A 72,089-nucleotide genomic window follows, 5' to 3' on the forward strand; every position below is an offset into this window, starting at 1 on the left:
TATATGTGTGTGTGTGTGTGTGTGTGTGTGTGTGTGTGTGTGTGTGTACATATCATTTGTAGCTATTGTGATGGGTTTTATATCCCTGATTTCTTTCACAACTCATTGGTCATTTGCATATAGGATGGCTATTTTTTCAAAATTAATCTTGTATCCAGCCACTTCAATAAGGGTGTTTATCAGCTGTAGCGTTGCCTGGTAAAATTCTTGGGGCCACTTATGTATATATCAAATAATCTGCAAATAACCATCTTTTACTTCTTCCTTTCCTGTTTGTATCCTCTTGATCTCCTTCAGTTGTCTTATTGCTACAGCTAGAACTTCAATAGTATATTTAACAGATATGGAGAGAGTGGACAGCCTTGACTTGTTTCAGATTTTAGAGGAATTGCTTTGAGCTTCAGTCCATTTAATTTGAGTTTGAATATTGGCTTGCTGAAAACTGACTGTATTATATCAAGTTATGTCCCTTGTAACCATAGTCTCTCCAATACTTTTTTTTTTTTTTTTTTTTTTTTTGGTTTTTCAAGACAGGGTTTCTCTGTGTAGCTTTGCGCCTTTCCTGGAACTCGCTTTGTAGACCAGGCTGGCCTCGAACTCACAGAGATCCGCCTGCCTCTGCCTTTAATCTCCAAGACTTTTTATCATGAAGGTGTGTTCGATTTTGTCAAAAACTTTTTCGGCATCTAATGAAATGATCCTGTATGCTTTTTGTTTTGCTTTGTTTTGTATTTTTTCTTTCAGTTCGTTTATATGGTAGCTTACATTGACAGATTTTGAAACCTGGGGCCTATGCAGGATTGCTTGGCCCGGCCTGGGAGGAGGGGACTGGACCTACCTGGACTGAGTCTACCAGGTTGATCTTAGTCTGTGGGGAAGGCTTTGCCCTGGAGGAAATGGGAATGGGGGGGGCTGGGGGGAAGGTGAGGGGGACGGGAGGGGGGAGAACAAGGGTATCCGTGGCTGATATGTGGAACGGAATTGTATTGCAAAATAAAATAAATAAATAAATAAATAAATAAATAAATAAATAAATAAATAAATAAATAAATAGAATATAAAAAGAAAAAAAATCCCAGCATCATTGGGATGAAGTATAATTTACCATGGTGGATGATCTTGTCGATATGTTCTTTGATTCAGTTTCTGAGTATTTTATTGAGTATTTTTGTATATATATTCATGAGGGAAATTGGTCTGTAATTCTCTTTCTTTGTCGAATATTTTATGATTTGAGTATCAGAGTAACTCTGTCTTCATAACCTGAGTTTGTCAGTGTTTCTTTTGTTTCTATTTTTTTAAAATAATTTGAGTAGTATTGGCATTAGCTATCCTTTTAAAGTCTGGTATAATTCTGAGCTAAAGTCATCTGGTCCTTCGGAGAGTTTAATGTGTACTTCAATTTCCTTAGGGGTTATAGGTCTATTTATATTGTTGATCTAATCTTGATTTACTTTTTGTAGGTGGCATTTATTGAGAAAATTGTCCATTTCTTTTTCCCATTTTTGTGGAGCGCAAGTTTTTAAAGAATGACCTAATGATTCTTTGGCTTTCCTTGGTATCTATTTCAATGTCTCCATTTTTGTTTCTTATTTTTTTTTAATTTGAATATTATTTTTCTATCTTTTAGTTAGTTTGGATAGGGGTTTGTTTATTTTGTTGATATTCCCAAAGAACTAACTCTTTATTGATTCTTTGTATTTATTTTACAGATTTTAGTCCTGTTTGATTACTTCTTGTGTTGTACTCCTCTTGGGTGTACTTGCTTCTTTTTGTTCTAGTGTTTTCTATGTGATCTTAGGTTGGTAGTATGAGATCTTTTCAAGTTTTTTTGTGTGTGTGGGTTTTTTTTTTTTTTTTTTTGGTTTTTGGTTTGTTTTTTTAATAGGCACTTAATGCTAAAAACCTTCTGTAGTTTGAATTTCCTTTGGGCTGCCAACTAGCTCTCAAATAAAGACACAGAGGCTTATTATTATTATTTATGGATGCTCATCCTTAGCTTAGGCTTGTTCCATCAGTTCTTTTAACTTAATTTAACCTGTTTCAATTCTTCTACATTTTGCCTCTGGGCTTTTTACCTTTCGTTCATTATGTATGTCTTTTTTTGCTGCTTCTCTGTGTCTGACTGGCTGACACCTGGCATCTTCTCGGTGTCCCTTTTTCTTTCTTCCCCTCCCTCCAAGCCTAAATTCCTCCTTCTACTTACTTTCCCTGCCCAAAAGTCCCTCCTATACCCCCTCCCTTGCTATGTACCAGTCAGCTTTTTATTAGACCAATCAGGTGCCTTAGGCAGACAAGGTAAAACAGCAATACATCTTTACATAATTAAACAAATACAGCACATCTTTATATAGTTAAACAAATGCAACACATCTTTGCATAGTCAAACAAATATTCCACAATAGCTTTGTTCTTAGCACTGCTTCCATGTTAACCCAGAAGTTTGGTTATGTTGTGCATTCATTTTCATTGAATTCCAGAAAGTCTTTAATTTCTTTCCTTATTTCTGCCTTGCCCCAGTAATCATTCAATAGAGAGTTGTTCAGTTTCCATGATATTGTAGGTTTTCTGTTGTTTCCATTGCTCTTGAAGGCTAGCTTTAATCCAATTCTTGGAAATCTGATAGGATACAGGGGTGTGGTGTTTTGACTGTAAACAACCCCCATAGGCTCATAGGGTGTGTATTAGTTGAAGTGCCCTTGGTGGAGTAGATGTAACTTTGTTGGAGGAAGTATGTCACTGGTCATGGGCACTGAGATCTCAGAATCTCAAGCCAGGCTGACTGTCTCTTCCTCCAGCCTTCCTGCCATGGCAATAATGAACTAAACCTCTGAACTGTAAGCTAGCCACAATTAAATGTTATCCTTTATAAGAGTTTCCAAGGTCATGGTATCTCTTCACAGCAATTAAATACTAAGGCAGGATGGTTATTTCAGTTTTCTTGTACCTGTTGAGACTTGCTTTGTGATCAAGTATGTTGTCAGTTTTGAAGAATGTTCCATGAGGTGCTAAGAAGGTATATTCTTTTGGTTTGAGTGAAATATTCTGTAGATATCTGCTAGGTTCCACTATTTCTCTGTTTAATTCTTGTCTGGATAATCTGTCTATTGGTGAGTGTGGGGTATTGCAGTCTCCCACTATCAAAGTATGAGGGTCAATGTGTGATTTAATCTTTAACAGAGCTTCCTTAAAAACATGGGTACCCCCCCAAAACAAAAAGCAAAAACAACAACAAAAAACATGTGTGCCCTTCTGTTAGTATATGTATTGAAAGTTTAAGAATTGAAAGATCATCTTGTTGGATTTTTCCTTAGATTAGTATGAAGAGTCTTGTCTTTCTCCATCTTTTTTGATTAATTTTGAAGTCTATTTTGTTAGATATTAGAATAGTTACACTAGTTTGTTTCTTAAGTCCATTTGCATGGAAATTCTTTTTCCGACTCTTTACTCTGAGAAAATGACTATCTTTTATGTTGAGGTGTATTTCTTGCGTGTAGCAGACAGATGGATCCTGTTTTGGCATCCATTCGTTTACTCTGTGTCTTTTATTAAGGAGTTGAGTCCGTTGATATTAAGAGATATGAATGACCAATGACTGTTAATTTCTCCTCTTTTGTTGTTGATGGTGGTGGTAGTGTGTGTGTGTGTGTGTGTGTGTGTGTGTGTGTGTGTGTGTGTGTGAATATTTCCCTTCCTTTGGTTTTTCTAGTGTGAGATTATTTATATATTGTGTTTTCATGGATGTAGTTAACCTCTTTGAGTTGGAGTTTTCCTTCCAGTACTCTCTGTAGTGCTGGATTTGTAGATAAATCTTGTTTAAATTTGAATTTATCATGGAATAACTTGTTTGATCCATCTATGGTAACTAAAAGTTTTGCTGGATATAGTAATCTGTTCTGGTGTCTGTGGTCTCTTGCAGTCTGCAGGACATCTGTCTAAGCTCCTCTGGCTTTTAGTCTCCACTGAAAAGATGGGGATAATTTTATTAAGTTTGCCTTTATGTATTACTTTTCCTTTTTCCCCTACAGCTTTTTATATTCTTTCTTCATTTTGTATGTTTTGATTATTATGTGGCACAGGTACTTTTGTTTTGGGTCCAATCTATTTGTGTCCTGTAAGCTTCTTGACTTTTATAAGTATGTTCTTCCTTAGGTTAGGAAATTTTTCCTCTATGACTTTGTTCAAAATATTTTCTGGGACTGACTTTGAGCTAGGGTTCTTCTCCTTCTCTTCCTATTATTCTTATGGTTGGTCTTTTTATAGTTTCTTAGTTTTTCTAGATGTTTTATGTCAGGAATATTTTAGATTTAACATTTTCTTTGACCCATGTACCTATTTCTTCTATCATTTTTGTTATTACTGAAATTCTCTCTTCCATCTTCTGTTGGTGATGCTTGTGTCTTCATTTCCTGTTTCCTTACCTAGATTTTTCCATCTCAGGAATTCCCTCAGTTTTTTTTTTTAATTGCTTCTATTTCCATTTTCAGGTCTTGAAGAGTTTTTTCAGTTTCCTCCAACTATGTATTTATTTGTGTATTCTGTGTTTTGTTTATTTCTTCCAGTTTTTTTGTTTGTCTTTTCCTGGATTTCTTTAAGATATTTATTCATTTCCCTGTTAAGAATCTTGATCTTCTTATCAGGTTGGGTTTAAGGTCATTTTCTTGTGCTATGTTGTCATAATAAGGGCTTGCTGTAGTAGGACAGTTGGCTCTGGTGGTGACATACTGCCTTGGATGTTGTTGATTTTGTTGTTTTTACACTGGCATCTAGGCACCTGAGTTTTGGGTGATTTTAGATCTAGGTGCTGATTTCTGAGTATGCCTTTGTCAGGTGGAAACTTTCTTCCTCGGTTTCTATTTACTCTTTAGTCTTCTGGCTTGTGTGACTGTGGTTGAATAGAAGGCTTCTGCCAGAGTTGGGGACCGGATTTCTGGTTGCTGGCATGTCCACTAGCCCAGTCAAGTGTCCTCTGCCAGAGTGGGGGGGCTGGGATAAGGTAAAAGAATGGGAAGAGAATATCAGGAGTATGTTTGCAGATACTGAGTGGGGACACTGTGCAGGCAGGTGGGCTATCTGATGTTCTGCTGACCTGGTGGCCTCTGGTGGAGCAGGGGGCTTCCACTAGAGTTGTGGGCTCTATGTAACTAATTGCTTCACATGACATCTGTAATCTTGCTGGAAGAAATGAAGATATTCTAAAGAGAGAGATGGGTACCTCTTTCTTTGTCTTTTAAACTATTAAAACAATGATTCAGAAGAAATTGGAATTTCCTCAGAAATCTCATGCTATGACATGAAAGGGGAAATGGTGTGGTGATATTGTGTCCCCTTATATATTGTGCACCCTAATAAACTTATCTGGGGTCAGAGAACAGAACAGCCACTAGATAAACATAGAGGCCAGAAAATGGTGGCACACACACCTTTAATCCTAGCATTCTGAAGGCAGAGATCCATCCAGATCTCTGTGAGTTCAAAGCCACACTGGAAACATCTAGGCATGATGACACAGGCCTTTAATCCAAGAAAGTGATGGCAGGAAGCAGAAAGGTATATAAGGCATGAGGACCAGGAACTAGAGCCTTTTTAAACTTCTAGGCTTTTGAACAGCAGCTCAGCTGAGATCCATTTGGATGAGGACACAGAGGCTTCCTGTCTGAGGAAACAAGAACAGCTGAGGAATTGGAGAGCTGAGATTGGCTATGGCTTGTTCTGTTTCTCTGATCTTTCAGTGTTCATCCCAGTACTTGGTTTGTTTTTATTAATAAGACCTTCTAACAATTCATGTTACAAAATTGCCTCTTATAGATAGAAGATGAAACTTAACCCCAGGTAATACTTTAAATAGTTTTTAATATCTTGTCATATCATCTTGCAGGGGAGCAAATGATAGTTCAATGATGATACAAACCACTTTCACCAAGAATGCCCAGTTACGTCTACTTCTAGCTCTCTATTTAAACATAAATATAATCTCAGGATTCCGAAAATGGATTTTGGTTAGGGGATCACTGGATATGTTTAATTGTCCTTTTGCCAACATGGACAAATTAAACAAATATGTATGTTTTCAACTATAATTTGTCTCTTTAATTGACCAAATGCAGAGAGATGGGCATGGTCTGTGAGGGCTGCCAGGATCCATGCTTTGATGTAACACCTCTACTAACACCAAAATCCCACATTCTCTGCCTTTACCCTCAAATAGCAAAAAAAAAAAAAAACCAACAAAGAAACAAACAAAAAACAAGAACAAGAATAACAGCAAAAACCAAATATGCACTTCCTTAAATTATACTTTTTAAGTACTTTGTTGCATCAGTGGGAAAAGTATCAGAGGAGATTTTCTGTGACAAACCTGACTGCATGGATCTTTCATATTTGGAACTGGTTTTGCTGAGGAATATGGAAAAATCTGCATCTGTGGTTTTGAGAATGCTATAAACAGAACTCCATGGGGGCATTTCGAAGACCAGAATCCAGTAATTGCTTGGTCCATGAGACTGACTGAGAAATCTAAATTTATTGATAAAAGGCTAGAAGATTCTAGGGGCTGGGAGTGTTATTCTTCTATGTTAGAATCCTGAAGAAGCTTTTTCTGATATCAGAGAAGGAATGAAGCAGCAACAGGATAAATGAACTTGTAGGAAGGGTAAAGACAATCACACAAAGAGCCATGTTTCCTTCCTCCATGACCTATTATTTGGTCTGTCTCCAGCAGTTTTTGCCAACACATAAGCTGGGTTTCTAAACTTCAAATACTCTGATCAGGAAATTCCTTCACAAAAGCACCTATAAGCTTTAGTTGATTTAGATCCAGTCAAGTTTACAACCAAGGAGAGGTAGCCATTGCAATACAATTAAAAACTGAAGGAGCCAGAATGTAATTCCATCTTAGACACAGAGCAATGACGTAAAAAATGACTTAAGCCTGAGTCCAGGAAGTCCCCCAGACAAGTTTAGCCGATCATCTTAACAGTTTCAAACCTGGCCATAAGGCTAGGAAACACCAAGTTGGGGGATAATGCTGTTACTGACCATACATGACTAAAAGCCCACAATGAGTGAAACAGTGACTAGCACTATCCAATCCATATGTGCCCCACGTAACTGCTCTTTGCCCAATTAGAACAGAGATTCACTCACCACACTTAGATTTCCCCAAGCTCGCTGTATAAAGGCCTCTGTGCCTTTGCTTGCGGTCATCAGAGGCATTTTGTGTGTCGATGATTGACCCTGCATGCTCGCTATTTCTGCAAGTAAATGCTCTTTGTGTTTGCATACTCTTTGAGTCTGGGGTCTTTCTTCAGTGATTCCCAGACACTAACAAAAATCAACTTTAAACTCTAGAACAGTACGATCGAAAAAGTGCCACGACCCCAAGATCTCACCCACTAAAAAGCTCCAGCTATGAAGGAACAGATTAACTTGAGAGTGTGTGAATGAAAAGTTCCAAAGTCCCTTGCTACCATGACCCAGGGAGGTATCCTCTCAGGTTAACCCACTAATGTGCACTGAAGCCAGTATAGCTGAGGCAGACAGGGTGCTGACTACTTCTCTAACTGCTAGCAATACTTGGCAGTGTTTCTTAAATTATGTTGTTTTTCCATGAGCAAATGGCAAGGCTGGTTGACGATATCATGTTAAATTGCACCAAAGTCTCAGTAAGACAAATTGTACCAAGCAGTGGGCAATTGAGTCTCTGTAAGGTGGTCTAGAAGGATCACTTTTTTGTGTGAAAGCTCAGGATGTAGTGGAGATTCTTGGATGCGAGGATGCTGGATCCATGGAATATTCACCTAGGCAACCCCCAGACACAGAGGAATATCTAGGTCAGAGAAAATCTCCTTGTGGTATAGGAGGCAAAATTGGAGGGATTGAATGGGAATTCTTATCTTGTATTGTATATTTTATATTGTATATTGTATATATCCATTGTATATTGGAAATATAACATGTTTTTAACACTGGGGGATAAGAAGTAAGAGTAAATTGCGGTAATACATATTTCAAAAGTTTTATACAATAATAGGTAAAGATAGGGATGTGAAAGGAAATTTATTTCAAGCATACCCTGGTTACAGAAACATTTGGTAATTATGACTATAATGTGGTCAAGAACATAATTTTCAGCTAACCTGGCAGTCTCCTATATTGTCTTTGAGTAGGTGAATTTCCTTTTTTTTAAATTTTTAATTCATTTTACATATCAACCACAGATCCCCCTCTCATCCCTCCTCCGGCTTCCTCTCCTTGACCCACCTTCATCCCCTCTTCCAATAGGGTGAGTTCTTCCATGGGTGGACAGCTAAACCTGGTACATTTAGTTGAGGCAGGACCAAGCCCCTCCCCGTTGCATCAAGGGTGAGCAAGGTGTCCAACCATAGGTAATGGGATTCACAAAGCCAGCTCATGCACTAGAAATAGATCCTGATCATACTGCGAGGGGCCCCTCAAACAGACCCAGGTACACAACTATCTTCTGCATGCAAAGAGTCTAGTCTGATCCCATGCAGGTTCCACTACTGTTGGTCTAAAGTTCATGAGTTCACTTAGTTCTTTGCACTTGGTTCAGTTGTCTCTGTAGATTTCTCCATCATGATCTTGACCCTCCTTGCTCATATAATCCCTTTTCCATCTCTTTGATTGGTTTCCGGGAGCTCGGCCTGGTGCTTGGCTATGGATCTTTGCATCTGCTTCCATCAGTTACTAGATGAAGGCTCTATGATGACAGTTAGGCTATTTACCAATCTGATTACCAGAGTAGGCCAGTTCAGGCACCCTCAAAACTATTGCTAGTAGTTTAGTCTGGGATCATGGGAATTTCCCTAGCTCTAGGTTTCTCCCTTACTGTACAATGTCTCTTTCTATCAAGATATCTCTTTCATTGCTTTCCCACTCCATCCTCGCCCGGCTTGACCATCCCCTACCCTTTCTTACCCTCCCTCATCCCCAGTTTACTCATGGGGATCTCCTCTGTTTTCCCTTCCCACGGGGATCCATACATCCCTCTTAGGGTCCTCCTTGTTTCCTAGCTTCTCTGGAGCTGTGGGTTGTAGTCTGATTTTCCTTTGCTTTACCTCTAGTATCCACTTATGAGTGAGTACATACTATGTTTGTCCTTCTGAGTCTGGGTTACCTCACTCAGGATGATATCTTCGAGTTCCATTCATTTGCCTGCAAATTTCATGATGTCATTGATTTTTACAACTGAGTAGTACTGCACTGTGTATATGTACCACATTTTCTTTATTCATTCTTTGGTTGAGCAGCATCTACATTGTTTCTAGGTTCTGGCTATTATGAATAATACTGCTATGAACATGTTGAACAAGTGTTCTTGTGGTATGATTGAGCATCCCTTGGGTATATGCCTAAGAGTGGAAACTTTATTATTGCAAATTTAGAACAAAAAGAATGGAACTTTGGTTACTTTTAAGAGATGCATTACAAGAGACTCCTGGATAAACTGGGGGTCATGGAAGATGGAAACACAAGGGATTAGTTTGGGGGCCATACAGATGTAGAGAGTAATGAAAGAGATATCTTGATGGGGGAGGGGCATTTTGGGGTTAGGTAAAAACTTGGGAAGGGAAACTCCCACGAATCTACAAGGATGACCCCAGATAAGACTCTTAGTTATAGTAGATACTTAGTCTGAACTGGCCATGTCCTGTTATTAGATTTGTGACTATCCTAATTGTTATCAGAGAACCTTCATCCAACAACTGATAGAAGCATTTGCAAAGATCCACAGCCAAGCACTGGACCAAGCTCTGGGGATTCTGTTGAAGAGAGGAAGAAAGGATTGTATGAGAGGGTCAAGGTCATCACAAGGGAACCCACAGAGACAACTAACCTGGACTCATAAGAGCTCACAGACACTGACCCAACAGCTAAGGAGTCTGCACGGAATCAACTTAGGCACTCTGCATATGTGTGACAGATGTATAGCTTGGTTTCTTGTGTTATTCCTAGCAGTAAGAGCAGGGCCTGTCCCTGACACTTTGGCAGGTTTTTTTTTGTATCCTAGTCTTCATACTGAGCCTTAATATGCAAGAGGAGCTTAGTCCAAACTCAACTTGATATGCCATTCTCTGTGGATACCCATTGGAGATCTGCCCCTTTCTGAACAGAAACAGAGGAAGAGTGGATTCAGGGGCTGACCAGGAGGTGGGGGAGCAGACAAGAGATGGGGGAAGGGAATGGGAGGAGAGGTGAAAGGGGAAACTGTTAATAAATGAAAAAAATTAATTAATTAAAAAAAGAAGAATATGAGACTTTGAGCAGCAGGGGTAGAGTGTTGCTGTATAAACTTTATGTTATTGTTGTCATCTGAATAGGGGTAACCTTGTGATAAGCTTTGGAATCTTCTAACAGGGAAATTTCTGGGCATATCCGTAAGGGCTTTTTCATAAAAGTTTAAGTGAGAGGTGAAAATGCACCCTTTTTGTAGCTCATCCTATACTGAATGAAAAAGATAAAAGAAGTATAGTCCTAGCATGCATCTCTTGACTCATGATTCTACGATCACGACCTGCTGCCTGCCACACCTGCAACCACACCTTCTCTGTCACTGCAGCTTGAATGCCTAAGGAAGGATAAACGACTTTCTTCTGACCATTCTTTATGTCAGCTCTTCTGTCACAAGAAAGAGAAATGAAGAAAACACAGGGTCATGTGTCAAGACTGCTTTTCATCCTATAGAATCATATGTAAATAATTACAGTACAAGCACAGGTTGAGAATTTAAGTGTAAACAAGCCATGGAAGAACATCAGTAATATCAGTGAAAAACAATTCAACAAAAAGAACAAATAGCACCTGATAATTTCAGATATTATGTGAGTTTTGTTTACACGTTAGCAGCATTCTCACACATTGCTAATAACTCCAGTGTAATAGGAATCTTGTTGTGACAAACCACAATTTTGTTATTACAGTTAAGACAAATAATCCTTGATATATATTTTCAATAGATGAGCATGGATGCTTTGAATCTAACATGAAGGAAAACTTAGTTGTGTCATAAATATGATTTTGGTGACAGGATATTGTACTTTGGGAGAGAAATAGTTACTTATTTTAAGAGGAAGAAAGTGGTGTTATCGGTATTTCTCACTCTACATTTTATTATCTGCTTATTATTTATATTTATTTGCTCACCCCATTTAGTAATTTTTCTAGTACTGTAATATAAACAATTGGAATTGTTTTCCTTTTAAGCAAATCATGAATATACATGTCATAGAATAATGTATATAAATAAACATGCATATCTTTTCTGTTATTTATGAGATATTAGATTTTGGTTGCAGCAAAACCACATACAATAAAGAAGACTTGTGAGTTAGAAGACTACATTATACAATGTTTCAGACATAAAATATAGAAGGGTTGAGTCCTGTAAAGTATATTTCCAGAGGTACAAATACAAAGTTGCCTACAATTTGTTGTAGTTACTACCTGGTACTCAAGATGTTAAGTCTAAGCTGGTCTTCATAGGGGCATTTCTAGGCTTTGACACACAGGCGGCTTCTGGGAGTGTTTAAAGGAGACAATATGTATGTTATCAATATAATGGACCTCAAGGTCTTTGGCCATTCTCACAATTGATTTCACTGTAAAGTACATCCCTGATCACAACTTTCTTAAAATTCTTACTGACAAGGATCTGAATAAAACAAGACATCTGACATCTGAAATAACCTAGAGTATATATTATTTCTTTCCTTTACTTATAAGAAGATGGTGTCCAGTCACTATATATGATAAAATATATTCATAAACTGGGATATTACTTTAAAGGGAGGATGAAAATGAGTCTATATAGGAGAAAAGTTTGCTATAATTGAGGATTAAATATGGCCTTGAGCTTTCAAACAACCAGATCACCATTAATAATGGCTGAACTCCATAATTCAAACCAATATTGAATGAAAGTAACAAGGAATGATGAAAATTTGTCATAGAACTGTATTTTATACTTTGACATATGTTATCATATAAAGAGGAAATATATTATTAGGAGGAAAGATCACAGTTTGAAAATATTTGACAATGAAAATGTTGTGGTGGGAAAATGATCAAAACCTAAGTTAAAATCTAGAAACAGAATTTGTGGTTTAACATCTCATGAATCTATAATTAAAATATTATGCAAGATAATTCTTTAAGCCTGAATATTTTTTTTACTACTAATTCCATGTAAATGTAAAGGATTGATAGTCCACTTAAACTTTTACAAGAAATAGAAGAGGAAGTTATAATTTCTTTATTTTAATGAAGCTAATTTTGTCCCATCAAAACTAGATAGGGACTAAAACGCAAAAGTAAAAATTCAATGTCACTTTTGCCCATGATTATGAAATTAAAACATCCTTAATCCTGTGAAAAATAATTAAGAAATGAATAAAAGTAATGGCCATATAAAATTATGGATTCAAACTTATTTGAGATTATAAGTTAGACATTGTAATCTACTATTTTAACATAAAAATATCTTGGGACTATATTAAGTGGTTGAGGAAACATTTTATAGAATGTAATATTTGTTTCTAATAACAAGTAAAGCATAGAAAAATAAGAGTAGGACACAAGTGAAAGTTGATTAAAATACATACAAAAACAGAGAAATATACTTTATCATTCATGAATAATTGTTTCTCTCTAAGACTAAGAGAAAATCAAGTATGTTTGGTCTCTTACATTGTTTTTGATATAGTACTTAAGTATCTAGACAAATAAAAAGAATAAAAGTAAGAGAAAGACATGAAGATTTAAAATAATTGTTTCAAGTATCCCTATTGGATTATTATATAATTGTTGTTTATATAGAAACTTTTGAGTAACCACCTTAACACAAAAAAAAAAAAAACTTGCAAAAGTAACTGAATTCTGCAAACTCCAAATGTAAAGGTGATTGGGGAGTGTTACCTTTTCTTGGTTGAGACAAAAATATCAAGCAAGATATACTTGTGTCAAATACTCACATGAGAATTTGCTCAATGTCACAAAAGAAGACAACAAAGCAGAATGCTGGTGATGATGCAGACAGAGGTTTTCTCACACACTGATGGTGGGAATATAAACAGCATAGCCTCTTCGAAAACAGTTTTCACAATTTGCAAACTTTCATGCGACTACCATGATATGTCAATTGGAATCTTGAGCAATTTTTTTGTCGTTTGATATAGAATCAGGATACTTCTAACCTAATATTCTCTTGCTTTTCCTTCTTTCATACTGGGATTATATAATATACATATATTACCATTGCTGTGGAATAATGCTTTTGTACTCTGGTTTAATAAAGCGCTGATTGGCCAGTAGCCAGGCAGGAAATATAGGCCAAAGAAGCAGACAAGGAGAATTCTGGGAAGAGGAAAGCTGAGTCAGGAGATGCCAACCCTCTGTCCAGGGAGCACCATGTAATGGCACACAGGTAAAGCCACGGAACACGTGGCAACATATAGATTAACAGAAATGGGCTGAGTTTAAGTGTAAGAGCTAGTCAGCAGTAAGCCTGAGCTAATGGCCTAGCAGTTATATTAATGACCTAGCAGTTATAATTAATATTAAGCCTCTGTGTAATTATTTTAGAAACAGGCTATGGGACTGCAGGGCTCAGACAGGACCGGAGAAACTTCAGCTACATACTATGCTTGGATTATGGAGCATTTATCATTCAGCAAGTGATTCTTGTATTCACACAAAATCCTATGGACAGAAATTTAGTAGTTTAATATCCTGTGACAGGTCAATAATAAAACAGAATGCACACTACATGCTATGACTCAGCAATAAAAAGGAACAACACTGTGACCAATAACAACCACTACAACTGTCCAGAGTGCTACTTGTAATAGAAGATCCATTCCCATATGTTGTGCATCGAACATTTTCTTGTACGCACTGTTCTTGAAATATGAAGAACACATTGAGTAAATTTTAGGGATAAGCAGGCATTGAGTGTGGATGTGAAATTAGAGTGGGCCGTAATGGGAAAGATCAGATTCTTGCAGTGATGATAACATTCTAGAGTGTGATTTTACGAGTTTTAATTTGTTGGTTATTAAGTATGCCATGGTTTGTGAAATGCTGACCTGGGACAAAACTGGGTAAAGAATATCACATGTTCAACTACATAGGATCCTAAATAAAAAATTAAAATAATTTCCTTAAGACTGCATTATATTCTTTTATTAACTGAATTCAAGTCACTTTAACAAATCTTTTGTTATATTTTATATGTAAACTCAGAAAAGTATTTATTTGATATGTGATTGGTCAGAGTAAGATATTAAATAAACAAAGATTTAGTTATTTGTGTTGTTAATCAAATAGCCTTAGTTTAATCCACAATATTAATGACATTTTAATACCTTTGTTCACCTCAGTAGTAATAATAAAACTTAGTCTAGAATATTTTGTTTGTGTTTATATAACACAAGTGTATAAAAAAGTGGTGACACACACCTTTAATCCCAGCACTCAGGAGGCAGAGCCAGCCAAATCTCTGTGAGTTCAAGGCCAACCCAGTCCACAGAGCTACTTCAAGGACAGCCAAGGCTACTTAGAGAAACCCTGTCCCTAAAAACAAAACAAAAGAAAAGACAAAAATGGTTTAAATTCATCTTGTTATGTTTTTTGTCTTGCAATGTAAGATACTTGTAAAAAAAAAAAAAAAACAAACAAACTGTATGCTTTCAAAGTAACTCCTTAATGAAAAGGTTTTATCCATATAGTCCAAGAGTTTATGAGCTTTCTCAACCCGTGAAGGAAGCACAGTTTACAATAATTATTTCCTAATGGAAAAGATTCTATGAAATGTGTACATTAATAAAATGACGTAAACTTGGTGAAGAAAGTGACTGAGATGGCATGCTCCCAATGGAATCAACTTCCCTCGCAGGAGATAAAGTTAGATGTATTCTTTAATAAGGAGTGTTTCTCACAACACTCAGAGAGATATTAATGTCAGACATGCTTACAGCTATGGAGCTGAGAAACATATTTACAAGAAATCATTTTTGTGTAAATCTGTCTGAGCTTTGATTGCTATTATTTTTATTCCACATAATACAAACACAGTGTGATTAATGTTTGTTTAGGGATTGTTTTTTTTTTCAGTCTATTATTCAACTTCAGATTTCTTTGATGTGACAGTTTTATCAAGTATCTTATTACAACACGAAAAATTTACTCATGAACATATAGCAAATTGTGTCTTAATGTGATTTTGAGAAATGATATTTTAGACTCTGGCAAAAGCTGACTTTGTGGTATTGGGTGATAATCAGAAACTCAAAAACTCAGTCAATTGGAAGAACAGTGTCTGAAAGGTTCACGTAGAATTGATACTTTGGTTAGAGCTTATTTAGATTATTTTTAGGTTAATCTCAGTTCTGGTGACATTGTGCATGGTCTGTACCCTTTGCCTTTGAATAGGCTGCTGTGCAGATATTTCCTTATGGTTTTCTATGTGTCATGTCTATGTAAAGGCTACAGAACACCCTGGTGTCTGCCATTCCTGCTCAGATACATCTTTTCTTCATTACATATCTACCAGTTAATTTTTTTCATTTAAAAGCATTTTATTGAGAATTTTTACATCTGTTCCTTCCTTCCTTCCTTCTTTCTTTCCTTCCTTCCTTTTTTAAAATTATAATGAAGATTTATTATGAGAACAATATTGCTTCCGTATTGAAGATAAACAAACTATTCAAAGCACAGTAGTGTTAGTTGGTCTGACTGGGGGTAGGAGAATACACAGTGAATTCCAATTGATGTGACATCGAATGGAATCAATAAGGAAACATAACCCTCACTCCAATACCTAATACCATTTTAATGCTAAGACATGGTAGTTCAACTTCCTTCCTTTTTTAACAGAACAAAACAAGGTATAGTAAGACAAAGCAAAAGCCCTCCCATTGAGGTGGGGCAATGCGATCCAACAAGAGGAAAAGCATCCCAAGAGTAAGCAAAAGAGTCAGAGATACACCCACTTGCACTGTTTGGGTCTGGGTCAGCCCATGTGAGCCCTTTTAGTTGATTTGGTAGGCCATATTCTCCTGGGGTGTTCCATCCCCTCTGACTCCTACTTTCCAACCCCTCTTCTGAGGGTTTCCCAGATTTCTGAAGGGAGGAAGCTGATGGAAACCTCCAATTTAGTCTCTCTGTCAAACAATCTGACTGTGGGGTTCTGCACCTGCTTCCATTTGCTGCTGGAGAAAGCCTCTCTGATAATGACTGGATAAAGCACTGATCTAAGTATAGCAGAATAGCATTAGAAATCATTTCATTGATTTTTTTTTTTTTTTTTTTTTTTTTGGCCTGGTGTGTGTAAGACGAATCTTAAAAGAACTTTTTGATAAAAATCCCAGAGCCAGATATTGGGATGAAAACTGAGAGATCAGAAAAGCAGAAAGAAGGCAGCCACATTCTTAGTGCTAGGAAATCCTCAGCCAAAGAGAGAGCTACTTCCTGTAGACTCGCCTATATCCTTTCTGTACCTGCCCTCTTATTTCTTTTCTTCGCCCAGTGATATCACTTCCTGTATCTCTGTACAGACCTACAGACCTCTATGGTTAACTACTGCTTGGATTAAGGCATGTTCTACCATGCCCAGTTCTGTTCCCAGTGTGGCTTTGAACTCACAGAGATTGGGAAGAATCTCTGCCTCCCGAATGCTAGGATTGAGGGCATGTGCTACCACTGCCTGGCCTCTATGTTTAATATAATAGCTGTTTTTTTCCTCTGATCCTAAGATAAGCTTTATTGGGGTGCACAAATATAATATCACCACAGTTGTGTTTGGTTCTACCTTAGGTCTCTGAAGTATCTAGTCTTTGGTCCCTAGCCATTCAGGCAATATAGGGTATGGTTGGCCACCTCCACAGGTTTTTCTCCACCATTGTCCCAGCATAACTTTCCGACAAGACACATTATGGGTCAGGGGTTTTAGGGCTGGGTTGGTGTCCAGGTTTTTCTTTCTATAGCCTGAAGAGTACCTATTCACACCAAAGAAACTAAAAAATGAGACCTCATTATACTGAAAAGCTTCTGTAAGGCAAAGAATATTATCAATCAGACAAAACAGCAGCCTACAGAATATGCAAAGGTTTTCACCACCTCCACATCAGATAGAAGTTTAATATCTAATATATATATATATATATATATATATATATATATATATATGTATGTATATACTTGAGAAATTAGATAACAAAACTCCACATAACCCAATTAAAAATGGGGTACAAATCTACACAGAGAATTCCTAATAGCAGAATTTTAAATGTCTGAGAAACACTTAAAGAACTGTTCAGCCTCCTTTGCAACCAGGAAAATACAAATCAAAATGACTCCGATATTACATCTGACACCTATCAGAAGGGCTCAGATCAATAGCATAAGTATCACCTCGTGCTGGTGAGCTTGTGGAGCAAGGAAATTACTCCTTCATTGCTGATGGGAGTGAAAACTTGTACATCCACTATGGAAACCAATATGGTCATTCCTCAGAAAATTGGGAATCAATCTACCTCAAGACCCAGCTATACTACTGTTGAGTATATGCCCACAGGGTGCTCCATCCTATCACAAGGACACTTGCTCAATTATATTCATTGCAGCTTTATTCATAATAGCCGTACTGTAAACAAATGAGTTGTCCCTCAACTGAAGAATAAATAAAGAACATGAGGTATATTTACAGAATAGAACTATCGAAAAAGTGACATCACCTTTGCAAGCAAATGGATGCAACTAGAAAATATCATCTTGAGTGAGATAACCCAGACCCAGAAAGGCTGTAGACGAAATTCTTATTAAATGGTCTTATTAAATAAGAAACACAGAGCCAAATACAGGGTTAAAGCCTAAGAGATCAGAGCAAGAGCCATGACTCCCTTTAGCTTACCACTCATTGTCATCCTTCCCCTGAGAGAGAGACCTTCCTCCTGTGTGTGTTGTGTTTTCATTGCTTTCCTGTTCTGCCTTCTCATTGGCTCTAAGCCTAGCCACATGACTTCCTCATCACTGCCTGTCTATATAGACCTCCTGGTTGGTACTGGGATTAAAAGCCTCAAAGGTCACCATGCTTGGCTATGTCCTTGACCATACAGAGACTCTGCCTGCCCTGTGATCGGATTAAGGGTGTGGGCTACCACTACCTGTCTTCTATTCTTGGCTCACTAATGACCTCTGATCTCCAGGCAAAATTTATTTATTAACACACAAATAAAATCACATTTCAGCACAATTAAAATATCACCACAAAAGGCAAATATGGTACTTATTTACTTAGACATGGATATTAGCTCTTAAGTAAGTGATAAACAAGCTAAAATCCATAGACCCAGAGAGGTTAGGTAAAGAGGGTGACTTCCTTGGGAATGGGAAATAGAATAAATTTTGTAAGTGTGTTGGGGGCAGGTGGGAAAGGGAGTGGGAGGAATCAGGTGGAAGGGGGAGGGAATGAGGGAGAGAGCACAAGGAGAGACAGCTGGCATTGGAGAACAATGGAAATGAGTATGAACAGTGCAGTGGAATCAGCCTGGAATTTATGGAGAATGATCCTAGTGAGGACTCCTAGCAATGGAGGATACACTGTCTGAACTGGTCATCTTTTGAAGTCAGGCAAGTCTTTATTGGTAAGACTGGCTTGCATTCAGTTTAGTTGTTGACTTAGGGGGTCCCATGGAGATCCCTAAACAACCCAGGCTGATGCTAGGACAGAGAGTTGCTCTCTGAAAACAGAAAGCCAGGCCCCATTGCTGAGGATAGCTACACAGCTCATTAAATGTAAAGAGTACTAGCTGGTGCACATGGAGCCTTCTGCCCTACATTCTAGTCTTTTTGACATAATTTTTTTACTTAGTATTTTTATTATTATGTAATGTAGGAATCCAACAAATTGTAATCAGCTTGATTAGGGTGACACCAAGCTTTATCTTAGGCAATCACTGTCTAGGTTATATTACTTGTTTGTCTTTTCATATTAGCAAACATTCACATCATGACTAATATTTATTTCTCTAATATCTTTAAATTTAATCTCCAGGCTATGAACATTTTTCCTTCAATTTTTTAAAATGTATTCCCACACCTTAGCAGTAGATGATAGAGTTAGGAATAAAAAAAAATTGTATAAAATCTGAATAGATGTTTGAAATTTGTTTGACTCTTGAAATGTTTGACCTAATAAAATCTGAGAAAAGAAAACATGCAAAACTATCACTATAGTGGCAAAGATGGAACTCACAATAGCTTTAAGTTTTGAAGTAAGTTACTGACTTGCTATTTGAGAAGGTGGTAGAAGAATATGAAGAGAGTAGCCACATAGGAAGTGTGATCAGTGACAGAAATATTCAAGAAACTCTCTAGGACTCATCACTTCTGGCTTTTTTTTGTGTGCTTATACATAAAATTTCCCTGGATTCCTATATGGAATTATCCTAAAATTTTTTACCATTTGAAATATTTTTGTCTTCTTTAACATCAACCATAAACATCTCTATAATGAGTAAGAAATATAAATAAAATGATTGCTAAATAATTATAATTTTGATATAAAGTGTTGATGGTGGAAACAAAACACTGCATGATGTTGACAATATTCACTTCCTTTAACTGGAGAACACTGCTATTGTCTTCCATACAGTGTATGTCTAGACACTGCCTTGTATTTTACTGAACTTGATCCTTACACGTATTAGTGAAAGTTGATTGGCACTGAACTGAATGGTGAAGGGGTTCTCTATGTGCAAATGACAAAATAATTAGGAATAAAGGTAAATATTAATTGCTTTTAAATCCAAAATTTTTTACTTTTTTCTAATTATACAGTATAATATGAGCAAGAAAAGAATGAAGAGCCCTAAAAATGTATGTTACCACATCTGTTGGTAACTAGAAATCAAAACGTTGTCTGCAACAAACAAAAGAGCCAAAACATATTGCTGTAACTATAACATGTTTCTACATGATATTAATGTGGAAGCTACTGTTCACTAGTTTATTCAGATATGGTGCTCAGTTATGTAATTGATATTACAACAAAGCTTTAAAGGATGTGAATAACTGTGGAGAAATCAACACTGAAATATCTAAAACAACCTCAAAGAGAACTGGAAGACACCATACTAAAAGGTAATTTCAGGGACCAAGTGATGGTGGCACATGATGTTAATCTTAGCACTTGGGAGGCAGAGGCAGGGGAATCTCTGTGAATCTGAGGCCAGCCTGGTCTACAGAGAGAGTTCCAGCCAGAACTACACAGAAAACAAACAAGCACACAAAAAAACCTTGTCTCAAATAAAAAACAAAAACAACAAAAAAGGAAAGAATGAAGAAAGGAAAAGTATTAGTTGAAAGTGGGGATTGACAAGATAGAGGCTTTTATTAGAAATGTTCTTAAAGTGTATAAATAGTTTTTATGCAACTTAAGTGTTCGCCAACCTATTTCAATAGATTATCGTAGAAAACGTAATATATATGATTGAATTTTTATACTTAAAGAAAATGGAAGAACTAAGAATAATCATCCGCTGACTTTATTAGCTCCCTGTGATGCTCAGTCATTACGTGTCTGTATCCTCGAGCTTCTCCATACAGCCTTGCTACATTTCTCCACACCGGATAAAATCAGGAGGCCTAACTCAGTATGCTCAGACACACTCAGGGCAAAGGTGAACACGGTGCTGCTCTCCCCTGCTGCACCTGCTGGCTCCTAGAGCTCGAGTGGTCCTAGGCTGGTACTGTGGGTCGGTCTGTCTGTAGCTATTGCTTCTCTACCCACTATACCTGGCTGTTGGGAGAGTTCCTGGCTGGGCAAACAATCTTCACCCTAGTCTAACATTTTGCGGGTGGGAAATACATCCTCCTTCATCTGTGGGTGTAACTATTTTTAAGTGTTATAGCTCTGAGGGGAAAAGCTTCTACTGTGGGATGGTCTGTATGTCAAATGTGTTGCTGATTGGTCAATAAATAAATCACTGATTGGCCATTGGCTAGGCAGGAAGTATAGGCGGGACAAGGAGGAGAATAGAGCGGGGAAGTGGAAGGCTGAGTGAGGGAGACACTGCCAGCCGCCATCAGGATAAGGAAGATGTAAAGTACTGGTAAGCCACAAGCCACGTGGCAAGGTATAGATTAATAGAAATGGATTAATTTAAGCTGTAAGAACAGTTAGCAAGAAGCCTGCCACGGCCATACAGTTTGAAACCAATATAAGTCTCTGTGTTTACTTGATCGGGTTTGAGCGGCTTGGGACTGGCGGGTGAGAGAGATTTGCCCTGACTGTGGGCCAGGCAGAAAAACTCTAGTAACAAATGGCGTCCAACGTGGTGGCAAGAGTTTCCACCTAAAACCTGAGAAAAAAGATTCTAAAACGGAGCGAAAAACAGCTTCCTAATTGTCTCTCTCAAATGAGCGGCAGCTGCCGGTTTGAGCTACTGGCGGGTTGCTGGCGTGCGTGCTCGACCTGCCCCCGTATGGCGGGAATGAAGCCTCTGCAAGTGGCACATTAAGCTGCATTGTGGATTTAGCCTTTGCTAGTACAAAACAAAAAAAGAGGTTTCTGGGCTACACGCTGCTTGGATAAAAGCATAGACCCACGATAGCTCCCAGAGCTGGTGGAAAACTACAGTACCGCCGCCATGTTGGGAAGGTGAGGTGGGCGGAGCCAGCAGCCACAGCTGCTGCAGCTTAAAGCAACAGATTCACAATAAGACAGATTCAGATGTAATAGTTTAAAATGTGTGTAAAATATACGTAGGCTTAAAAGAGACAAAAAAAGGTGATATATACGGTATAGAAACAAATACATGGTTTTAAAAAATAAAGTCTTTAAAGAGACAGTAAAATTAATATAAAAAATAAGCCACGTAGAGATGACTATTACACAGAGAGTCTGGATTGTGTTGTCTTTGGGATTCTTAACTACAGAGAGGTGTTTGATTGTAAAGAAAGCTGAGTTAAACCAGTACGTATATTTTAAAGATACTTTGACTTCAAAATTTGGATGTAAGGATATGTTGCTTTGGAAAAGAGTCTCTTTTGTTTCCACAGAAAACAAGAGGCTATGGATTTGTTCCAGATTAAGACACATCAGGTTTGACCAGCCAAGACCACCTGAAAGGTCTCCGATGACACCATGGCCCAGATGATCCAACATCCAGAACCGTTTCAAGACAACTGGCTCAGATGATACAGCCTCACGGACTACTCCATGATCCTAAAATTTTCTTTGTTTCCCCAGAAGATACAGCGCCCCCCTCCAGCAGGAAGTAGTAAGAGAAGCTACGCCCAAATTCCCAAATATACCAAGCTGACTTTAGAGATGTGTAAAGGTTAAAACCTTCCTTTTTAAGAAAAGAAAAGGGGAAGTACTGTGGGATGGTCTGTATGTCAAATGTGTTGCTGATTGGTCAATAAATAAATCACTGATTGGCCATTGGCTAGGCAGGAAGTATAGGCGGGACAAGGAGGAGAATAGAGCGGGGAAGTGGAAGGCTGAGTGAGGGAGACACTGCCAGCCGCCATCAGGATAAGGAAGATGTAAAGTACCGGTAAGCCACAAGCCACGTGGCAAGGTATAGATTAATAGAAATGGATTAATTTAAGCTGTAAGAACAGTTAGCAAGAAGCCTGCCACGGCCATACAGTTTGAAACCAATATAAGTCTCTGTGTTTACTTGATCGGGTTTGAGCGGCTTGGGACTGGCGGGTGAGAGAGATTTGCCCTGACTGTGGGCCAGGCAGAAAAACTCTAGTAACAGCTTCCCTGAAGGAAGTTTTGCAGCTGTGATACCTCCGCAATGGCAGCTCGGAAGGCAAGGTTACAGCGCTGAAGGGAAGCTTTGTGGGTGCAAGTTTTAAGACTGTGATGGGGAGGGAGTTTCCCTATGCAAGAGGTACAGCTCTGAAGAGAAAGGTATTCTGGCAGTCAGGAGCCAAGGAATATCACAAAGTCAGACCTCAGAACAAACCACACAAGAGATTTATTGAGACAGATACAAGAGGGTGGCTGCAGAAATTGTACAGGAGATGGGGATTATACAGTTTTTATATATATTTATTTTATTTTATTTTTTTTTTTGGTTTTTCGAGACAGGGTTTCTCTGTGTAGCTTTGCGTCTTTCCTGGAACTCACTTGGTAGCCCAGGCTGGCCTCGAACTCACAGAGATCCGCCTGGCTCTGCCTCCCGAGTGAGTGCTGGGATTAAAGGCGTGCGCCACCACCGCCCGGCTCAGTTTTTATATTTTTTTAAGGGGGGAGATTTGTTTGCTCTGTTTCCCGAAACTGTTAATAAACTGAACCTTGATTCAGAGGATGCAGTCTACACTTAGCTGACTAGTAAAAATCATATATATATATATATATATATATATATATATATATATATATTTGGCAGGCAGAGATGGGGAGAGAGTGATACAGGGAGGGAGCAGAGGGGGCTGAGAAGCTTTGTGGACTTTTTGAATCTTAGAGAAACAGAGAGGAAGGTCAGCTAGTTTTGCTCCTCTGTTTTTTTTGATCTACCAGCTTCAGATCCTACCGTCTGACTCTGAGTTTTTCTTAATAATAGAATGATTTAGGTAATCATTACATCTGATGTCCAACGTGGGGCATTATTAAGCCACGCCAAGGCAGTGAACCTGCCACTTCACCTCTGCCACCTTGGCAGTCTTTGTCTCCCTCCCCTTAGGCCCCCAGTGCCTGTTTTTCCATGTCCAGGGTTTTTCCCTTGCAGTCTCTCTATAACAGGCCCCGCCTGATGTCCCACCCCCTACCCCAAATGCCTCTGCGGTTAGCTACCCCACGGCTGGCAGATCACATCCTGCCACCTGGGCCCTCCCTGGCCCCCCTCACCTCCAACCAACCCGTATTAACTGGGCTGCCTTGAGACCCGCTTGTGGCTCAGGATCTTACTGATGCTGCCTCTGCTGGGAGCTGCTGAGGGGCTGAGCCATGTGCTGCCCATGTCCTCTGCTCAGCCATGCCGAACAGCTGGCCTCACCGCCCCACCATAGCCGAGTGCCACTGGCACAACTCCACCTCTGCTGCCATTGTCAACAGATCTGGTGAGATGTCTGGAAATTCTTTAAGAGAGAATTAGGTTTAAAGAAAGGGGGGCGGGGTAGATGTTTCCCATGTTAAGAATCAAAACTGTCACAACTCAGGGAGTGAAGACTCTGTTTAATTCTACTATGAATGACTTGCAAATGGAAAAAATAAATGACTTAGTTGGGACTGACATAGTTTTGATCAAAATTATTGTCCATTTGGTAATTCCTCTTTTATCCTTAAAAGTGGTTTGATAACTGTGACAAATATGATAATGTGTCTAATAAGATACAAGGCTTAGAAAGACTTACTAATGAAAATGAGAAAAAAAATGACTGATAAGATGCAAACCTTAAAATGATTTACTATTTATAAGACACAAATGTTAGAAAGACTTACTATTGATTAGTTACGAGCCTTAGAAAGACCTCCCAATGAAAATAAGGAAAATGGTCAGACACAGCCAGAGGTTTGTAGAGCAGAACCTACTGCACCATTGCATTAGGAAACTGAAGAGGAGTGGCCCAATGTTATTAGAAAACCATCCTTAATTTACCCAGTTACCAGACAAGAATGACCACAAGATGATAGTAACCCCAAGGCTATTTGGAAGTTAAATGTAATCCTCTAGGAATGGTGAGGTTTGAAGATATTTAAGAAAGTAGACATTTCATATGGTGTGCATTCACCTTTTGTGAGGTAGATGTTAAATTCATGAGCCACTGTGGACAGAATTATTCCCAATACTGGAAAGATTTATTTATAGCAATATTTGGAACTGGACCCCAGTTACAATGGTAAACATTCTGGAGAGAGGAAACTAGGATCATAGAATAGCAAAATAGAGCTAGAGGTATTAAAATTTCCCAAGACAAATTGCACGGTGATGGAGAATATGCTGATTTTCAAAGATAGTTTAGATTTGATGATCACATCTTGGCGCTATGTTGTATAGCAGCTTGAATGCTTAGGACAGAGTTGAAGAACCAGGAAAGAAGACTGAGTCATTTACAAAATTTATACAAGGCCAAAAAGAACCCTTTAGTGATTTTTTTTTTCACAAAGATTGACTTAAATTGTAAATAGGATAATATAGAATCCAAAAGTTAGACAAATATTAATTGAATTTTTAGCTTTGGAAATGCTAATTCAGAAGGCAAAATGGTGACTAGGCCTTTAAAGGTAAGATCAGCATCAATAGATGAATGGATCAACAATACAGCTGATAATGGATCTCATACAATGTTGCCTTGATAAGAGAAGATTTCTAGAAATTTTAAGAAAAATAAAAATGTCAGATGTTTTAATTATTGTACACAAGGTCATTTGAAAAGGGATTGTAGGCAAGATGTTCCTAGAAACAACTTTTTTCTACAGATAATCCAAACAAATGCCCCAGCATTCTGGAGTATGAAGAAGGTGAGGTAAAGGCCAGCATTGGACTAATGGATACAGATCAACAAGGGACAGGGTAAGGCAACCCTTTGCCACCAGGAAATGCCTTCTGGGCTGCTCACAGGCCCCTGTGTCAATTTTTTTTCCATTATTCCCTATCAGCATTGGGGGAAACTCCTCCATAGAGTGACTAAAAGACTTAATACCTGTTGTTATAAATCACCAGGAGCAGCTTGGACCTGCCTCTACTGAGTGTACCAGGCTCTGCTGACTCCCCATGGGAGGTTTTACCTTCTTATAGGAGGGAATGGGGGGTTGGTGAGTAGGGAAGGCTGGAGGAGTGGGAGGAGGAAAGAGGGGGTTCTGTGGTTGGTATGTAAAATGAATAATAAAATTTCTTAATAAATAAAAAAATAGAAAAAAAAATCACCCTGCTCTGGATGTGACCAAAGACAGAACAATTTCTATAGATAAACAAAAAGTTCAGAAGAAATAAGAAAACAAGTATTTTGGCAAACTGCTATAAATGATTAGAGACCAAAGCTGAAAAATACATATAAATAATATTGAAAATGAGGGTTTTGTAGACACAGATCCAGATGTAACAATAATTTCACCAAAATCTTGACCATATGTGGCTAACATAGCAAAGAATTTTTAGGGGTGTGACTTGTTGCAAAGAATGGAAAACACAGATTAACATTTCTCCCTTCTCAGAAACAAACCATAAAATAAAGAATGCTTCTGAGAGAAATACTAAAATGTATTGCAAGAACAGTCACAGACTGTTCAGGTTGTATATAAGCAGGGCACAAACAGCTGTTGGTCTTTCAGGGATACCAAGAGCACTGCCTTTAAAATGGTTCACTGACAAATGTATATGAGTTGGACAATGGCCCTTGACATCAGAAAAATTACAGGCACTAGAACAGCTGGTACAAGAGCAGCTAGATTTTCAACTTATCAAACACTTGACCAGTTCTTGGAATTCTCTTATATTTGTCATTAAAAAGAAATCTAGAAAATGGAGAATGTTGACAGACCTAAGGCCATAAATAAGGTGCTTTAGCCTCAACTCTACACAAATAACTATAGGCAAGTAGGAAATGCTGAAAGTGGGAAAAATATTCCTCTCCAGGGAATAGCACATCACCGAATTATGTAATAACAAATGATCAGCCCTAGAAACATTATACAGACTGAGTAGGTTGTATTTAGAAATATATATGTATATCAATATTCACGTAGGCATGAATCACCAATTAATTCAACAAGTTGCTGTGTTTGTAAAAGAGAGAGTCTAGAAGGAAGAAATAGAAAAAGAAATTGATGTATTTATATTGTAAATTCAAAACTAAAATAATCAATTAAGCAATAGATCAATTATAATGAAAATGATTACCTTTCTCATTAATCAAAAAATATTCATTAAGAGTCTGTCCATGAAATACTCATTTTACATGTCAGAGACAGTGCTGGATATAATAGATTCAGACTTTCTCATGAAAATGGAGGCAACCAATTATAAACAAACAATGCATCATCAGCCACATTTTAGACATCTGTACAAGTCAAGTACAGGTATTATAATATAGCCAGCCCTATCTCACAATGTGTCTTAATGTATATAAACTTCTTTTAAGTATCTCGAGAAATAATGTATGTATTATTGATAAACAATGACAATTTTGACCATGTTGGTGGTAATTACATATATATAATTCTATTTTTGATTTGAAGAAAACATTTACAGTGTACAGATAACTGATGGGATTTTATTGTTGGTAACTTTCTCAGGAAGTAATAATTGTAAAGAAGTTGGATCAGTTTAACCTGCAACTCATGCTTCTGCTAAAAAAGTATCTGAGGCAGAGAAATTAGCTGATGCTTAAAACATTCACTGAATTGGAAGAAAATAGAAAATTGGAAGAAACTGGGAAAACCAGTATGGTCAATACCTGATAAGTGGTGGTACCTGTTTTGAAAATGCATCACAGACAGAGCTTGCTATGAAGATCTGAACAAATGAATGCTTTACATTGATGCTGGAGATAATTCCCAAAAAGAGATAGCATGTGTGACCTTCTAGAAGCCCACTATTACTTCCTCAGGTTGTGTTTTGACTTTGAAAATATGTGTGTCCAAAATAACTGAAGGGAAATCATAACTGGGGTTTATGATTTTTTTAACCCCAATTCAAACTTAAAAATTATTAGGTGAGATTAGCATATTTACTTTCTACACAGCTGTCAGAATGAATGGACCTTGTCTTTTGGGGAGGGGTTGAAATTACGAATACTGGCTTTAGGAAATCACAGTAAGTTTTAACTTCCATATTTTATTCTCAATCTTACATGAAATTACTAATGTCAGATGGCTCACAGGATGTGTTGACTATACTCTTCCTATTGATGTCTGATTTGAAAGAATTATTGAAATATTTAAAGATATACTTTTCTTAATATAATCAGATATGAGTAGCTGGAGAATAATATAATGCTTACTTGTACCACAATTATGGTTTGGGAAAACTGATTAAATATATTTGCTTATTTGTAACAAATATTATGTTACCAGCAATAGTGTTTCCATTATCTAATATGATTTATTAGATTTATTTAACAATATATTTCCTCACTTTTGTATTTCCTGTCATATATAATTGAAGCATGAGAGATTATATTTGACATTTGAGATCTGCTTGCCATGTTTTTCTACTTTGGGGTTATAATAAAAAGTAGCCACTAGTTTTTTGTTACATAAAACTCTGTAAAACATCATTCTACTGACAAGCTCATTAGTCAGTGTGTGAAGGAAAAGCTGTATTTCCATACTTGACATCTAAAAGTAAATCAACACTTTTCTAAATGGCAGCTGGTGCTTGAGTTATAAAGAATAAGATATGAAATTCATGCTAGATACATTAGAAAGTGAATAGATTGGTACATAAACACACACATTATTGTGCAAATGCATTAAGTGAGAACACACAGCCATTATTTTCTTCAGTAACTTATTTGAAACATTAGAATATCTTTAAATTTTTTTCTGCTACTTATGTCAATTAAGTCAAGAATTCTATTGAATATATTTTGTGCCAAATTTCTTGAATTAAATAATTGGTAATACATCAAAGAAATCTAATACCTATTGGAATGACAAAAAAGCAGAAAAACTAAAGTGGTTTATTTTTATCATAATGCCAGAAGGTGTATATATATAATATATATAATATATATATAATATTATATATATATATAAAGTTTCCAGATATTAATTGATGAAGTTAAGGAAAGATTGTGTCTATGTTTGCAAAATTTTTCTTTGAAAAGTCTGCTAAGGAGCATTGGATTCATTTTACATCTTCTGGTATGGGAACTAAGTCAAGACAATAGGCTGCAGGAGCTTATTATTTTCCTCAGTTGAGCCAATCCATGCAAGTAATTTGCTTATTTGGTCTATTTCTGGAACTTCATTTAGAGATGTACTTCATGGAGTGAAACATCTTTTTCCCCAAATCAAGGCAGTGTCTAAACAAAACAAAGCTATTTAAGGCTAAAGAACACAATAAGCATGCAAACATGTTGGTTCCAGAATAAATAGTTCGGTGATGTGTTACAGTGGCCTGAGGATGTACTACCCTTAGGAGAATGACCCATGCAAAGGAAGAGAAAGTGATGTTTCTTCCTAGGTTGGATATTTTTAAGGAAAAGAAAGGCCTTTTTGCTATAATAATATGTGTGAAAAGTACTTGTGTTTACATATATAATATATAATGATTAGGATATAGATGCTTGCCAAATTATTTTTATATGTTTATGTGTATATATATATATATATATATATATATATTTTAAGATATAAATACTTGTTAAGGTTTTCAAAATGTTATTGTCTTAATTGTAAGATTATTTTATCCACATGATATACATTAATTATGTATATTAGATGAGAAATTGACTCTTAAAATTAGGAAAGAGTTTTGCTGGGTTAATTGTTCCATATTACACTTGAAAAGGCAATGAGGCAGCAGAAGCAGGTTTTCTTCACAACATGTCTTTAAAGCTATGTATCATTTTTTTCACTTATTGAGAAGGCACTTGCAATATTTACAATTGTATTAACACTGAAAATTAGAAAGTGCAAAATGTGAGTTCTTGTGTTTGAGTCCGGGAAGGACAAGATTCAAGGGTTTTTCCTTTTGCTTCAGAGGAATTAAGAAGATTTTAAAAGAATTTGAATGTTTCTCTCAATCATTATATAGATTCCCAAAATAGTCAAATAAATACAGCTTCCAAGTTGTGTGAAGTAGCCAAAACTGGTAGAAGTTTTCAAAACAATTAATCTGTGAGTTAGTTGTGATTATTGAATCACATGGACAGGGCATACTATGTGATCTGCCTTTTACAGGTGGAGAAGCTACAGATTAGAGATAGAGCTTTGTTATCATTACATAAAACCTGCATGCATTTCTCAATGCTAAATGGTTCTTCTCTTGCATCACTTGAGTATAAAACAGCCCGTTCTTCTGGTGATGCTGTCAATTTCAGAGCCTGATCTGTTTAATTCCTTCCCCATCTTTGTGAGCTTAAAATCTTCTCACAGAGTTAATAAAGTGAATGCATAGGATCGAATAAGGAGGCCATCTTTTTTGTGTGAGAAACTGCATCTAATGCTTCCTAAATTTAGGTCTGTTCTTGCTGTTCTCTGCATCAACCAATACTCTCTCCATTTTCTGAAAAGAGAAATGTGTTGTCATTGAAGGTTCCTGAGACATAAAGGAGTAGATACTGTGGTGAGGTACTTTGGCAAGTATTTAGAAATATCTGACAGACTGCCACCACTCTGAAAACTATATCCATTAGTCTTTGGGGTAGCCTTGAAGCTTTCACATTTTAATTGTACTGATGGAATGTATAGATATGGGAGTATAAAACAGCCTTGCAATTTTTGGATAAACTCCAATTCGTCATGTATAGGAGGTTTTCCATATTTCCACACACATGATTTGTTAAAGTTTTGCTGAGTACTTCAGGGTAGGTACTCATGCTGATATTCAACTCTAAAGCTCTATTTTTTCTTTATTTTAGTAGGTTTCTTTGTTTTGGATCTAACGTATTTATGAGCTACAGAATAAATTAGAAAGTGATGTCTTCCTTGTCTTTTGATGACTTGGTAAAATTGTTTCAATAATTTTTAAAATTGTGTTTTATCTGTTAAGTAGCATATGCTAACGAAGGCATTTATAGCCAGCTTTTATTTTTTGGTAGCTTGATATTCTATGCAGAGTTTCTGTTTCTTCTTTACATGGTTTCAATGCCTTGTTTTCTAGAGATTTTTCAATTTCAATGGACAGATTTACATGCTTGCATTTGACTGTTCATATATTTTTCTATTATGACATTAATTTATGAAATCAATAGGGATGTTCCATTTCAGTTCTGAGCTTATTAAGTTAATTTTACTTTACATTTATTAATTTATGGGCTAGCTAGTTTTTGTCAGTTTGATAATAGGTGTAGTTATCTGAGAAGAGATACCCCCAGGTGAGCACATGCCCCATCAGTTTGGCCTGAAGACTAGCCTGTGAGATAGTCCATTGGTTGATGTTTGATTCAGAACTGTGCAACCCACTGTGGGTGGTGCAGTCACTGGGCAGGTGGTCCTGATGTGTATAAGAAAGCAAAATGAGCAAGCCAAGAGGAGCAAGTTAGTAAGTAACATTCCTCCATGGTTTCTCTTTCAATTCCTGCCTCTAGTTCCTGCCTGCAGTTTGTGCTCTAACTTCTCTGGATTATGGACTACAGGCTGTAAGGTGAAATAAGCATTGTGCTCTCCAAGCTGCTGCTTTTGGTCAGGGTGGTTGTCACAGCAATAGAAAGTCTTAACTAATTTAGCTGGTATTACTAATTTTGTTTATTCTTTTAAACAGTCCATCATATATTATTGATTTTACTGTATTTCTGTTCCCTCCTCCCCTCTGTGACTTGTTCCTTTTAGCTTGTGTAAATCCATTAGATTGAGTTGTCACATGTTATTCTAATATTTAAAAAGGAAGGTTAAATTATTGTTTTAGATTTTTTATTTTTAAAATGAGATTACCTAATACATAGGGTATCGTCTACTTGTTATTATCACTGTTATCATTTAAGTACCTAACATATCCTTCTGTTTTCTTTCATTTCAGTGAATTTTTTCATTTTTATTTTTTCTTTTTTTTTGTGCCAGAGACCAGCCCAACGTGTTGAACAGTCCTTGAAAAAAGGAATGAATATTAAGATATAATATATATGAAAAATAGAGACCTAAAGGATAACACCTAGCATAATAGACATAAAAGAAAAAGACAGAGACACAGGATAGCTTCAGAAGGGCTCTGGGTCAATACCACAGTCACTTCAAGTTTATTCCTAATGGACTTTTTACACACCAGTAAGGGGAGAGGAAAAAGAACTCCCACTTTCAAGATCAAGGTACAAAGTACAAACAAGTGTAGACCCCTTCTTAATTTTCAAAACACCTGGTAACCATGCCTTTTGGCAAAGCATCTTGTAACTAGGCTTTGAAGTATAAGACACCTGGTAACCATGCCTTTGGCCAAAACAACCTATTATGCAGCCTTGTGGGGGAAGAGCAAACTCGGACTCTCTGATGCTGAGTCCAGATGGAATAAGGCCTCACTATGGAGTCTCTGTGGGTCCCCACATTTTTTTCAAATTGACAATTTTAATTTCCTTATATTTATACATATCCAAGTTTCAGTTAATACATTTTAATTTTTATCTTATTTTTAGTGGAGAACATACATTGTTTACAATAATTCTGTATTCATTGAGGTCTACTTTAGCCATGCATCTCACCATGGATGAACTCTAGAGATTAATTAATGTTTACTTGAGAAGACTTTCTTTTGGTGATATGGCTGAGAGACAGTATGTGTGTTCATACTAGTTATAGCTTACTAATGAATAGACACTTTCATCATTACAAGTCACACTTGTTTTTTCCTAATAGTAATTTTAATAATGCCATTACTTATGGGTCAGTAGCTTCAGTACCAGGCACATTTTAATTTTATTTTTCAGATTATATTACTTACAATATTTCTTCCTTCCCTTTCCTCCCTCCAAACCCACCCACACAGATCATCTCCACTCTTCTTCAAGCTCAAGGCCTTTTTGTTCACTAATTGCTATCATATATATATAGTGAGATATATAGTGAGATATATATATATAGTGATATATATATAGTGATATTTATACCTAAATATAAACTGCTTGGTCTATATAGTGTTACTTGTATGTATTATCTCAGGGTTTGCAATTTGGCACTGGACAACCAACTGATCTAATCTTCCCTGGGGAAGACCATCTCTCCTGCCCCCAGCTTTCCTCAGTTGCCCGTTGTTGTTTATGTAAGGTGAGACCTCATGGACCTTTCCCTAGCATCTTTATTTCTGTCTTCCTTCTTCAACTCACATTTGGGCAGTTGTGCTTGATCACACTTTATGGGTGTAGCTTACATGTGTCTAGGAGATATAACCTCACAGGCAACCTCACAATCCTCTGGCTATTAAGATCTTTCCACTCCCTCTTTTACAATGCTCCCTGGGCCTTAAGTATGGAAGTGTTTTGTAGATGTATCCAGTGGGGCAGGAATCCACAAATCTGAAATTTGATTAGTTGTGGTTTTCTGTACAGATCTCTCTTACAAGGAGAAGTCTCCTTGATAAAGGAAAGACTACACTTTTAGGGGGTAGTATATGGACATATGTTTATAGATTCTTGTTAGGGATTATACTGACTTAGTAAAGTAGTATCAAACATTTTTAATACTCAATAGTAGTGCCTTATGGTGAGTCAACTATGCAGATAGTTTTAAGGTTGTCATGTGCATAAGACGAGAAAATAGCAAGAGAGTCATTGATGTAAGGGTGACTTTAAAATGCTGTAGGCACACTTGTCAAAACTCAGAGTTTTCTTAATCTCAAGTGGTTTTCAACATTTATTTGAACAACCATGTTTAATATTCTTATTCTTTTGATAGTCTTTTCCAACAACATATAAAAATATCCCAATAAACTTCAAAATGTAGGGTTAGTGACTCATTGTCTACCCAACTCTTCACATTCCATTGTAATCCTATAAAATTTCTGTCATTTCCAGAATATGTGAAAACACAATGCTTATTTTTATGTGTAAGTTTTGGACAGTGATCTAAATCTTTCCAGTCAATTAGTGCTTTGACTTACTGCTATTTCCACCATGGGGACGCCATTAAGTGGTACGTGAGGTTTTTTGTGTGTGTGTTTGTTAAGTTCTATGGTAGTGAAGAAGGAACCCAGTATTTTCCAAATGCTAGGGAAACAGCTTATAACACATACCCAGCATGTGAGTAAGAATTAACATACAGAGTCACATGAATATCTGTAGGGAGCATTAAGTCACTGGGTTCAACCCTAAACATTCATATTTTCTTGTCATTTGTTCATAAATAATATAGTATATCGATTACTTAACTAGCATTTGCATTGTTCTTAAATATATAAATATATGATCTGTAATATGTATTTATAAATGTTTTGTTACATACATTGTATGTTGGAATGTATGGCTATGCCTACTCTCTATAATATTACATCTAATATACAAACATAAACAGACACATACACATATGTACAGGACAGACTCATATATTTACATACTAATTAATTTAAAAGCATATATACAACCTGACCAACCATGCACACATATATTATTTCTGTATATATTTTATGACACTGACTTATTATTCTTCTAGATAATATATAATATGTAATTGACCTCACAAAATGTTCAATTAATGTCTTTAGGAATGGATTAATGGTACAGCACTATCAATGAATGGTTAAATAATTTTGTAAATATTCTAAGGCAAATGAATTCATTCAAAAGGTCTTTGAAACATAAAATGGATAGTAATTTATTTTTAACTTTGCTATCAAATAAAATCAACAAAGCAAAAATTGACTATCTGCTTATTTCTTTCCCGATATCTGTGATTTTCATTCTCTATGATGTTTTCTCTAAGGACTGTGAAGTTTTAAACTGGATATGGCTAATCAATCTAATTTCATTTCTGGGCCTCAGTTTGTATTTTAACATTTCAGAAGGATTATGAAAGCTGGAAAGCTAGGCTGAATTTTAAATAAATTCAAGAATAAATTCATTAGAATTCAGTGTTTCTGGCTCTGTGTTGCATTACCTATGGTTTTTCTTGCTATTTAAAAAGATCATTAAATGAAAAATGTATATCTTATAACTATAATAATGTTAGTAATTATTCTTAAATCTGTAAAAATGTGTTTGAAATGAAGGGTTTTTCAGTCGTGCCTGACATATATATTCATAATGAAACATATCAACAGAACTCCTCTGTCTGGCACACTCTTTTCCTGTACTAAAGGAGTACTTCGTTATGAATGAGTGCTTTTTGGATTAAGTTCAGGATTGAGCTGTTTTCAAAAAATTATCTCTATTTTGGCCAACATCTCAGGGGTATTGGCATACTTTAGTGGCATTCTTGTACAGGAATGTGTGTAGATATGAGGAAATTAAAATTATCAATAACACTCTGTTATCCTTTATCTTATAGAAAGAAAGTTTACTACTTTTTCTTCCTATGCCCCATCACTTCAGCTTTAACAAACTGATATAGACATCTTCTAGCCTATCACATATACACGTTTCTATCATGCATAAACAGTGTCTTCAGTCAACAAATTTATATAAATTTTTGCAAATTTAATCTTGAAAGGGTGTTGACTTCATTCTTCCCTACTATGATTTTGTTAAAGCAGACATTTGTTATGCTTTGCTATTTTTAATATATGCATGGAGTTCAGGTTTCCTCAACAATGTTACTGTTGTGACATTTAAAAAGATGTTTTAAGTGTAGGATATAAAAAGAATCAAACATCATAACATGAGTCACATTCTCCAAACTACACAACTGTACTGAAGACCTCTTCAGAAGCTCTCGAAACTGGCAGAAAGAGCCAATCACAGGCTGTGGAAAGTGACCCAACTTTTAAGTCATGTGAGCCTACCCAGATAAAAATAGGCTTTTGGAATCTTTTCGAATCCAACTAGATTTTGAAAGTTTTAGCTAAGACATCACCACTTTCACTATTAAAAATCCATCAGAGAGGGAGCATGTGGAACATCTCACTGTCCTATGGTAATGACGCAAAATGCGTTACATGGTTGTCTAAAGCCTCCCAGCTATTTTTTGTTCACTATATTAAACCAATGAATTCTAATACTCTAGTCTCTACTTGGAAGTTTCTCCAGTCCCACAAGGCTCTGTGGTCCCATGATTCTCTGGTCCACCTGGCACTATGGTCCTACAGCCGCTTATAAAATAATCACTCAGAGGCTTATATTAATTACCAACTGTATGACCTATGTCAGGCTTCTTGCTAGCTAGGTCTTTCATCTTAAATTAACCCATTTCTATTCATCTATGTGTATGAACTATGTTTGTGCAACTAAATGTGTTCTTGTCTCTTTCAGACCCCCACTCCCCCAAAAGGACAATGGTTCTTTAAATTTGTTTCTATTGTACACAGAGATGGATGTGAGACAGTGCTCTTTTCAGAAACAAACGTAGAGGTTTCACAAAAGAGACTACAAAAGCAATTACCGTATGATCTATAAATTCCATTTTTTGGTTACTTACTCAGGATATTAACAGTCATTTAGGAAGGAACTGGGAGGAACTCTGAAAGGAAAAACCCAGATCAAAATATATTATATGAAGAAATATATTTTTAATAACATAAAAATAGGGCACAGGCCAAACAAGGCCATTGGCCAGAGGTGCTGTCAAGTGTACTTACTATTCAGGGTGAATTATATGCAAAGGTAGTTACTCCCTGTTTCAGATTGTGTCTGGCTGCTCCAAAAAGATTTTGGGGAACTCCTAGAAAATGGACACACTTGCCTCCAGCAGATTTTGAAAAACTGGGCTGAAACTGCACATAAAATTTCCCAATCCTCATCACTCCCTTAGCTTTTCTAGTTGAAGTTGTCAAACAGTGGCTACAACACACACACACACACACACACACACACACACACACACACACACACGCGCGCGCGCGCGCGCGCGTGCGTGCACGCGCGCACAAACACACACACACACACAAATAAATATTTTTAAAAGTAACTTCTATTATTGGTTTGTAGACTGTTTTGTTGCCTGGCACTTGCCAAGGGATACACTGGCTAAAGACCATTCTGTCCATGAGGATAGGTATCCAACTTAACTGTTGTCTGTACTTCAACTCCTCTCCCCTTTCCAGTCTCACCTCTAATTTTTATCAGAGATATTGTGACTACCTGTTGATTGTAGCTAGAGTTTTCCTTCTTGGCCCACAGTCAGAACAAATCTCTCTCACCTGCCAATCAGCAACACAATTGACATACAGACCATCCCACAGCAGTTGATTTCTTAGAATAAAAAATGCTGATAAAGACTTTGTTACTTCTACAAAAACAAAACAACAACAACAAAAAACAAAACAGTTATTCCATGAGCAGGCAAGATGAAACAGTGACAGAGTATGTGAAACTGCTTGTCACCACACTTGACCGCCTGAGTCTAATCCCTAATGCCCATACAATAAAAGGAGAAAACCAACTTACACACGTTTTCTTCTGACCTCTACAATATCAGTGTGGAAAGTGTGTGTGTACATATACACAAACACACATAAAAATAAAATTTTTGAAAAGTTATCATCACTCCCATGCTCATTGCAATAATATTCACAATAACTAATATTTGGAACCCTTCCAAGTATCCGCTGATAGAAAAAATAAATTAGGAAAGTCTCTCTCTCTCTCTCTCTCTCTCTCTCTCTCACACACACACACACACACACACACACACACACATATTAAAGTAGAAATTTCGTACAATATGCCACAATATACACAAACCGTTAAGACTCTAGTCTAAGAAAAATTAGCTCATAATACACTTATGAATAATGAATGACTCATTTTACTTACATGAAAAATGTAAAATCATGAAAACCATTTATGGAAAGAATTAAATGATGTTTGTTGAGACTTGAGAAGGAAAACAAGATGAAGAGCTGTTAAAGCTGTGCATAAATTTTCATTTATCTGATATAAATTTGTTCTGGACATCTATTGTATAACCTGTGTTCATCGGTGAAATACAGCTCTTTTCTTTGAAACACTTCCAAATAGTACCCTTTGTAAGGTTCCTCAAAAATATTTAAGTGAAAAAAAGTTAATAAAAAAATGAAGACAATGACTTATGAAATATTTAAAAAAATCAATACATTTTAATTGCATTTAAACTTAATAAAAACATGGATTTTCAAATCAACCCATGTAAAAAAATAATTCTAATTAAAGATGAATCAGCACTTCAGTGAATAAAATTGAATGGTTTATGGGAGTAGCTAGAGACATCAACATAAAAGTATGGCATAAACAGTTAAAAGGAATAAGAAATAATCTTACTGCAGTACAAAATGTGAAATTCAGATCCTACCAATAAATGACTGTGCTCAGACTTTGTTTGAACATGTATTAATATATGTCACTCAACCTTAGTCTCATCTGGACAAAAGGAGGGGGGTGCTTCAAATCCTTTTTCTACACACAAAGACATACTATAAATTTCATTAGCAAAGGGTATTGAAGACCCTAAACAAACCCATTAGAGCACAGTAGTCTGAAAGTGGAGCCAAGAGCTAGTCAGATCACTGGAAATAAAGTTGAATATAGTACCTCGGGAACATATGGGTACAGCCCAGAGCCTAAAGAGGTGAAGAAACAAGGGACATGGGAAGAGAACTAAGTGTGAGGTCAGGATGGCTACAAACTGGTTTTATTCCAAGTAACCTATTCTGCAAATCTGGCCTTAAAGCAATACATTTTCATCTAAAACCAGTATATAGGCTAATATGTTTTCCTGTTATTCTCTCTCTCTCTCTCTCTCTCTCTCTCTCTGTTCTTTCTCTTCTTCACTTATTCCTTCTCTGTCTCCTTCCTTTTTCTCCCCCTCACCTGTACACATGTACACCAAACCCCTGTGTACAATAGTAATAGAATTTGGGTAGAAGCTGGGCAGTGGTGGCGCACGCCTTTAATCCCAGCACTCGGGAGGCAGAGCCAGGTGGATCTCTGTGGGTTCGAGGCCAGCCTGGTCTACAGAGTGAGATCCAGGACAGGCACCAAAACAACACAGAGAAACCCTGTCTCGAAAAACAAACAAACAAAAACAACAACAACAAAAAAGAATTTGGGTAGAATCATCCAAAGCTCCAAATTAATCCTATCATCCCTGTTTCAGGGGTTCATTCATTTCCTTCAGTTTCCTCATGCACAACCACCATTGTGGGTTTGTATTTATGAGCAATTAGATTTCATATCACTTCCTAGCAACTTGAAGATGTTCACTATCAATCTGTAGTATCAGAGAACATCTTGTTTTCTTTCTTCTCATTTATGTCCCTCTACAAACCCTCCTTTTAAATGTCTCCAGAGAGTTTGGGTGTTCATCAGAAATTGCATGTTGAAGCCCCCTAAAAAAAAAAATCTCACCAGATAATAAACTTTCAAAAAAAAAAAATTGTTAGGAAATATTATCTGACAGCAGGTTACTTTTTAAATTTAAGGAACAGAATGTAACACAAAATGAAAATATTCACATATATAGTTTTAACTGTTAAGTCAGTAAAAATATTGCATGATGGAATAAGATAAAATGGGTCACAGAGCCGGGCGGTGGTGGCGCACGCCTTTAATCCCAGCACTCGGGAGGCAGAGCCAGGTGGATCTCTGTGAGTTCGAGGCCAGCCTGGGCTACCAAGTGAGTTCCAGGAAAGGCGCAAAGCTACACAGAGAAACCCTGTCTCAAAAAACCAAAAAAAAAAAAAAAAAAAAAATGGGTCACAGAACTATGGTGCCATTACTAATAATACCATATTTGTTAAAACTGTTCTCAAATGACATAGTATTCACTGAAGAGAGATCAGACACGTAAGCAGATGCTAAAATGTTATTCTCAAATGTTCCCCGTAAAGTCCTTCTTAAAATGAATTAATGGTAATATGTCCTCATACATTTAGCCGTTTATAAAAATAATTTGTACTTAAGAATTTTACATATACAAATAATGTGTTTTAGTAAGCTTTCTCATCTGTTTTCTTCCTTCCCGCTCCTCATTTCATTTATCTTCCTCTTTTATATAAGCCCATGGAAAAACATTTTTATAATCAAGAAATATGTTTAAGCTGTTTGTATCGTCTATACTCTTTTGGTAGTTGTTTAGTTTCGATATTGTAATTTAATTACAAAATGTCTCCCTTCAATTTCTCTCCTTCAAATCCTGCCATGTACCTCTCTCTCTTCGCTTTTTCAAATCCACAAGCTCTTTTTCATTGTTATTGCATGTAATTTTGCATTTATATATACATACATATTCCTAAATACTTCACAGCAATGTCTATATTGGCCCACCTGAAAGTGATTCTTCATGTGTTGCACACAAGAATCTTGCTTTTGTAATTTATCTATAAAAATAATTCATATATGATTTTTCATTAACTCAGAAATCAGCATATTTTTTAAAAACCATGAAATTTAAACGGAAAAGATCTCTGGATGCTATGACACTGATTTTTGACTATCAGTTATGAGAGGCAAACAGAATTAATATCATAATTGATTTTAAATATATATATCTGTTTAACTTTGATAGAATTCTATCACCTTAGTTCATTCTTATTTTGTATAAAAATAAAGTAAAAATAAATATGCTCCATGATACTCTTCTTCCTCTGCAACCCGGTATTACAAGTGACTTCAGTACAGTGTTATTCACGTCCCCGTATTTGCTCACTAGCAGTTAGGGATTCTTTGATCTCCAAGGCTGCTGTTGTATAATTGATCAAAGCTCTGAGCCTGAGGTAGAGCATTAAGAGCTTGGATTCTGAAATGTCAATCCATCCCCTCTTTCTTTGCCCATACACATTTCTAGACAGATTATTAAATTTGTTTTCAAAAAAGAAGGAAAGAAAAACAATTTCTCTATTCAATATCATTAGAAAAGAACAAAACGAGGTTTCAAGAGCCTACTGCAGAAAGATTTAGACATAATGTTTGGATACCTTAAAATATATTATTTAATAGACTTACTTCACAATAATCATGTAATTAATTGTGTTTCCTCTATTATGGAAAAGAATAAGAAAGCCAAACCCATTATACTGATATTAATCTACTAGTCTAAATTTAAGTCAAGCTTCTAGAGTTTTTAGGAGTTTGAACATTATGAATAATACATAATTCATGCCAGAAGAACTCTGGCAGAGGTCGTTCCAAATCCTTGGAATTTCAATGTAGCCCTTGCTCTGTACTGGCTGACAATGTCTCTGAAAGAGAGGGAGTGAGTCTGTGAAGCAAGTGTTATTCTGACCGCAAGTACTGACATCTGAGTGTGTTTGAGGGTCTAGCAGTGAAAGTTAGCAGTGAGGAGAGTGATATATTGCACATGATACTGCCAAGCCAACATTGATTTGATTGTCTCAAACAAGCTTAATTAAGTTGTGGTGAAAGATGTTCCTAGAGTCACTGGAATGGAAGTCTCTGAACTCTATCCTCATGAAACTATGGATGGTGACCCAGTCGGGAAGAACAGGAATGCAACAGCCTTTTATTTTGCTTTGTTCTTGTGTTCTTTAAACGTTACCCTGCATATCAACAAATTCAACTCTACTGAGTTCTCCAGGAGAATTCTGAAGATTAAATCAGTGTTATTGAGGTGTAAAGAACCTATTACCAAACTACAAAGGGATTTACTAAATTGGCAGAAAGTATTCTGATTTCCCTATTCATATAGATGTCAAACTAAAATGGAGTAAATATTTCCTTTTAATGGAAAAAATATTAACATAGCGATCACTACCATTTCACTCAAAAAATAAATTTCAATTTCCCACTCTTTGCCTCCAGGGATCCTGTTAAAGATCTTTATTCCATATATATTATGATAAACTGGATATTTTAGTTAGAGCCATTGAAAGGAGAACTGTTTTTGAAGCAGGTTATCTTTAGAAAAAGAAATGATAAAACTTAGCTTTGATCCCTAGGAGCTTTTGAAGTATAAATAAGTAATATATTGTAAAGTGGGGATAACTCAGGTTTCATTTCCAAAAAAAAAAAAAAAAAAAAGATTTTTGAATACATGTTTTTGAACTGATATTTTCTCTGTGGTATTCTCTCTCTCTCTCTCTCTCTGAAACTTTCTGTTTAGCTTTTCCATAATTTATCTCTTTTTATCACAACAGATTTTACTTATTTTCTATAGTGTTCATTGTGGTCCAGGAAGAGTTTAGAAATACAGTCACAACTCTAATGAAAATTTAGGCATTATTTTGAATCTGTTTGATTCATTTACAGAACAATTTAGACTTCATCATCCATTGAGTCTTCTTATACAAAACTGACACCATGTTATTATTCAGTGTAAAGTTCTTTTACAAATCCCAAAATAAGCCCTAACTTGATGAAGAACTAACTTCTTCTACGTGTTTACAAAACCTTTTCAGTGATTACTCACACATGGCTGATGCATGTGGCACAGGAATTTCTAAAAGTAAATACTGGTTAAATAGACATTTCTGTGCTTTAAATATTCCACACCTTTATAGCCAATACTTCTAATTATCAATTTAGTGAATCGTATTTTCTGTAGTGCAAGAAACAAAGTCATTCTATTTCTGTCTGTCTTTGAAACATTTATTCTCATCTGATGTTGGGAAAGGAATTTACCTTTCTAGTCTTGTGTCTTATAGCGTCTTTCCATTTCCTAGATTTAACATTTGTTTAAAATAGTTATTGATGAATATGTATGGGATCATGGCAGCATTTTTATTTTTACTTTGTTGTGATTTGCCTTTAGGTAAAATAGGAACAAAAGCATAGAAGTCACAGTATATCGTTTGTGTTACAACACACAAAGACATACATCTTCCAACCTGTGCATATATATAACCTGTGTAATGATAAAACCATAAGGACTAAAGAGCATCTGAAAATGAAAACTAGGTGGCTTTCTTTTATTGTATAAATCACTATGCTATCAGATAATATTTGGAGATATTTATATGAAGAGAAATAAATTTTAATTTAAACTCACATTTATAAAAGCATAAAAATGGAATAATAAAGAATTTTATTTTATATCTGTATGTCTTTATATACACTATTTACTGTATAGAAAGCATTTGATTAGAAAATACATGTATATTACTTTTTAATGTACAAATTCAAAACTGTATTTTAAGGAATTAATTTTTTTTTAAAGATTATATTCAAAATTTCTAGCTAGCCATTGTGCGTGTTATATGGGGCCAGTTCAGATTTGAGACAAAGTGCAACTACCTCGTGCTGTCTAAATAATCCTTCATCTAGATGGTTTGGAGAAGGTAAGGGTTCAAACCACATTGTTGATATCTTTGCATTCTCATTGACCATGCTGTCTTTTTTTTTTTTAGTTTCTGCTTGCCTACATAATACATGCTTGTACCGAGTATCTTCGGTTTGTGTGTTCTTAACCTGGCAAGACTTTACTTCTTTCATTTTTTTTTTCTATGTGTGTGAAGACTGGATTCACCTTACTTATATAACTAGATATTAACAGAATAAAAACAAAGGAAGTATGGCATTCTGTAAGGTCTTACTCCACCAAATGTATAACTTTATCCTGTTGGTTTTCACTGGGTACCACTTCCTGAGCACTCCTTCTCACAGCAAACATTCCAAAGTACTTAATGTGGGCCAGGCAGAGTGCTGAGTGCTCAAAATACAAAGTCAAAGGAAGCTCCTCCCCCTGCTGGGTCGACAAAGCCTCCTTAGATATAAATCAAAGAAGTTAAGGGCTAAGTTTCAGGGAAGTATGTGGTTGGGTGTTATATGTGACAACTGAGAAAATGAGTTGCCTCGTTGTTTTACTGCTCTGAGAGTGAGATTCAAGTTGTCTCCTAAAATCATCAAAGGAATGGCTTTACGTGGTATTTTTGACTCTGGTGGAGGTAACCATTAAAACCTACCTGCCCATGACAATTCATTTTAAGCTAGACTAGTGGGTCATTTGAGGAATAGATTTATGAAGTGTTGATAGGGAAGAAGAATGTGAAGATTTCATTTCCCAAAGCAGAAAACTAGACGGGAAAACAACATGTCAAGGATATGCAGAGGGAAAGAGGATTGCAGAAGTACATTTGAAATTTCTAAACACACATGCTGGTTCCTCTGGCTTAGATATCTTGTTATCATGTGAAGACTGCATGAGAATATTCACTCCTGTAAGAGCAAAGAGTACACAGCCTCGTCTGTGCATACAGGAGAAGAGCTGTTTACACAGTTTGATCAGTTTTCTAGCTGATGCTGGAAAGAGCTGCAACCTTTCTTAGCAGCTATATGAGGGTCTTTATTAGATCATTCTGCAGCTCGTAGCTTATCAATCCCTGGTGTGAGCGAAGTTGACATTCAGACAGATAGGTCACCAGCCACGGTCTGTCCAAAGAGAAAGCTTGTTACGTCATCAGTGTTCCTCAGGTCATAAAGCAATTATTTCTAACTAGAGAGTAAAGTATCTGATGGACTAAGACAATGGAGAAAAACTTGGGCATCTCAGTCTAAATACATAAGAGAAAAGAAAAACAATTACAGACATTAGAGTAAAAATTCTCCAGTCTATAGTCAGAAGCAGAAATTACCTCTCCAACTAAATTTTTAATGGTAAATCCAGATCAGACAAATTTCTTGACATATAATAATTGTACCTCAAAATGATGCAAATAAATTCCCATGAATATAATTTTGACAGCTTTCTAATACAAGATAAATACACAAAACAATGTACAGAAAGAAAGGAAGATTTGAAATCTTCAAAACTAAATGAAAAAAGTCTATTCATCACCTTTAAAAGTAGAAATTGTTGGACTCTGGGCATGGTGGCTCATATTTGTAAGCTCAGAATATGAGAGTCTGTGGGAGATAGCTGAAATGTCAAGTTGATGTGTTCCAGGACAACTTAACTAAACGCACAGGTTTTGTTTGTTTGTTTGTTTGTTTTTTTAAAAAAAAACAATAGCAACAAAAAGTAGATGTCATTAATCAGAAAATATATTTTCTTTGAACGCTACTGAGTTTAGTTTTGACAATAAAGTTCTAGACGGAGTTTATTTTCAATGGAAAACATTTTCCAATGAGAGAGATTGAGAAATCCATATGAGTCAAATAGGAATCCAGTAAATCTTCAATCATCAATTCAGATTTCTGTTTCCTTCTCAATCATGTACAGTCTTAAAAATCAAAATAAAAAAAAATCCACATGGACACAGATGAATTGAAAGACTAGACTAAGAAGGAGTTAGTGAACTGCATCATAACTAGAGAATTCTTTCATAATACCCCACATTTTCCTTAAGAGCGATTCCTTCAACAACGTTTAAATCTAAATTTGAATGAGGAAGAAAGCAAATATACAAATTCTATGCATCCAAACAAGTCATAAGATCTGAATCTATCACCAGATTTCCATTTGTTTATTTGGATTAATACTGACCTGGTATATTTGATATTTGATTTTATTCAAAAATTCATTTGCATATGAATTTTAAATGATGGTCTTAATGATAATCAAGTTCATAATTTATTGCTTCCTCACTATGTACACAACTGTCATAGACAACATATGATTTTGCCTTCTAAATATCCACAAAATCCTGAAAGGCATATGTCCCCACTTCAACACTAGAGAACACCAAGCTTCTTGGAAGCTGTGACTGAAGTTACCCTGATGGCAAGAAGAGATCATCGAAGCATGCACAGATCGTCAAAGCATGCAAATTTTCACTTACAGAGTATAAGCTTCATGTTTTTATGTATGAACTTTCTCTGGGTGCATGGTGACCTTTACAAAGCAGATACTAATATGTCCATTTTGGATGAAGAAATCGAGGAAAAGATAAGTTTAAACCTCTCTTTTAACAAGGGATTGACTGGAATTTAAATTGTCACACACACACACACACACACACACACACACACACACACACACATACGCACACATATATATATATATTCTAGAAACAAGTACACAAGTACTAAACAAACTAATTGAAATAAATATATTGTTAGGGCCTTTTTTTACAGTCAAATTTGGATCAGACTATTCAACATTTCTTTCATTTTATTTTTCTCTATGGCATACCATGTACACTTCTAAAGGAACAAGTCTTTTTGTATCTATATTCTATCACTGCTGGTTTATTTGGACTTTGTATTTGGTAGTATCTTCTCTAACTGTGGGACAGCCAACATGGTCACAATCCTACACTTTCAACTCAGTGCATGATGAGTCTTTCTTCTCTCATTCTATCTCACAGAAGTAAAGAAAAAACGCATGAAGAACATGATCACCTATTGTCTTTGTGATTCCAAAGCAGTTTGGGTAGAAAATTAGTACCGAGTTCCTGATTTCAAAATACAAACAGTTAAGTATGGATGTAGGCATTTTATTTTAGATTTGGGTGTTATTAAAATAACATATAAGCACAGTAATTTTATTAAGAAATATATCTTTGATAAACACAATACAGTGCAACATAATATATGTTGAAACATCAAAATTAACATTACAGAATTGTAGAGTTTCTTTCTTTGTAAAGCAATTGTTACCAGAAAGTTAGGCACTGGTCCTCTGGTACTTTGGTAAACCTATATTTAAATGTGTACTTATGTGTGTCATGGGTTTGTGGAATAGGTAAGTACATCAAAGCTTTGGAAAATACCATGATGTAGTATGCACTTTATAAATATTTCCATCAATTGGACATAGAACACAGAGCTTGAAAGAGCCACAAACAACTATTTGTCACAAACCATATGTGACCTTTAGTAATTTCTAGAACAATGTTCGTCTTCATGTGAATTCTCAGGCTTCCGCTTGCTTTTGTAACTTATTCTGATATGTCAACTCAATCTTCTAAGCATTGGTAATCTACTCTCCAGGATATAAAGGGAATCTGGCTGTTGATCTCTCACCATATTGGTTTTCATGATTGATTGACTTGGGTCAATCTGGTGGGTCAGGTGTTCTGTTTCTCTCTTAAGCTCCATTATGTTCTTCCTAAACCTGTTTAATAGATAGAAAAGGGCAGCACTCCCTTATAAAGGAAAACCGTTCTTCATGCAAGAGTATATACAAAGCTATGCTCCTTTGTGGGAACCAACCTCCAAACAAGCTCTCAGAAAGTCTTGAATTTGCTGATCCTCTTCTCTTGGTGTTCTTTTCTGATAATGCTCTTCCTTTCGGTGGACATTTCCTTTTGTTCTTCTAACTATCACTTTCTGAGAGAATTACTTTGTCTTTAAGCATATGTGATTATCACATTTCCCCAACCAACATTAGTATTGTTGAATCATCCTTTATATTTTCTTCATAAGACTAAGAAAGTAGAAAAATATCCAGTTTCATTAACTATTTTTAGGGTGGTCATTGCTTCTCTCTGAGGAAATATATACTAAAGAATATAAAGACTATCAAGTTCCTTTCACCTCTTGGTTGTTTTAGTGCACAGAAGAGTTTAGGCACATGGCAAAAACATAAGGAAATATTTGCTAATCAAATAAGTAAAATAGCACAGCTTGTTAAGAGCAGCTAGGTACTTTGAATTTTATAAGGAAATGCTCTGTAGGGCAATAATCTTAAACAATTTTGAGTTCGTTGACAGCAATGAAGATGTCAGGAGATTAAGTAAATGCCTAGCAGGAATGCTCATTGACATTAAATTCAGATAGAATTTAATGTAGACTCTACTATGAAACTGCTGGATTGAGTTAGTTTTAAGAAATTATATTTTATTCAGTCAGAGTATCATATGCTTGAAATTCTAAGCACTTGGAATGCTGAGTCAGGATTGTTAGTTGAATGCAAACTTGAGATACTCAAAGAGACTCTATCTCTCCTCTCTTTCCATGTGCACATTTCTCTCTCTGTGTCTCTCTGTCTCTCTCTCTGTGTCTCTCTCCATATGTGTATACATATACATTATATCATTTTTATAAGTTATACTTATTTAAAATAAAAGCACTTCTGGTTGGAGAGATGGCTCCATGATTAAGAGCACATGCTGCTCTTCTTAAGTTAGAAGGCTAGAAACAACAGCTCAAAATCATCTTTAACTTTAATCCGAGGAGATGCAGCAGCCTCTTCTGGCTTTGTGGCCACCAGACAAGCATGTGGTTCACAGATATGTGTACAATCAAAACACTCATACACATAAAATAAAAACATTTTAACAATTTAAAGAAGAAACACAAGCTTTCTATTGGTTTATTGTGTTAAAGCCATCCATTATAATAGCTGAAAATACCTAACATAATCTCAAAGAGACACATATTGTAATGATAATGATCCAGTATTTATGGGTTAAAAACTCTATTTCAAAACCAATCATTTTTTTTCATCTGAATCTGTAGAGGGGTGGGTAGTGCTTAAGGTCTTCTCTCAGAGATTACATATGATGTTGCTTGTTTTCTCTTTAAAGCTCTATAGAATTTATCCCTATCATCTTTTTTTAATTTTATTCAATTCTTCTTAATTTGTGCCTTGAGAATAACTTTCCCAAAATTAATTAAACATTCAACAGTTATACTGTTCTCTATTGCTGCACACAATCTCTTTTAGATAGCAATATGCCACTAAGTACAATTTTTGGAAAAGTGAGCCAAAAATAATGTTTGGTATTATTATTTTAGGTTGATAATATTGATTTAGACTTCAGTTGAGGATTCTGGTCTCTAGATAACAATAATTTCTTTCTACATAGTTTTCCTTGCTTTATGGTCAGTATTTATCTCCACAACTTTATTATCATTTCCCAGTAAGCCATTATTGTAGTCAGTAATTTTTTATTATTAAATTCAGAAATATTATCAACTTTAGTCATTTAATTGATATAAAATATGGCTATTGTATCATTTTAGAATATATTATAAATAAATTACTTACATAAGTTGGGACCTTCTTACACTACGTAAGTCACAAGAAAAGTGATGAATGGATTATGAAACATGTGTAAGATGATTGTTCTTTTTATTATTTTATTATTATTAATTACATTTATTTATTTGTTTTACATCCTTACTGCACTTTCCCCTCCATCCTCTTCTTCTATTTCCAACTCCCACCTCACCTCCCCTGAATCCACTCCTTCTCTGTTTCTGTTCAGAAAAGGACAGGCCTCCCATGGGTGTCAATAAAACATGGCATATCAAGTTGAGGTAGGACTAAACTCTTCTTAACTATTTCCATCGTATAAAGAATAATGCTGGTAGGAAATAATGACACATTTGGGTCTGGACTAATATAACAGTATCAACCTTCAAAGTGTATACAATAAAATTCTGAAATAAATGATATGCCTTGCTATTCACAAAAGGGAAACTGGATATTGAAACACTTAAGTAATCTACCATAAAATTTTAAGTAGAAAATCATTAATCTTCAAGTCCACTTTGATAAACTTTTCCATGGAAAGAATGATATGATAAGACAGAAGAGAGATTTATACAGCTATTCTGGAAAACCCAATGAAACCAACATCATAGATGCTAGATTCCTTAAAATGCTTATGTAAATGCACTTGACTTCATTAGAATCTAAGAGGTTTGAATGGGTTCATGTGATATCTATTTGGCTCACAGTGAATGATTATATTCTAGTGTACATTAGGAAATGGATAGTAGTTAATTAAAATATGGGGCTAGAGTGATGGCTCAAAGGCTAAGTGGACTTATTGCTATTGTGGAGGACTTGAATTCATTTCCCAACATTCTCATGGTGACTCACAACCACGCTTGAATTCCAGTTCTATGGGACCCAGTGCCTTCTGACCTCCTCAGGCACCAGAAGCACAAGAGGTGCAAACACTTAAATGCAGGTAAAATATGCATACATATAAAATAAAAACAAGTAGGTCTACAAAAATTAAAATGTGCCTTCCTGTGAGGTGACAATAGAGGGGTGAGTGACAGTGTAAAGTGATGACGTTTCATGAGGAGTTACAGAGTCATAGTAGGAAGCTCACTCTGTACTGTGAAAAATCCCTCGCTAAGATGCTTCAGGAGGCCAGAAGAAGGCATCAGATTCCCTGAAACTGAAGTAACAGATTGTTGTCATCAACCTGGTGGGGGCTGGAAATAGAACCCAAGCCCCTGCCCTCCTGTCCTTGAGATGAAATTATCTCATTTAGCCCTGATTGTAAGTCATCATTGTGTACAAGTATGATCAGCTGTGTGTTTTAAACAGACAAGTCAAGTATACTGACTCGTTTGGCCAAATTTTAGGGCACATATTGTTGTGAGTATGATCTGCTTAATATTTAAATCACAATGATAAAGATTACATTTAAATCAACAAGCATTAGAAAAGGCAAATTATCTTCTATAGCGTAGGAGGGCTTTTTCCAATAAGAGAAATGCCTTACAACCTAAGATAAAGGTTTCAGCAAATGGAAAGAATTCTGATTCCAGGTTGACTAGAGTGAAGTCAACAACTTCAAATCCTGCTGGTTCCAGTCTTGTCAACTTCCTGACCAATTTCAGAACTTCAGACTTTCCATCCCTCATAATTTATCAGGGAATTTTCACAATCAATTCTCTCTCTTTCCCTGTCTGTCTCTTCCTTTCACATGTATACAAAAACATACACATGCATGTATACATCTCTGTATATATACAAATGCATAAACATATACATACTTATATAATAGCATGCATAGTTGGTTCTGTTTCCATGGAGAATTCTAATGACCACAGCTTGCCTGCTTGTGTAGTATGATGGTTTAGTCCCCATTGTGTCAAGTCTTATATAAAAGGGTCTTTGTACTAAAGGTTCAGCAAAATAAACTAAATGGGACTTGTGGATATCATCCAAAAATGGACAGCTACAGTACTATAATCCCTTTCTGGGAAGTTCTTGAAAGATATTGATGAAGAAACATTCTTACATTGGGCAAAACCTCAGGCAATGTGCCTGGATATAGATTTTACTTGGAAGGGAAAATAGCCTAGAAAAGCAATTATGTGCAAATTCATGGACTTTAGTACGTTGTTTAGCTTACTGTGAGAGATTTACAAAGCACATGACTGCAAAATCAGTGACAAGAAATTCTGGAGAAGCATGTGGATACAGATGTTTGAAAGGGTGAATATTGTGAAGATGTTTGTGTTCTATGTGCATGCTCACCCAAAGAAGGCTTTATTAGAGTACTGTTTCATGAAAATTAGAAAGCATATCATATTCTGTAGATATGCTATGATAGATTATTTCCCATCCAGTTCTGTCATCAATCAACAGGCTCATGGACGAAGTAGCTGCCATTGCAAATTGAGAAGTTTAGCATGGGTGCATTTGCTAGATCTCACTCACCAAGGCTGACCAGTTTTGACCACTGATGGTTTCAATTGCACACCAATGGAAAGCCAACACTGGCTGACTAGTATAGAATGACACTCAAAAACCAGATTAACCACAACAACTCATTTTGTGAAATACTTTCCAAAATCATACATCAAATTAAAAAGAGATCCATGATTAAAACCCTCTTCTGCTCGTGAAACATTGATAGTCTCTTTACAAACAGCACATTTTTCTAGCCTATTTTTTATTATTAATATTTTGAGTGCTAAACACAAGTTGACTTGTTTCTTTCCAGTTTTCTTTTAATTTGTATAAATGCATCTTGGAGCATCTACTGCTCTACTTGGCAATTTGCAAGTTTGGAATCTTCAGCTATATAGTAGAGAATAAAGCCTCTACTCTGATTCTGACAGGTCAATGAAAACATAATGATAACCAAAACCAACAAGGGGTAAAACACTGATTGAGAACTGTAGAAGGAACAGCAAAATAAATGATTTTGCTTTGGTATGTCATTTGAGAGAAAAAAGCATTTGCCCCCTGTACCTGTATTACTATTTTAACTGAACAAGATTTCATTTGTAAAAACATTAGAAAATTAGGCATTTAGCAACACAGTGACTTACTGAAAAATTGAGTTGCTTCCTTGGAAAACAATTGCATGCACATTCATCGTTCTACAGTTTTAAACTAGCAATAGTTTTTCTTAGGATAATCCTTTTGGCATTTAGCCAATCTTCATTTTTCATGTAAATGTGAACTTTGGTTTGATTTGTTATTATTTACACTATGATAAATTATTTCAGTTTTGTAAGCTAAAAGATAACACATGCACATACATGCATGCACACACAAACACAAATACACACACATACACACACTATTATTGGATTGTACCTTAGGCTTTACTTTTGACTCATAAATTATATTCCCAAATTTCTTTTCTAATTTGGTCTTTGAAGGTGCTATACTGTGAATTACTAAGTTGAAGTTTTACAGTAGTAGGATGATTTTTTTCTTTCCCATGCAGTTGATACAGAAATTTTATTTTGTTTTGTTTTGTTTTTCAAGACAGGGTTTCTCTATATAGTTTTGCACCTTTCCTGGAACGCTCTCTGTAGGCCAGGCTGGCCTCAAACTCACAGAGATCCGCCTGCCTCTGCCTCCCAAGTACTGGGATTAAAGGCATGTGCCACCACTGCCCGGCAGATACAGAAAACTTTAAAGGTGTGGTTATCTCTTCTCAAAATGTGCTTTGACCCTACAATATGTGTCAGGAAATTACAAAGACAATCCATTTATTCTGACATCCTTCCTTAAGAATTGCTAAACTTTGTTTTACTAACTTGCATTATATGTAATAACAAGTATTCTAAAAGTAATTACAGTTATATAATCAAAAGAACACCTGACAATCATTTAAAATCCAATAATAATATATACTAGGAAGCTTTTCAGAATGTAAACAGAGGGGCTGGAAAATAGTAAGCCCATTGATATAAGGTTTTGACACCAAAAATAAAATCCTGACTTAAACAGGGTGCACACGATAGAAAGATAGAGCCAACTGCAGTAAGTTGTTCTCTGACTTCTCTTAAGACATGTTCCAGTGAGAATACACACATATACACGTGTGTGTGTGTGTGTGTGTATATATATATATATATACATATATATATTATATCTATATATTATATATATATATATTCATTGTGAGTCTGTGTATGTGCATGTGTGCAGGAATCAACTAGTTGAGTGTGCCGGCAAAAATAATCATTGAAAAGCTTCATATTCATAATATTAATAGCATTGTATTTTCATACTTTTGTTCATAGAATTATTTCTGAATTATGTGCTACCAAATTTATATTTAAGCTTGAGTACTTGTCATATTGCCAGAATAACTCATGATCTGAGCAAGATTGCTGACTATGTACTATTTTACCAAGTGCTGTGTATGTAGTATTTTATCCAAATAGTTTATACTGTTAAACACAGGCAACAGTAGGTTATGACTTACTAATGGGATGGATATATATATATATATATATATATATATATATATATATAATTCTTCCTATTTTTCTTTCTTTAAATAAATAAAAGCTAGTTTAAATGTCTGCTTACTTTGACAATTATATATGTATCAGTGTGTGCAACCACATGGCATTAAGTCATAATATATCCATATTCAAATCAGTTTCAGGATTTGTGCATTCACACATTGATAAAAGATGGGAGTTGGTTAATGGAATATGTGGCAGCAATGCTTTCAAGAAAGAATAGCTAAATAATACAGCCTTTGTTGAAGGGGTCAAGTCTTGACATGCACAGGGCATGAATTATAGATAACCAACAGACTTGAATATAGTATCAGAGATTTACATCATATTATCGTGGTCAGCCTATCTCAAAGGCAGTAGTACCCTTGAGAATTTTAGTACCAAGTGAATGGGCACCACTACCTGTCAATGCAACTTGTCAGAGCACAAAGAGATTCAGAAAGAGCCACAAAGGACAGAAGTTTAACTTGAAGGAATGTGGAAACCAAGAGAACTGTTTTAGGAACCTACAGGTCATATGCGAAGTTCTTCTTTTGCCTCAGGTGCTCACCAATTATGTATGCTACAATTGCAAGCTATTCTCCCTGCCAAAAGATGAGGTTAAAGGGTATTGAGAACACCGCTCTATGTGATGAGGGTTTTAAAAGGCTAAAGGCTAAACAATATTGACAAAATACCTTAGAAAGAAAAATTATAAAGGGAATGTGAGGAGAAAGTGATAATATCAATAAAATAATGCATGAAACAAACAGAAATTAATATATGAGGAAAAAAAGAAGGAAAAAGAAAGATGATTTTTCAAATGGATTCACAAACAGGGCAAAGCCTTTCTAATGAAGCTGGCCAGAGAATATCAGGATGAGAAACATGTAGCACGAATTGTTAGGTCTTATTAATGAAAACAAACCCAGAGCCAGGTATTGGGGTGAATGCTGAAAGATCAGAGAAGCAGAATATGCCACAGCTACCTCACCTCGCCAATACCTCAGCTGATCCTGTTTCCTCAGACAAGAAGCCTTTGAGTTCTCATCCAAATGGATCTCAGTTGAACTGCTGCTCAAAAGCCTAAAAGCTTAACCAGCTCTAAGTTCCTAGTTCTCATGCCTTATATACCTGTCTACTTTCTGCCATCACTTCCTGGGATTAAAGGCTCACTTCCCAGGATTAAAGGCACGAGTCACCATGCCTGGCTGTTTCCAGTGTGGCTTTAAACTCACAAAGATCTGGATGGATCTCTGCCTCCCAAGTGATAGGATTTAAGGAATTTGTGCCCCCATTTTCTGGCCTCTATATCTAGTGGCTGTTCTGTTCTCTGACCCCAGATAAGTTTATTAGGGTATACAGTATTTTGGGGAACACAATATCACCACAGAAACATCTTTTTTTCTTAATAAAGATTCCACAAATATCCATAGATGAATGTTTTGGCTGATTAATATTCATGAAATTTTTATTTGTTTGTTCTATTAATCCAGCCAATTCCAAGTTATAAAGTATGTGGTGCCTCCTAGCTGAGGACAATAACTTTGATTTATAGATAGGACACGACAAATAACAAATTATTTTACTGGAAAGCACACAGGAAGTATGCAGGAACAGAAAACTCATTGAACCCCAAGTTGGAAATAGTATCCAATGATCTTCATGATCACATGTCGCAAAACTACTGTAACTTAATGTTAGCAAATGCTTTACTCTCCTTCAAGTATATATTTCAAAGAAGAAATAAGCTAGAGGTATTTAATATTTATGAAGTAAAATGTGTTTGAGAATTGACTGTGAATAGTAACAAAACTGTGTGATAAGAAAAAATGACATAAAATAATTAGGTGGTTAGAAGAATCTTCAACTGATAAGTCATCATTTCAGGCTAAATTGGAAAGGTGGAAATATAAGCAAATACATTTCTGAAATTAGATAGGTTGGGAGAAATTGGGTGTTTTAAGTAAAATAGAAGTAATTATAGTATTCCAAAGTGATTTTAATATGAAATAAAATGAATAAGAGCTAAGAATAGTAATTGTGGGCTGATACATACATTATAGATATGCTCATATCCCTATTAATTTAAATAGGAAACTTAGACTCTTTTGGTTTCTGGTCCAACACATATGAAACTTGGAGAAAAAAACATGCAATAGTTTTTGAAAATAACACATAACAAGTATGTCCAAACAAGCAGTTAATATTGAACACATGGAATGAATCAAATTTTCTAATTGTAAGACACAGGAATAATAAACTAGACAAATAGAATGCAAGAAAATCAGAGAGCATTATATTTTCCTCTACTCATATTTTTGAAAATCAGCAAATTCAACAACCGTACAGATATAAATATATACCACAACCAATGGGGACATTTTTCCAGTTATGTAGTTTCCATTTAATGTTAAAAAGCAAATAATGTAGCCCATTAAAACAGCAGATTTACAAAGAAAAGTTTATGATCATGTAAATAGATGTAGGAATGACTTTCACAGTCTGACACCCAGGTGTGAAAGAAACTCCCAGGAAAGGAGAAATAGGGGGAATTTAACAGTATAATATTTCCAAAGCATTTTGACTAAAATCATCCTTAATAGTGAGAATCTGGAAGTTTTCTTATGAATATTGGGAATGAAAAGTAGTACCTTTCACTTGAATATATAAGTGGGTATGTTATTGCAATAAGTAAAAATGCAACATAGAAATAATACTAATTGATAAGGAAGGAATAAAATTAATTTGAATAAGACATTAATGTCTCTATGGAATGTGCTAACTAATTCATTTTCAACATTATAGTATTAAGCAATTACAGAAAGTTTACAGGAGATAAAGTTAACACACAGAAGTTAGTTGCTTTTTCTATGCTAGTATCTAACAAGTAGAATACAAAATTAAAACAAAATAGCACAATTAAGATTTCTAGCAAGAAAGTTACAAACTTTAGGTATAAACCTCACAACGTATACATTAAACCTATATAAGGAAAACTACAAGATTCTGAAAAAGGAAAGCAAAGTGAGTAGAAAAGATGTCGAAATCATTCATAAGATTTGACCAAGTTGTCAGTTCTTATTAAATTGTATAGAAGTTTCAAAGATTATGGATTTTATTTTTCAATAGTTGACACAAGATGAAAGGCTATTCAAAGAGTTGAAGTGGAACACTGTGCCATGTGGCGTTAAGATTTGTGAAATACCACGACGAAGATGATGCGACACTCATAAAATAGGAGGCGACCATACATGGATCAGATTTGGAGGCCCATGATTAGATGAAGCTTGTCTTTGACAAAGACACAAATGAATTATGAGAAGTAAGTTGCAGTCTCTTGAACACTTGATGCTCGAGTAACTGATCATCTGTTTTGGAAGAAAAAGCATCAACAGGGGGAAAGGTCATGGGCATGCATTTCTAAATCAAGAACAGAACTAAGTGAACCTCAGAGGTAAATACAATACACAAACTTTGAATATTTCTAGAAAATGATATGGAAGGTGACTTACATAGTCATACATTTATAATAAAATTTAGATTATCCTCAAAGACATGATCAATCAATGAAGTCATTAATATGCTTGAATTCTCTATTAATGGCTCTGTCAAAAAAATGAGAGGTCAAGCCACCCACATTCAACTTACCTGTGTATTTGGTTGGTGAGTTGAGCTTACTGTTATAGCTGCTGTTGAAATGTGTGTGTTCATTGCTACCATTTTCTTGGCTTTCTGCTCTTTGTGCTGTTAGTATGATTTTGTGCCTTACTAATTATAGCTTAATTTGTTTTCTTTCTATGATTTTGGCTTTGCTTATTACCCTCCTCAGTCTAAAGTATCTCCTTCAGTATCCTCCATAGGATGGTTCAGTAGACATGTCTGTTTATTTCAGTATAAGTTTTTGTTTCCCCTTCAATTGAAGTTGGTAGTTCTCTGAGTTGTTAATCTGATGGATCTTCCTTTACTTAATAGTTGTATGTTCCATTTTGAACTTTTCAGTTCTCTTTTCCTTCTGTTTTGACATTTGAGCATCCACCTGATAACAGGTACAACTCATTACAAATAAATAATAAATAATACAATGTAACTGAAATAGATTTGCAACATATACACAGACTAGATAACCAATTGAAACAGTTACCTTCGTTACTCTAAGTTGTGAGAGGACAGAGGCAAGCACATTGCTGAGTTGCTCAGAAAATGTTATATAATAAAGGCAGAAGTAGAAAGTGCAGTTCAAAACATACTAGAGGAAAACAGAAAAAAAATTAAAGCAGGAAGCTAAAATGTTCTTTGTTCTTTCACCATAGTTCCTGCCTCTCTACAATAAAGGAATATTTTTCTCCCTCTATTTCACTCTGCAAATTATTCCATTGTTCTTACTATTTTCTATCTCTACACTCCTGAAGTTTTAGAGTCATCCTGGTTATCACTTATCTTAAAGAATATCTGCTATGCAGGTGTTCTGGTCCTATTACCTGGAAATGCTTAACTTTAGGTGCCTGCCACTAATCCACCATGGTTTTTTTCTCTCTCCCTCTTATTTTTAGATATAGTGTCATTGTGTAGCCCTAGGTGCACTTCAGACTCAGGATCTCCCTTTTTCTGTCTTCCACATGCTGGGATTACAGGCATGCATCATTATCCCCACCCAGCATGCTTGTTTATAAATAGGACATATTTACAGTGTTGATGAATCAATAAGCCATGTAACGAAAATAGGATTCTGTTCCTATGGAATGAAAGGGTAGGGGTATGAAAGTGGTGGCACTGGTATTTTATTAAATTAAGAAAACTAAGCATTACAAGAAAGAAATTTGAGTAAATCTGAATGTGGGCATTTGTCACGGCAGTGAGTACGCTGTCATGTCCAATTTGTGTCTGAGCCTAAGGGGCATCATTGATGGTTCCGTGTCTAGAGTGTCCAATGCACTTCTTGTCAGGAGTGCTCACTGGATCTAAGGCTGCTCTGATCCACTTAGCTTTCAGCTCCCATAACAACACACTCTGGAGTCTTAGAAAGGTTATTTTTGCCCAACTGTACATGTGGTAATTGGTTCCAGACTCTCATTCTCGATCTGTTACCAGTGATGAGATATTTTTCCCAGGAAATTGGAACTGACCATTTCTGGGTGACCCAATCACAGTGCTTTCTTAATCTAGAAATTTTGCCTCTTCCTTTTTTTTTAATGCAATAGCAAACAATTTGGAATATGATTTTCAGACTTATCCTGATGTTTAGAATGAGTCAATCTAATGTAAAACATTAATTTTGGATAGATAAATTTGTCAAAGATTTTCTGTTATGAAGACAAAACACCCAAATTTTGAAGTACATTCTGATTGTCCATTTATTGCTACCACTGAGATTGTAGTTACTGTTAATATTATATGTTCTATTGATGTTTCATATGATTCTTTTCCTTCTGATTATATTGATGACCTCAAATTCAATGCTATACAATATTCACTAGAACTCAGTTCTAAATCTCAAAGAACTTTCTAAAATTGGCAACTATTCAAAGATTGCGACTAACCAATTTCCAACATTTGGTTTCACCGTGAAAACAGAACAAAGATTCACACTACTTCAATGTCCTATATACTGTTTGCCTCAGAATCAACTTGAAGAAAATTTCAAAAGCAAATTGCAGCACGTCTTCTCCAGAGGGGCCCGGCAGAGCCAGGGAAGGGCCGGATTTTGCATTTCTATCAGTGTTTCCAAATGATATTATCACTGATGATCTAGTTCCCAATTTAAGATTGCTGTCTCATAGGGCCATTGTTTATACTTAGAAGGCAGTGCAATCGAAAATCTCTTTGAAAATGTGTGCTTTATAACCTGAAGCTTATTTCGGCATTGCAACCTGGACTCCAGCTTTATACCCAATATCTGATGCTTAGAAGAGTCTTTTAGCTGTTAACAGGGCCCTTCTAATGTGTTTGGATGGTGTTGTGACAGCTTACAATTTGATTGAACTGTTTGAATAGACCTTTAGGTTAAGTGGACAGCCTGCTTAACACATCAAGGGCACAACCTTTTCTGGGGAGAGCTTTCCTTCTAGCAGGATTCAAATGCAACTAGCAGCCAAATCTCTGATTTCTTTGTAAAACTTCACTAGCCAGTCTTTATCGCTGGGATAAGCTTTTCATTCCAAATAGCAATTTTCAAGCTGTCAAAGGAAAAATAAACTTTACTGACATTTGGAGGTTGTAGTAAAATATATTGTGGTACTTTGTTGTATTTACATCACCCTGGTTTTTTGTGTTTATAAAATCATGATATAAATAACTCACTGAAAAAAAAGAAAAGATAGAATTGCATTTAACATCTCCTAAAGTGTAAATTTATGGAAGCCACTAGGGATATAAATATGATTTAGATCTGAATTTATCACCAAGACCAATATTATTACCTCTTTAATTTATTTTCATGATTAACAGCTATGTTGATAACAGCTGTGAAATAATCATTTTCATTCTCTTTTGAAAGTACTTATTAAATGTCAGAAATCTTAAAAAATCTCATGGACTTCCACCCTCAAAATCTCAAATGTTTTATTCCTCAAGATTCTACCATCTCTTTATTTTGTATGCAGGATGCAGAAAGAATCACTTTCTTTTCATGCTATAGTAACTTAATACTGAAATAGTCTCAGAAGTAGTTATCTATGGCCAAAACAATGAAATAAGTACACAGCTTCATTCAGGAAGAGAGTCAAGAAAGCATCTCTCTTGCTTGTATAAATTTAGGGTTCAAAGCAAGAAGATCACTTGGAGAGCAATATGTCTTCTGTGACAAATAATCAGTGAGTGTGTAAATGATTCGAGTGGACTCAGACACTGCTCTGTAGCAAACGCTCACCCACCTTTCACTCTACTACCCTCCTCCTGATTGACGGACCCTTTACCAACAGTGAGATAAAAGAGGCACCCAGTAGAGCTGTTATGATCATGGTAGTGCTTTGGTATTTATCTTCCCTTGACTCTCCATTTGAAAGCTTTACTTGAGTTCTCTGGTTGACTGCTTAAGAACAAATGAGCTGCTGAATTACCGCATCTGGGAAGTGCGAAAAATAAATGGCTAAAACTCTCCTGCTTCATGTGTGCATAAAGATGAAGGTAGAGATGAATGGTAATATCCAGTATATATATATGGTATGGCATTATTACAGTAACTTCTATTGGATAATCAACAAGAAAAGCGAATCACAGATTGCTCCAGTTCCTCAACATTAGTTGACAGCCAGTTTCCTTGAATATTTCCCATGTAACTATTTCCACCCCCACTTTTCTTTTAACCAAACCAGAACTCCACATTTTCAGGTTACCCTCAATGGGAGACAGGATACTGTGTTTACCTAATAGAGGAAGGGCAATAGAGCAAGGTACGGGAGAAAGATGAGAACTCTTATTAAGGAGGAAGGGGGGAATTTTAGAGATAGCTTGAAATTTTATTATATAATTAGCAGGTAGGAAAGAAGTCACAACTGGAAGACAACAAATGTATAACACTGTTTGAAGTCATGAAGAGAATGAGAGCTAGAAAAACGAGTCTCTGCCTGAGAACGTCAAGTCTAAGACATCACGGAGAGAAACATGGAAAGGAAACAAAGACAATTTGCCACCAGGGCTCTGTGCTGCTCTACTTCACTTCCTCCCACTGTATTCTCGATAGGTCCAGGAATCATTGCAAGTGATACACCCTGATTGTAACATGTCTCCTCTTCCACTCTAATGGCTTGCCCTTTGCTCACAGTAAAAGTCACAGTGACCATGACATGCTGCAGAGCCGCTATACCCTACAGCTTTCATTAACCCCCTGAACTTCTGTCACCCAGCCTTCCTGGATGCTCCTTCAATGTGTTATTTGCATTTGACACTGATTTCTTTTTCTAGCCCATTCCTCCTATAGCTAAAACTTCTCCTGACCGATGTCTGTGGAACTTTCCCCTGCTTCAGATCTTTGCTCAAGTTCTGCTGTGGCATTCCCCTTTAAGTGTAAGCTCCCTCCTATCCCTTGCTCTGAAGCATGCTGAGGTCTCATTATCTTGCATTTAATTTTCATTCTGTGGGTATTGAGTTCATTATTTCTTCATGTGCAATGTTTACTAATTTATGGCATTTTTGTTACACGTAACTGGCATGAACAACAGAAAGAGGAAATGTCTGTTTTGGGGATTTGTCACGCTAGGAGCCATGAGAAGTAGTTCTCACCAAACTATCATGAGCTCAGATTCTATATGGATCATTTAATTCATAGTTTCTCAGAGTTTAATTCTGGAAAGTGGCAATGCCAGTAGTTACCTTTAACAAGAGAACTTACAGAAAGTGATCCGAGGACTGTTTCATCAGTGGGAAGGGGCTTGGACCTGCCTATGCTCTGCTGACACCCCACGGGTGACCTCGATTTGGGGGATGTGGTGTTGCGGGATGGCTTGGGAAAGAGAGCTGGGGGGCTGGAGGAGGGAGGAGGGGTTTTGTGGATAGTATGTGGAGTGAGTAGAAAATTTCTTAATAAAGAAAAATGAAAAAAAATTGATGTTTTATATGTATTAGTTTTACTCCATCCGTCTGTTGCCTGCCAAGGAGCAGATATTTATAACTATACCTGTAGCTCTTTGCGTTGTTGTAGAGTAGTTGGAATTTTGTTGGGATTTTATTTTAAAATTTATATTTCTGTGTATGTATGTTCCTGCGCATGTCTGTGAACACCTGTTACACAGAACTCATACGGATACCAGAGGGCAACTAGTTGGAGTCAGTTTTTTCCTTCCAGGATGTGGGTTCAAGATTAGAATTCAGGTCCCAGATAAAATTCAAATAATCACCTATCTTTATGTGCTGAGCTCCCATGACAGTCTAAAAGACTTTTTAATAACTATAACTTCTAGATCACTGTTTTTATACTTATAACTCCATACCATCTCCTCACAGATGACTTTTTACTTTAGTAGAGTAATGCCTCCCACCACACACACACATACACCCACACACACCTAACATTGATTATTTCAGTCTCGTTAAGAAGAGGTAGAACATGCATTTTTTTTTCTGTATTCAAAAGTCACACACCATAACCATTATTAAATGCACTGACAGTCAATTACATCATCTATATTTAGGGGAAACAAACTTATTGTCTTTTAATGTATCCCATATAATTTCAATTTTTCAATGTTTAATTTTTGTATGAAGTGGCAGACCACTAGGTAAATTCAGGATGAGTTATATAATAATGAGACTCTTTATAATAATCAATGCATCTTTGTAGAGTGTACAGACAGCCTGTCTTAAAATATACTGTGTAAGAAATCCAAATAGAAACATTTGACTAAATATCCAAGTATTTGGAATGCTTCTATGAACGTTATCACATGTGGAAACACTATGAATAAGTCTTGGATACTTGCTACTATTAAATGAGCCACTTTCAACTAAACCACAAATACCTATATGTCACTAATTCACGATTATGAGCTGAAGACTGACCATAGACATAACCTTCGTGCTTGTGAGGTGAGGCAAGAGCACCATGAGTTGAGTGTTATGCTCTAGCACATAACGAGCTTGAGGCCAGCCTTAGCTGAAAGAAATCCTGCCGCAAAAATGAAGACAAAAATAATACAAAAATGAACTCAGAATTCTATTTATTCTAGTTTAGGATATTGGTCTCTGAGTGTGAATTTCAGGGGACAGCATGTTAATCAAACTACTGTGGCATTTTACTAATGATTATACGGTAAGAAACGAGGATGATATATTCTGAAATAATCTGCATGGCTGAGAGAACTAAAACTATTTTGAACCATTTGGTGAATATCTGCCTCAGAGGTCAGACTCAGCCAAAGACTTCAGAATGAAAACGAGAGGAGTATGGAACTGAATGCGTGCCTGTGTGAAGTCAGATCATTTAAAATCAAACAACAAAGGTAAAATATTCTCTGTTCAGGCTTCTCTTCAATTTCACTTACTAATTAACGTGAAGCTGTTCAAAAGTCAGAATATACTAATGTGGTTCTCTTTTCCTCTCAGCATCTGAGTTTATGCTCTATTTTTCCTTGATGTTTAATTTTTCAGATACTCCACAAAAAAACAAAAAGACAGATACAAAACTTGCAATTTTGCTTTTTAGACCTAATCAATATGAAAGAACAAGCATTTCTTACACTTATATCTCTAATAATAGTTACTTCATTCAAATACTTCCTTTGTGGAGTATTCTTTCTTAATTCAGTACGAATGTCACATCATACAAATGCAAATTGTCTTTTTTTGTTCAATTTAATAGATTAACAAAATTTCCCTTCAGTACTTCCCCAATACTCTGTAGTCACAGTTCTATAAAGAACATGAGTCTTATTATAAGAAGTAGATCTAAATTGGTGTTTCTGACTAGCATTCAAATTAATTTTCATGATATTTAAGAGAGCATTCTTACTTCCTCATTTATGTTGTTTTGAATAATTTATTCACTGTTGAAATAATATTATTACTTTATTATTTAATTTTTTTCCATTTTTATCGTATTGGCAATACTTTTAGAAAACTAAGACTTTATTTTTTCTAAAGCATGGTGTTAGGGTGACTGTTAGCCTGTAGGTCCTGGGTTCAATCCTCAGAACCACATCATAAAAATAACAGAAGCTGAAACTAAAGGACAGATAGAGATTTCATGGTCCATTTTCCATTTTCATAGTCATGAAAACTGTGACAACAGCCTCAAGCTATAGAAGTGATCTTTGTGGTTTTATGTATATTTAGTATATAAAAAATCAAGTGCCTAATTTAATTTTAAACAAATTGTCTCATTAATAACAGATGTTTTGTTTCTGGCTTAGCACTCCACAGTCACTCCCTCTCTAAGATTCGGGAACCATCTAGGAAGAAGAGTTGGAAATATCGTAGGAAACAGGTATTTGGAGGGTTCCAGTGTCAAAGTGTCTTCTGGAATGATAGGACCAATGCAAGTATGACATCTCAACACTTTTGGTTGCCTGCACTGGATCAAGCCAGTCAGTGTTCTATCATAGAATAGAAAGGAGTACCTGAGTCCCCCTGGCTGAGAGTCTATGGGCAGTAGATGATTTCTGGGGGTGGGGATGGGGGAAGAGAATTAGTTTTCATGTAAGCTTTTGCTTATGATATTTCCATTTTTTTCTCCAGTGAATTGTTCCAAAAGCAAAAGTATATGAACAGTACAAATTTAAGAGACAGCACTAATTATTAGCAGTTATTTGAATAAAGCAATATTTCCATAAAACAAGAATTAAAAAGAGAAATGAACATCTGATCTGAAGAGATGAATTATTTATACTTTATATAAAAGGTGCTGGTTTCAGTTCAACAATATTTAAATTTAAAGCCATTGGTTAGACTAAATTCATGAGAAACTTTTGTTTTTACAATGAGGTTGGTTTTAAATACTGTTATTAAGGACAGTTTAGTCTTTAGTTGTAGCATGCATTAGTGAATATCTTACTCTTTTTTATCTGAGGTTAACTCACAACTACATAAACTACAATTCTCTTAGAACATTAGTGAAGAGTCTGGCAAGATTGCTCCCTGGGGAAGTACTTGCCTCAGATGTTTGACAGCCTGACCCGATGCACATATGACCTCACAAAGACTGTGACAGCATGCACAGGTCTTGCATGTGTCTGAACCACATAGGGTCGCAACATTGCAATAGGCAGGTAAATATGAGCTCCCATCCCCAACCAAAAACCTATCTCCAGTTCACAACCACTTGCAAGCACAGAAAAATTCAAAGGGAATATTGGAGCATTTCTTTTTAACCTCCCTGGTCTTTTGGTTGTACATTATGGTTTTCAGTTTTGAGGTTTTATGGAGTGTGTGTATGTATGTGTGTGTGTGTGTGTGTGTGTGTGTGTGTGTGTGTATGTATGTATGTCTTTGTGTACATGCATTTCTTGTCCTTTTTTCTTTTATTTAAAAATGTTTTTTTATCCATTTTACATACCAAACACACATCCCCCTCTCATCCCTCCTCCGTCTCCACCCCTGCCTTTGCTCCCCCGCCTCCCGCACAACCCCCAACTCACCCCCCATTGCCTCCTCCAAAAGAGTAAGTCTTCCCATAGAAGGACAGCAAAGCCTGGTACATTCCTTTGAGGCAGGAGCAAGCCCCTCCCCTCCCCCACCCTGCATCAAGGGTGAGCAAGGTGTCCAACCACAGGTAATGGGATCCAGAAAGCCAGCTCATGCACCAGGGATAGATCCTGATCACACTGCCAGGGGCCCCTCAAAGAGACCCAGCTACACAACTGTCTCCTGTATGTAGAGGGTCTAGTTCGGTCCTATGCAAGTTCCACAGCTGTCGGTCTAAAGTTCCTGAGTTCCTACGAGCTTGGTTCAGCTGTCTTTGTAGATTTCTCCATCATGATCTTGACCACTCTTGCTCATATAATCCCACTTCCCTCCTTTTTTTTTTTTTTTTTTTTTTTTTTGGTTTTTCGAGACAGGGTTTCTCTGTGTAGCTTTGCTCCTCTCCTGGAACTCACTGTACTCCCAGAGCTCAGCCTGGTGCTTGATTGTGGATCTCTGCATCTGCTTCCATCAGTTACTGGATGAAGGCTCTATGATGACAGTTAGGGTATTCTCCATTCTATCGGCCTACCCTGGTAATCACAGTTCTTATACTCTTAATATGTTCTTCATTGTTCTCTTAATAAATTTTGTTCTTAATGAATCATAGCAAAAAGTAGAACACTATTTTTACTGACTTCTGAAGCCAGCTCTGGGAGTTATCATACATGAAGTTTGATGACAATATCTATGATTGATCTTACATAAAATTTTGCTTAATCCATTAATACACAGATTTAGTCTGTACCATCTAATATTTCATTCTGAAGTTAAAAGAAAGCATTTGTCAACTAGATCAAAAGAAGAAGATTGTAATATATAAAATATAAAGCAAATGACTACTCACTATAATTAATTGGAAGACATTGATAAAACAAGGTTTTGTTTCTTTTTTGATGAATGCCAGTCTAACAAAGTTTTAATGTCAAAGTAACAAACACATTTTTGGTTTTTCACATCTATTTGGAAACATTTTGTGAAACTATAAATATTTTCTGTTTAAAATAAAATGTCTAAAAGCAAATAAAATGTATGCACATGCATGCTCAATATACTGTTCTTTCTCAAATAAGAGTAAACTGAAGGTCTGCTCTCCAGGAGGTACTTTCCTAGACAGAATAGTGTATTTCAGTACAAAATGGATCTGTTCCCACCACAGCAGGTTCAACCTGCAGAAACCCTGTAGGCATCTGAATATTTCACAGCAGCTTTTTGTGTGTGTGTGTGTGTGTGTGTGTGTGTGTGTGTGTGTGTGTGTGTGTATGTATGTGCTGAGTTTCTCTATATTTTCCAAGTGGAAAAGAAATATTTCCTTTCCTACACATCTAGATTCTTTAGAATCATCTGTCTCCTGATATCCGTGATGATGAAATATCATCTCAAAGTAAATGCTGTCTTTATTTTTAAAATATTTTCTTGACGTAATTATAATAATATCTTGACTAATTTAGTGTAACATTCTGTGATGACCACATCCATTGTCCTTAGTACACTTTTTTTTTAGACTTTGTTCTTAAATAAGACTGTAAATACTAAAATATCTTCAATGAATAGGATTGCAATACAAAGGCTCTATTTTTATATCTATTTATTGCAATTATTAGAGTAAATTTCATAAAATAAATGAGGATAAATAGTAAACAAAAATGGAGAAGGGAGGCAAAGTCTTTTATTGGATGTTAGGTCATTGGTAGCCATAGTGAGAAACATGGCATAATCTTTCTGTTACTACATAGGTCAAAGAATACTTACTAAAAATCCTCTTACTGTTGTATTTCCACAGATTTAGTGCCTATAAACAGTACAAATTTATTTTATTGTATTGATGGAGTTAGAAAACATTAAGCAATTCTCACTGGGCTAAAATCAAAGTTTGAGCCAAGCTGTGCTCTAGAAAAGAAGATAAATCTTGCCCTCTTAGGTCTAGATGCTTCTACATTCTTCTGTGAGCCTCTTCCTGTTTTCAAGGATATCATTGGCATCACCTGGTCAGACTTGCCTTTTTCATAGGTTACTGCTTGTGATATAAACTTTCTTTCTATTCCACATTTAAAGGAAACAAGGATACACTGGGCTTGCCCAGATTACACCTACTATTTTTTTCTCTCTTAAAGTCAAATAATTAGCAAGTTTGAAAAACAATGTTCATTGGATACTAAACTTTGCATTTGTTATCACTACCACATGATGTAACTCAAGTTGGTGTTTTGTAAATGTAGCCTTCTTCTCCTTTTAGTTTGTATGTTATCAATGTTAAATTGAATACTAACAATATTTCCCTTAGACTTTCCAGGTTGGTGGTATAAATATGATTTCAATAGTCTTATTTTCCAATATTGATTTTCTATGGGAACTAAACATTTTATAAAAGCACAGTGGAAACTACTTATCAGACAAAATGCTTTGGGCAGTTTTTTAAAAGATGATTTAAAGAAGCACCATGGTAATGAAGTCAGTTCTGTGATCTCAGCATTTAGGAAGTAGAGGAATGAGGATCACACTCATTTTCAACTACTCAGTAAGTTGAAAGCCACCTTAAGTACATGAGTTCCTGTCTCAACCAAAATAAATCAAAAAGATTATTTCACTATTTACATTTCCTGAAGCATTGTTATTCTCACATGAAATAACAAACTTTAATGTTGTTTTTTCCATCCTCTATACTCATTATATATGTCATTAAAATTAGAGTTGAAATTGAAATGTGATCTTATGCGAAGTCTTTTCTGGAAAACAGTGGTCAAGCTTTCTGAAACACCTCATTTTCACTTCTACCAGTTTATCTGTGTTGGAAAATATCATTTTGTTCTGGTTTTGTTTTGTGTTTTGCAGTAATTAATTTCTTCATGTTTATCAAAACATGCAATTTTAACAGTGTTCTTAAAAATTCACATTTTGCAATTTTATTTACAAATTTTTAACGAAGATATTTTAAAACCATCCATATAATATTTCAGTATTACTTACACCACATGACACATTAATGCAGAAAATATTCAGGTAATCATTATAAGAAAAGAATTTCCTTTTCCTTTTCCTTTTCTTCCATTAACAATAGTTGAAAATATTTCAGGGGATATTTTGGAAAACATTGAATACCTTAAAATTATTTGAGAATTGACACAGTGACCTGTTGTTTTGATAATTATATGTTGAGTTAAGATTGTCTTCTTTGTACAGATAGTCGATTCCTGTTACATTTGGAAAGTGATAAGAATGTTATATTATCATATTATGTAGAAATTCAGGGACTTTTATGGGAAAATAAAGATTATTTTCATAAACGTTTTCTAGCTTTTTAAATATTAAGAATTTGATTAAAGGGGACAAAGACAAATTTGTAATAATATTTTGTTAAAGAAAAATATTTGAGAAATTAAGTGTTATTACATTTATGTATTAAAATTTATTAAATTATTATAAAAATAGTTTTCTCTATTGATGTATGAAACTCAGCATAGTGTGGATATGTTACCTATTGTTATAGACACCACCCAAAGACCACTGATTGCTCAGCATCATGTTATAGAATTTCAGCTATGGGAGGTTTTGTTATCATTCTGAGATGAGAAGTAGGAATGTGGCAGATACAAATAGGTTGTGTCAATATGCACACTATTGGTAGACAGGATTTTAAAGACTTTCCCAGTGGCATTTCTCATTACAGTGATTTTCTATCCATACGAACTGGCTACTTCCTGTGTGGGTTTGAAGTCCTTTCCCTACTTTTGATTCTTGTAAGGTGTTGGTAATTCTGTTTCACCTAGAGAAACTTTCAGAATTTGTTTTGCTTGGCACACTAGGCCAGAACTTAAAATACCTGAAGCTTTCAATTTTGCCTCTTGGAAGGGTTCATTTTTGAAGAAGCTGGCATTACAATCTTTATACCATGAGAAGATCACTTGTGAAGACAAAACAAAAGGAAATATAGCTGGTGTGGGAAGGCATATGTAAAAGACTAGTAGGCAGGTAAGAAGAAAGAGTGGGGTGTCAAATCACTGCAAAACAAAAGTCTTGGTTCCTGTGTCTTTAAAATCTCTGTTCATTCACCACTTGAATGAAATCAGAGGAAAAAACCCGACCTGAGGCTAGAAGGAAGCAGCAGTAAGAAGGGTTTGGTTAGATCCTCAATCAGAAATAACAGTAGATTAATTGTTACTGTTTATAATGAAAGATTCTTACATCATGCCAGAAAGCATTTCTTCTAGATGAAGGGTTCCAAACCCTTTCCTGTAAAGAAGCATGCAAGAAATGGACTTTGTAAATCAGTGGTCTCTTTCCTAATGCTGAAACAACTGGTAACAAAGCCCAAACATGAGTCATTGTTTTCCAGGAATATTAGATTTACAAAAACAAAAACAAATGATGACTGTATCATTGATAGCTGACTCTGTTTAAATCACATCATCAAATTCTCTCTATATGTATCCCTGTCTCTCTCTCTCTCTCTCTCTCTCTCTCTCTCTCTCTCTCTCTCTCTCTCTCTCTCTCACACACACACACACACACACACACACACACACAAATACATGCTATAGACTAACACACATGTATCTATCATCTCTATCTATCCATCCATCCATCATCTGTCTGTCTATCTATCTATCTATCTATCTATCTATCTATCTATCTATCTATCATCTATCTATCTAATCATCTATCATCATTATCTATCTGTCTTTCCCTCTCTGTTTCTGTATCTGGAATATTCAACTTTGCTCATAACAAGAGTTATCTATTAAATTAAAACCACTTGTTTAAATAGAGAAAAGAAGACAGTTAGAAGAAAATAATAATGAGAGGTTTTTAGATAAAATTATCACACAGGATGCAATTACAAATAGTGACATATAGAGACCATGAAAAGATCATGAGAGGTTAGAGGTTCTAGGTTGTGTTGCACCAAATTAATAAAATGAGGGCAAACAAAACACAATAGAGGAATCAGTGCAGGATGTTTAATTCTTTCAACTTCTTATATTAAATAAGTTATGTATTAGAACTGTAAGAAGTACTAAAATCCAATAAAACACTGACATTTTAAATATTTGTCCCTAACTTTCATTATTATTCATGTATCCAATAGTATTAGCAAAAAGTAATAACATATAAGACATTTTAACATACTCTGTAAATCCATTGTTAAAGGAATAGCTGCACAAGAACAGATGTTGATGATGCTAACAGCTTTAATGAAAATTTGAAAATAGAGAAATGTATTATTATAAAAATGAGTAAGAAAGGATAGGAAAAAAGGAAGAGAGGGGAATATGTGGGCATATCCAATGCTAGACAGGGGACTGAATCAAGGGTAAGAATTTCATGTAAATATAGAAATGAAAGTTTATTGTGTCTTTGTACTAGGAAATAACATGTTTTCTTCCAAGCTTGGGAATAAAATAAATATAATAATTTGAGGACCATGGCATTAAAACATTTATATCCGTGTCTAGCACTATAGTGATTTTTAAATTCCTAATTATGAAAGTAACTAAAACTGTCTCAGGAAAACATTCTTTCAATATCGTGAACTTAATGAGTAGTAAAAATAGCTAATCATTGTTGCCTCTGAACTACTATCCATTTCAGCCTTGTCTATGGCACACTCGCACCCGATACTCAACTTCTAAGCTTTGCTACCTCTTCTTCTTCTTCTTCTTCTTTTTGGTTTTGTTTTTGGTTTTTCTTTGTTTTTGTGTTTGTTTTTTTTCTCGAGACAGACTTTCTCTGTGCAGCTTTGCTTCTTCTTGAGAGGCAGGCTGGAAAAGACTGAAAGCAAACATATCAGGAAGCAGCTCTCATCCAGTGGCACCCAACATTGGAGAATCGGAGGACCAATACATGTTTTCTTGTCCCTAAGGAAGATGAAGAAACTCACGCATAGTCTTTGTGGTTACCTGGAGAAGATGCTTCAGACTTCACGGTCAGAAAGCGCTTGACAAAGCAATGCCTTCATGTTGGCTTGTTCTCTCCCTTATCTCATTTTCCTACTGGTATTTCTTGGAAAGTGAAGAGGCTACATGAACTCATGTTTTTATCCTCTTTTTTCATTTAGTGAAGCTGAACGTAAGTGGTAAAGCATAACGTCCCACTTTCAAATAAAAAGAACACAATTTACAATGGTAAGCTCTCACACCCTGGTAAATGTGAAGCCTAGTTTTCAGCATATGTTCTGAACTGATAATTAAAATTCACGGACTCATCATCTCTCTGTGAAGAACAATAGTCTTGTATTTGGCCTCATTGTCTACACTTTCTGAGTTGCTTGTCTTTCAACCAACAAAACAAAATATTTGAAAGTGTAAATTATAAACTAGTCTCCAAGTCACATCATCTTTGATTCTATTATTATCAGGACTACCACATTATAGGTAGTATCTGAGATTGGGCATTGCCTTAGATTCTGATTTCTGTCAAAACAGCACCCATCCATACGTCATAGGGATGAGGGGTTTTGACAGAAGAAACTTTATTGGTTTCAAGCAAAATGAAATAATTGTTCCTTTGAGCTCTGATGATAAGTAATCCGTAATTATCATAATATATGTTGTTTTTAATGTAAATTCAATAATCTAATATAGTCTAATTTAATAGGTAGCATAAATGTATATGTATGTATTATTGGAAAAAATTATTACAGTATTCTGAATTTTCTGATATTGAATTTAAAGAAATTCAGGAATCAAAATTAATTTGCCAATATGATCCTTTATTCAAAAGATTTTTCATTAATTCATTGCCACATATATTGACTTCTTCATTCTTCTGTCTATGATCAGTAACAGTGATTAAATATTCCATGTACCATTCTGTGGCCCCTTAAGCAAGCTATACAGGATATGATCACTGTATGATTCTATTAACCTCTGAAAATTATTTATTGTCTTCCTCTGCATTTTAGCTGAAAGAACATTGCATGACACAAGGCAATCTAATTCCTT

Source organism: Peromyscus californicus, unplaced genomic scaffold, assembly GCF_007827085.1.
Source record: "Peromyscus californicus insignis strain IS unplaced genomic scaffold, ASM782708v3 Scaffold_23__1_contigs__length_62951481, whole genome shotgun sequence".
Classification (NCBI taxonomy): domain Eukaryota; kingdom Metazoa; phylum Chordata; class Mammalia; order Rodentia; family Cricetidae; genus Peromyscus; species Peromyscus californicus.